The 72,089-nt window shown below is 36.9% G+C and overlaps 1 protein-coding gene across 1 annotated transcript; it reads right to left on the bottom strand.

Annotated features, from left to right (window-relative positions):
• Nucleotides 1-40,578: 40,578 nt before the first annotated feature.
• On the bottom strand, nt 40,579-58,662 carry LOC107780032 (uncharacterized). Its single transcript, XM_016600539.2, has 18 exons — nt 57,938-58,662; nt 55,042-55,111; nt 54,195-54,788; nt 53,903-54,094; nt 53,681-53,794; nt 53,082-53,140; nt 52,787-52,853; nt 52,593-52,644; nt 52,374-52,466; nt 52,110-52,193; nt 51,574-51,998; nt 46,233-46,294; nt 45,361-45,430; nt 43,100-43,180; nt 42,894-42,995; nt 41,955-42,079; nt 41,617-41,734; nt 40,579-41,119 (listed from the first exon to the last, which is right to left on the bottom strand). Exons 1-18 carry the CDS (start codon nt 57,991-57,993, stop codon nt 41,003-41,005), a joined length of 2,481 nt encoding a protein of 826 aa, XP_016456025.1. The 5' UTR covers nt 57,994-58,662; the 3' UTR covers nt 40,579-41,002.
• Nucleotides 58,663-72,089: the final 13,427 nt, after the last annotated feature.

The raw sequence follows: 72,089 nt of genomic DNA, 5'->3' as shown, positions 1-72,089 counted from the left end.
CGCAGGCCGAACAAGGTCAGTGATTTGGCAAAGAAATTGGGTTATGAAGATCCTGGGGCACAAAGTATGGCAATTGAAAGTTGATTAGTTGAATAGGCTGGGCTGATTAATCTGAAATGCATGTCATGATCATTGGTACCAGCTGCTCCACTTAGATAAGTCTTTTTCCCTTTTCTTCCTCAAAACAATCATCCAGTTTTGGATTTTATTCTTTATTCCTAACTCTCGAAGTCATTGCATTTCATTTCTTTTGGGTTTATCTCTTTGAGGTTTTTCCAATGTCAGCCTTGTTTAAGCAAGTAAGAAAGGATTTCAAAGCTTACTACCAACTTCTAAATTGCACAAAGCAGAGTGCGGCCAAAGTATACCAGAAATAGCATGATGCAAAAGTTGAAAGAATAAGGTGTTAATGAAAGTTCAAACGGACTAATGGTTTGTAGAAGATACAGAGGTTCAAATGGGAAGGACAGGAGTGTAAAACGACAGGTTGAGTGTACAACATTCGGGTCGTTTAGGGTCCTGCGGTTGAAATTTAGTCATAAAGGCAAACAATTCTTGGCCAGTTCAAAACAAAGCACGATAGTGAAAGGGCCACCTTCAGCAAGAATGCCGCAAACTCCGTAAGGAAAGCAAGTACCGAACAGGTTCGACCGTAAATTCTCAGGACCCTCCTGAACAATGGAACTCAGTTAAAATTCAAAACATTCATGAGTAACAAGATCTAGCATAAGCTTTACTTTGAGGAAATGTAAGTTGGTTTCGAAGTTTTCATTCTTAGGACGAGACTCAGTTGGAAACTTTCAGGACCCTCCTGGATAATGGGATTTAGTTTTAAGACCTTAATAGATAACAAGATTTAGCGGAAGTCATACCTTTAGGAAATATAATTTAGCTTTAAAACTGTCATTTAACTAGGAGTTTTTAGGACCTTCCTGGATAATGGGATCTATCTTCTAAATTCTTAGAGATATTGGGTAACATGATTCAATTAACACTCACAGATGTGCCCAGCTACCAAAATGGGGCAGAAAATTTTCTTTGTTTTGTCTATTCTAATGTAATCAGGCGCCCACCTGGAGAGCAAGGGATAACAACATGAGTTTCAAGAATAGAAAGCGGTTCAGGTTCAAGCAATCAGGCACCCACCTGGAGAAACAAGGGAATATAGTTTAAAGGAAAAGCAGTCGCAAGAGGAAGTAGTTCAAGTTCAGCAATCAGGAGCCCACCTGGAGAACAAAGGGAAAGTAAATCAAGTTCCGAGGAAAAGCTATTAAAGTTTTGGTAATCAAGAGCCCACCTGGAGAGCAAGGGAATACGGTTAAAGTTTTGTCAAACAGGCGCCCACCTGAAGAGCAAGGGAATACAGTTCAAGTTTTGGCAATCAGACGCCCACCTGGAGAGCAAGGGAGTACAATTCAAGTTTTGGCAATCAGGTGCCCACCTGGAGAACAAAGGGAAAGTAATTCAAGTGTTAGTAATCAGGCACCCACCTGGAGAACAAAGGGAAGGCGATTCAAGTGTTGGTAATTAGGCGCCCACCTGGAGAACAAAGGGAAGTAGTTCAAGGAAAACCAGTGCAAGTGTTGGAAATCAGGCGCGCACCTGGAGAATAAAGGAAAGCAGCAATGTTCAAAGGAAGATGGTTTAAGTTTAGCAATCAGGCGCCCACCTGGAAAACAATCCAAGTTTCACAGGAAAGGAAGATAATTCAAATGTTGGTAATCAGGCGCCCACCTGGAGAACAAAGGGAAATCGGCAATGTTCAAGGGAAGACGATTCAAGTTCGGCAATCAGGTGCCCACCTGAAAAACATAGGGAAAACAAGTCAAGTTTCTTATGAAAGGAAGATAATTTAAATGTTGGTAATCAGGCACCTACCTGGAGAACAAAGGGAAAGCAGCAATGTTCAAAGGAAGATGGTTCAAATTCAGCAATCGGGCGCCCACCTACAGGACAAAGGGAAAATACCTCAGAATACAATTCAAGTCAGCAGCAAAGGAAGCTCACCTAGAGAGTACAAGTCAACAGAGCAGCAAAAATTGCAAGATCAAGTTTGAAGAAGTGTAGACAGGATTCTTGTAATTCATAGATCATAAGTTTAGTCGAGCTTCTTTTATTTTGTCTTGGTGTAATAAGGGGTTTAGCAAGCAGTAGCAGCAACAACAACGGTGAAATCACAGCTTCCTGGTAGTCCCAGCTACCGAAACTTTCCGAACTACACTAACCTAATTCCTTTTTAGCCAAGGATATGTAGGCAACCTCGAATGCAGGGTGCGGTCAAATCTTTCAAAAATGCTTCCCACGGAGTATTCAAACGGGCAAAAATCGCTTGTATACGCTCACTTTATCTTTGCACGAAAACTCTTCGTGTTTCCAAGCAAAGATGAGCACCTGTGAGGGAGTGATTTTTGCCCTATATGGATTACTCCCATAAATTCAAGCAAATAAATTTTTCCCATTATTTGCAATTTTATAGATTTTTCGTAGAAATTTTATTAGTTATTTGCATTTTTGTGCATTTTTAATTTCCATTAAAAGTCATGAAAAGTACAAAAAAAAATACATTCCATTTAGGTTTTATTTTACAAGTTCCAGGGTTAATTAGTTAGTTGTTTGTTTTGTTAAAAAATGAAAATCACAAAATTGGTTTGTTTTTGCAATTATTGTCTTTAATTTTTAGATTATTGATCTTTTCTCTTTTAAGATAGGATCAAATAATTTGATAAATTTTGTAATTTGATAATTAGTTAATTTTACAACTTAGTTTAATTTGGGGTTAATTTGGGATCTTTTATTAATTTAGAAAAAGAAAGAGAAAAAGAAGAAAAGGAAAACAAATTGGAAAAAGGGAAAAAGGAATTGGAGTCAAAAGGGGCTGTTGTGTTAGGGCCAATTCATTAAGGCCCAAGTCATTTCTTCTTATTACCCGCCCCAACCCATATAAAATACCCGGTCCCGTCCCCAGTACTCACCAAACGACGCCGTTTTGAGCAAACCAATCTCATCCGTTGAGTTTCTTCTCATCGAACGGATGGGAACTGGTCACAGGCACGGTATAAGATTATCGGAACAAGCTTTACCCCCCCCCCCCCCCCGTTTCGATCCGCCTCACTTCACATCTCTCAAACTTGGAACAAAAACCCTAATCGCCGCCCCAAAATTCCCAAGTTCCTACTGGCTGGCGGCGGGCTCCAAACCACCCCAAATTCATACCACGCAACCCCCAGGCCCTTCTAAATCCTATCCCTACATCTATTTCCCAAAAATCCCAACGAAATTCCCCCAATTCCAAATCTAGGAAGTTCAAACCCTAACTTATTCTATTTTTCTAATTCCGTGCAAGTTCTGGCTTGCTTTGACCTATAACCTACGTTAGTCGATTGCTCTTAACAAGAGCAATCGATTGGAATTGGTTTTAGTTCATTCCCAGGACGCCGGATTTTGACGAACTCATCGGAGTCCGGCCAAATATCTACTCCTGTCATCGTTCGTCGGTTCGTTTCATTTTGTCAAGACATTCCAGTGTGAGTTGGTACCTTCCCTACTTTTTCTTGCGACTTTGTTCATTGTAGTATTTTCTGTTCTTTTTTTTATTTCATTTTATTCGCTTTATTGTTTTGTCTGGTTTTCTTATGTAGTGGAATCCATCTTAATTTGGTAGTTAAGTTAGGTTTAATCGTAAGAGTCTGAATTGTTTGTTTGTTTTCTATTTTCTGAATTTGATCTTTTTGTTTGATCATTTTTGATTGTTTGGGTTTTTGTATTGACTGTGGTGATCATTGACCCGGCTGAGAGACCCGTTCATTTGGGTCTTGGGTTAATTTGACTCAGGTTTGCATTCTGAATGTAAAAACAAGGATGTCAGGGGGGGTGTTATGGGCATTTGGGGTTTGAGGGAATCATTTTTTGTTAGGAGGAAGTTTCTAGAGGATAAGATGAGAGTTGGTTTTTTAAGGGCAGGGGTTTTTAGATATTTTAAAGGGGTAAAAAGGGTGAAACAACCAAGAATTCAAGGGTTAAAAGGGGAATTGGTTAGCTAGACTACGGCTGCCTTAGGCATGCCTATATAAAGACCTTTTTCCCTTCATTTTCGAGCAGCCTTTCATACTCTAAAAATACAGAAGTTTTCTGCATCATTTTGCCAAAATTTCCAGGAATTACTCTTTAAGTACATTGTTAATAATAGCTTACTTCCAAAGGATTTTCTGGATCATTTTGGGTTCAAAAATGGTCTGAGGAAGCTAAATATGATGTGATGTTTTGCTGAATTGCACATTTCTACTACTGCTGATTTACCTCATCTTTCTTTGTTCTAATTTCTGCCCTCAGGTACTTCTTGGACTCTATGAACGTGTGAAATGCAAGTTTGAAGCCATGTAATCATTGGGAGATCTAAGGATGAATATTAGTTTCCTTTTATTAAATATTAGCTTATGTCTTTTAGAATGTTTTCTGTATTAACTTAGTGTTATTATGGTTTATTGTATTGATTCAGGTCATTGATGCTAGATCTCGTATTAGGGTTGGACTTTGGATTCTAGTTTATTATATAGGATTTGCTTGTCGAAAATTCTTCCTGCTAAGTGATTAATCACTGGGCTATCATGGATTGGTTTTCTTTTATTATAGGAAGAATATCTTCTGTCGGGGTGTTTGTTTAAATATGTTTGGTTCAAGGGTCATTTCAGATTAGGGTAGTGTACATAAATTGAGAAAAGTGGAATGTGTTAGTTTGATTTGGATTTACTAGATTTTGAGAATGCTTCTAGCAATTATGACTAAGTATTTGTAAGGTTTGTTTGTTTCTGTGTTTTGTTTTGTACAGGTGAAGATTCAGTCGAAATTTTGTTTTCTCTCTTCGATTAACATGCCACCATGCCCAATTCAATAAGTAATGTTCCATGGCCTGTATGAATGAGTTCAGTAGGTTGATCTCCAATTAGCATTGTGTGTGTTTGCCTTCAGTTTAGAATTGGGTCAGATGGGTTATCCTATTTAATATGAGGCCCCAAATGAATCGGACTTGATTTCCCATTGGTCTTGGGCCCAATTTCAGGCCCAAGAGTCTTTAGCCTTGGCCCTTTCCTTTTTGTGTCTTGTGCCATAAAAAATTAATTCATAATACATAGTTTGTTGTATTGTTGGGCTTATTCCTGGCCCAACTTCACTGCTAGAAAGTCTGACTCTTAGGTTAAATGGTGGGCTCGATTCTGAGCCCAATTTTGAGTGCTGCTTGCGAATCATTCAATGAGCCTACTGCAGGCTCAGCTTTCTATTTTGAAATAAGCAAAGGTCTGTCGATTGGTCTCAATGCACTTGCGATTGGTACGCTTAAATTGAATCTTGAGTTAGATTAGTTCATTTTATTTGTAACGCAATTCTCCTCTTAAAAATGGAAAGAGGTGTGCCATTTTAGTTAAATCACCAATGGCCCTCACAAAATACTTTTATTAGTTGTTCAAAATGAACTTTGTAGTTAGCTTTGGGCGCGTTAATTATATAATTATCACAGTTATTACTAAAACTTGGGGGTTCATTTCATGTGGCCCAGTTCTAATTTCCAACAAGGTTAAATAGAACATGTCGTGAATTACGGGTGCATTTCATGTGGCGTGGCTTGCGATGTGTTTTAAATAGCCTTGAAATAATTCCTTAAATCAATAAAAACGGCTAAAAGGTTAAAAATGCACAGTAGGTTTAAAACATGTGAAAATCAGATAATTAGGCCAATAATAATAGTTGAGCAACCGTGATAGAACCACGGAACCCGAGAATGCCTAACACCTTCTCCTGGGTTAACAGAATTCCTTACCCGGATTTCTGTGTTCGCGGACTGTAAAACAAAGTCAATCTTTCCTCGATTCGGGATTTGAACCGGTGACTTGGGACACCATAAATCATCCCAAGTGGCGACTTTGAACTTTAAACAAAATAATCCTGTTTCAATTGTCACTTAAATTGGAAAAAACTCTCTTATACCCCTTCTGAGGGTAGGAAAAAGGAGGTATGACAAACATAATGGATTATCTCTCACTGAAAGCCCTGCAGAAAAGGGAATGTATCGTGTATATGTTTAAAAAAAGGGAAGGGGGGTGCATTCTCAGCATTGAAAAGATGGAAAGTCTGTGTTAAAAGGAGAAAAGTAGAGTTCTTATAAAAATTGCACACAGTTACCAATCCAGTAACTAGTGAAGTGGCCTTAGTCACCAAAAGAACAAGAACATCTACTTCGCTGATCTTAAATCCCTACAAACCGATGATATGAGCTGCTTAAAGTCTATTGACTATGATGTAAAACCTTGGCATAAGGGATTGGAACACTCAAGGCTCTCATTTCTGAATGAACTGACTCAGAAGAACCTGGTTTGTGGGCTGTCAAAATTCAAGATCCATCTGTACACTGCTTGTTAGAGCAAAGGAAGAAAATTTTGAAGCATTTGCGTCACTTGTAAGGAAGATCCAAGTGGAGACAGAACTGAAGGAAGCACTTATCAGATCTGACCACGGGAAAGAATATGTCAATGCCAAGATTTGATGAATCATGTAATGGAGATGAGATCACTCACAACTTCTCAGCACCAAGGACTCCACAGGTAAATGGTATTGTTTAAAGGAAGATCAAAACTCTGGAAGACATGGAATGGATAATGCTCATTGACAAAGGAATCGCCAACAAATATTTGGGCAGAAGCAATAAACGAGGCTTGCTACATGGTGAACAGGTGTATAATCAGGTCCCTCCTCAAACAAAACCTCCGTTGAGTTATGGAAGAAAACCAAAGATAACTCACCTGAGAACCTTTGGATGCAAATACCATTCTGTCAACAATGGGAAGGACCAGCTTGAGAATCTTGATGAAAGAAGCAACCTTTCTAAGATACTTCCCTTAAAGCAAAGCCCACAAAGTCTACAACAAACGGGCACATTATGTGGAAGAAGGTGTTCATGTGATAATCAATGAGACATCCTCATTTAACAAAGGAAGGAACAGTGATATCTGATGTTTTAATTGGGAAGATCGATATGATGAGTTAGATAAAGGATATAGGTGAAGACCGTGGAACATCCTCTTCCACTTCGCATGAGGAACCTGGTACTTCATTTACTACCATTGAAGCTAAAGAAACTGTTGGAGATACAGTGCAAGGTATTCCACAAGTAGTAGAACAAGGAGTGAAGGGAAATCTACCTAATCCTACCCAGTTTCTCCACTAATCACACTTCAGTCTCCACCTGGAAACACAAAAACTCCCATCTACTTGATAACACAATCACTCCCCTTTATTTTGGATCTAGACAAGAACCTAAAATCAAATCCGAAGGGATTTTACTTGAAGGCTGTCAAAAGAATTTTGAGATACCTTAAGGAAACACAAGACCTAGTCCTATATTACCCCTCAGGTGACAACATTAAATCCCATTGGGTATGCTGATTCTAACTATGCAGGTCATCTTGTGGACACGAAAAGTACTTCTAGAATGGCCACTTTCTATGATCATGTCTTGGTGCACAAGGCAGCAAACTCAGTGGTCCCTGAAATGGCTGAAGCAGAATATGTAGCTGCAGTATCCTATGGTTCTCAACTCGTATTGATTAAGCAACAACTGGAGGATTTTGGAGTATTCACTAATTGGGTGCCTCTTCTAAATGACAACACTGGTACACTCAACTTGGCCAAGAATCCAGTTCAACACGAAAATCACCTTCAGGTAAAATGAACTAAAGTATTTTCTAGCCAAGCCTAACTCACATCGATACCATTGAAGTTAAACACGCATGACGATCATAGAAGCTAAAGGTGCAATTATAAATTGTGAAAGAAGAGCTGCTAAAATCTTTTTCAAAAAATATTGGTCGAGCATCAGGTTCCTGTACCATAGGTTAGTAGTAATGTATTTTTTTGCATGCTTTCTCAAAAGGGGTTAACAAAATTAATTCAACTGCCACATCATCCAACTTTTCAAAATCTGCATGTCATGTCTTTTCTTTCAAATCCCTTCATCTCCTCTTCACGATAACGTTTTCCCACAAACCTACCGTCGTTTTCAGGATTGTTCATGACCTGTTTCTCTCTCTTCTCATCATTATCCCTTCTTCCCATAAAACTCTTTCTCACTCTCACATCAAGTTATGAACCTTCATCCTCTTGTATCTCCGTGATCCTCTCTCCTTCTCTTTTTCACTTAACTTCCCTATCAAATCCTCCTACAATGGCAATCGAGCAATTGATTCCTTCTTCCCCATCTATACCACTCCCATCTCTCTATCATCCTTAAAGTCATCTCCAGAAATTCACTCTTCCACTCCTTCCAATACTACTGTACCCACACCTGTTTCCTCCTCATTTCCTATTGTTTTTCCTTTTCTGTCAAATTCCATATCCTTTCCATGTGTTGAGAACCCCGTGTATCTACACTCCTCTAATCCCACCAAAGAACACTCAAAAAGGGTCACCTCTCAGGTGTCAGAGGTCTCTGAGGATGATCCTGATCAGTATCTGAACTCCTCCCCTTTGGACTCAATGGCTCCCTTAGAGTCACCAGAAAAGGAAGCAGTGTACAATATCATGGCTATCGTTGCTGAAAGCCTGTTGAATGAAAGAACCTATCTCTTGTCTGAGTATCAGGGGGAAGAAACTCCATTCCTAGGCAATGAAAGGACCATGGTACTCTTCGAGTCTCTAATCCATGAAAATGTCCCAGAAAAACCTGTTGGAGGAACTAATTCTCTTCCGGATAAATCCACTCCTGAACCTCTTGATTATCTTAAATCCTTAGAATCCTCTATCAGGTTGTAGCACAAAGAGGGGTTTGAGTCTACACTGTAGAAAAGTAGGAGGAGTGTCAATACAAGAAAGAAGAGGTTGATGAATCAAGGGAAAGTTGTTACCGACAAGAGCATTCCAATAGGTGAGATTGGCCAAAATTCTCTAAAGGAACCTAGTTCCTTAGTAAAACAATCTATAAAAGTGCAGAAGTCTGTGGATGAAGCTTCCAATGAAGCTATTGAGAAACATAGTGGAGCATCCATGAAGGGCAGCAGTAAGTCTAAAAAGAGTCTAGATGATCAAGCTATGTCTGAAGATGATACTGTGGGGCAAGTAAGTTGGAAAGGGAAGTTTGTTGAAGGATCTAGAAAATGAAAATGGGAAACTGTAAGGGAACCTGGTTCTCTGAAGACCACGCCCAGTGACAGTGGTCTTTGGTAGGAGAGATTGAGAACTCACAAATTCTTGTGGGGTCGTACGTTTGATTCAGCAATTTCAGAGATGGCTGGTATGAGGCAAATTCTGGAGATAGTGAAATTTCAGCAATGAGAGCACTTATTTCAGGGGAGCATGCCTTTGGTGTACGAGGACACGGTACAAAACTTCTACGTATCTCTTCACTGTTGAGGGGGATCACATCTGTGTACTAGTAAATGGAGTATACATTGTTCTTGGCGCTTCAACATTGGGGAAGGTTCTCCAAATTCCATGTGAAGGAATGTCCTCAGTCAAAGGTGTCTGTGGTGTCAACTTTAGGAGAGCTATCATTAAAGAGCAAGTTATTTAGTAGGGGGAACATGTGCATAAGAAGGTATTACTTCCTGAGTATCAGCTTCTCTTTGAACTGGTCAATAAGGTGCTCTTGCCTCGTTCTAAGAGGTGGTCTATCGCTATAAAATCTGATCTGGTCTTAATGGAGGATCTTGACAAGTTTGTTCCAATCAATCTGCCAGCAATCATGATAGATCATATGAAAAGGTGGCAAACTTTAAAGGTGGGAATCATGGGCTACCATATGGCTTTCTCTTCACTCAAGTGTTTAAATTTTACAAGGTTACCTTGGGTAATCCCAGGGTGGGCACACGCAAGCAAACCTTCTCTAAAACCACCATGGAAGAATGTAAGTGCGTAGAAAGGGTTGGAGGAAGCATCTCGGCCATTTCTCAGCTGATCAATGCTCAAAATGCAGCTTCTGAAGAGATCAGAAGGTTGAGGGTGCATAATGCCATATTAGAAACTCATCTCAGTCAAGCGGTTAAAGGACCCAGTTCCATTAATGAAAAAGTTGCCCGCCTGACAAAGGAAAATGATAAGTTTCGCACAAAACTGCTTGAAGAACAGTTGTCTGCCAATGCCCGACTGGACCTGGTTCTCAAAACCCTTGCTGCTTTTCTCTCCCAGTCCTCCTCTTCTAGTGTCTCTTAGATACCCACTAGTGACCAGTGTCTTCTATTGTGATGTTTTGTGGTTGTTGTTTCTACTTTTGTTTGACTTCTCTTTTTGTTGATAGCATGCTGGACTTCACCATTACTTCTCCTGTTTTGCTCAGTCCATTGTTAATATCAATGAAACAGCTCCTCTTTTTGCCTGTACAATGTTGTTTTCCTTTGGCTTCTCTTTTCTGTCATATTGTGTGCACATATGTGGCATGAGTTAGCTGTATTAGACTTCTTTATGCAGTTTGCCTGCTTGTGTATTTTTTTAATAATGCCAAAAAGGGGAAAGATAGATAGTAGTGATATGCAGTAGATGTATATATAGTCAACGGACGGGGGGATCAAAAAGGTCAAGGGGAATTTGTGAAAATTGATGCAAAAATAGGGGATCTAATTAAGGGGGAATCGAAAACAACAAGTCAGGGGGAACTTGTGAAGTTCCTGGTATTCATCTGGTTATTTTTGCTCTAAAAAAATACTATCAATGTCTGAGTTTGTCATCATCAAAAAGGGGGAAATTGATGGGTTCTCAATGTCTTTACCTTATGCTTCTTATATTTTTATGATCTAACAAACTTATTATCAAGAACCAGATAAAGAACCTGACTCACTTGGTACACATCTCAAAGGACCAAAGTCCAGTCTGATCTTCAGCAAATGAACTACTACAAAGAGGAATACAACAGAGATCTGATCCCTTGGTTTTTGCTGACAGAAGTACAAGTCAACAACAGCTGGAACGCAAGTGCAGAAAGTGACTGTCTGCATACTGTACACGCGACAGTGCAGCAGATAGTGTGGCAGTCACTTCTCATTAGGAAAAAGCATGTATCAAGAATTGACATCACCATTATGATGTCTTTTGTAGTATAACAACCTACTGCAAGGCACAAGACAATCACTTGAGCATTCAGTGATATTCTCTCAAGCAGAAAAGTGTTCATCCAGTATTGAAGTCACAAGTGCGTCAAGAACAAGAAGGCAACTCCACTAAAGGATCAGTTTCACAATGGGTCTATGTGTATCCATAGTTGAGTTGTAATCTTATTATTTGTTCTTCATTGTAACTCCTATCTTGATTTCTTAGAAGCTGTGTTTTAAGAAACTCTCTTGTAAAATCGTAAACTCTCTAAGTTTATATTGTGACTAGGTTTAGTCATAAGTTAAAGTCTTTGTGACTAGAGAGTGACAAAGTGGCTTGTGGTAAGAGTATCACAAGTTAGTTAAGTTGAATTCTTTGTAATGGAGTCATTACAAAGTGGCTTATAATAGGTGTTTACAAGTTAGTGAAATTGAAAGCCTACAGGTGTAGGTCATGGTTTTTGTCCCCTTGAGTTGGGATTTTTCCACGTAAAAATCCTGTGTCTTATTTACTTACTGTTTTATTAGCATTGTCAGTACAACCTCATAGAGGACCAGGTACTCTACTGTTTGGTGGACTCATACAAACTAACAATATATTCTCTCTCTTTTTTTCTCTCATTATGTATATATATTCTCTCTCTCTCTCTCTCTCTCTCTATCTTATTATGTATATTCGTTATGCTTTCAATAGTTTTTGCTTTTTAGCTTCTTTATGTTTGTTTCCTTATTAGTTCGTGTTTGATTTAGTAGCTTCTTTTTTATGTGTTAGTAGTTAATAAGCCTTTGGTTTTCTTAAAGCCAGGGTTCTTTCCAAAGGTATTTGTTGTGCGAATCGGGTGACTTGTCCCAATGATGGATGTCGTGACAACCTTCTTAAAGGAATGAATCCGTTTTGTGCTTTGGTAATAATAGTAGTAGTAATGAATAAACAGACCTAATTAAGTCATACTCAAAGAGTCAAACATACTTCATTTGGCACCAACACATTTAACTACATGGTTATGCTTAGAGACAAGGGTTTTAAAAGGAAATAACTCTAGTTAGTGACTTTGTGACTCTTGTGCTGACTTTGGTAATCATCGAGTGGTCTAATTGGATCATAGTGATCTTTAATCTTGAATGTGGTCATTGTGGGCCCTCGACTCTATCCTCTTTAACAATCTAGTCGCATGAGGAGTGAAATGATTCGTTGCTAGTCCAAATATCCGTGCAAAGGGTTTAGAACTTGCCCTAAACGTGTTTTAAGGCAAAATTTTAAGTTTTGCTTGGCTTGAGAAGTGATTGTAGGATTTCCTTGGCCTGTTTGAGTTTTCTATGGCCAACCAATGTTGTTACCCATAGTCAACCCCTTCGAGCCTTTAGCCTTTCTCATTTGAAAACTATGTTACAAGTCTTTACCCGTTTTATCGTGACCCTCTCTTGGCACTCAAGCTTTCCTTAACACTCTTGTGAAACAAATGGCTCAAAACATAAGTTTTTTTTTGGGGGGGGGGAGATGAGAAAGTTGAAAAAAGTATCAAGGCACAAAAAGAAAAAAGAAATGATCTCTATGAGAAGAGAAGGCAAGAAAAGAAAAGAACAAAAAGAAAAAAGCAAAAAGTGAATAAGTGAAAGGGTTGAATGGATTTTAAAAAAAAGATCCTAAGCAGTGAGAAATCAAAAAGGGGAGACAAAGAATGAAATGATTATGAAAGAGTGATGTTAAGTCTCTCTAGACCCCAATGAAAAGAAAATGCCTCTAAGAATTGGCAACTGTGAGCCGAGAAATGAAAGATGAAGTGCTTAAGGAAGGTGTAACCACTTAACCATATTGTATGAAACCCTAGTCCAAAAACCTTTATTACATCCCGAAAGAAGTTCTACTTGATTTCGATGAGTAAGCTTATATTAGTGGTGATCTACATGAGGCGCAACCCTATGGTACTTGAGACCGTACTTGTGACATTCTCTTGAGAGGGATGAGTGAACCTTTCATAAATCTTTGAATTGAGTGCTAATTTCTTAAATGAGCTTGGCAAATAGAAAGTAGAGGAGGAAGAGTTTTGAGTCCACCATGGCCTACATGATATAGTAAGAGTCCTTGATGAGTAAAGTCAATTCTTGAAGCTCAAATGTCGCATTAGAACTAAATGTGCATGCATGATTAACTTGTCGCCTTGTTGATAATGCATGAGTAGTGTGAGTAATTGTTGGTCTCAACTGAGGTGTGAATGGCTCACCTTTGACTCGCTGTAATGTCCCTTAACTTTTGGAGGTAGGAACTAATTTATTTGCTTGAGGACATGAAAAGACTTAAATTTGGGGAAGTTGATAAGTGAGGATTTTGACTGCTTATTAGCACCTTTTACCTCTTGTCTTAGTCCAAAAAACTCGAATTTTGTTCCCAAAACTAATGAGATTGTTTAAATTATAGGAGTGCTGGAAGCTTGGTCTCTCGAGATGAAATTCAACTAAAAAAGAGTGATCCAAAGTACAAGATAATAAAGGGCGCAAAAACAAAAATGTGCGGTCCGCAGAGGAAATTGCGGACTGCAGAATTCCATCTGCGGCCGCAAGCTAAGAAGGAAATTTTAACAGGACTTTTGGAAATGTGCGGTCGCAGATCTGGGTTTTTACTGACAAAGATGCAAAGTTCAGAGGGTATGCTAAAAGACCAAGTCCTAATGCCCTTGTGAAGTGAGGATCGCACAACAATTGTGCGGCCACAGAAGATTACCTTGCAGCCGCAGTTCAGAAATGTGCGGACCGCAGAAGACTGCCTAGTGGCTATAGTTCAGAAATGTGTGGCCGCAGAACTCCACTTCCTTCCAGCTGAAGACATTTGTGGACCGCATATGAAATTGTGCAGCCGCAGAACCTCATGAGGGGTATTTTTATTCGAAACTTTCAGTCCTGTATAAATAGGCGAGTTTCACAAAATTAGATCAAGTTTGAACATCTGAAGTTGTTGTTGCCGTTTTTCTTTACTACTTTAGGAAGATTTACTTTATTTTGGTATTTTAACATTAGATTTCTTTATTTTAACCCTCCATTATGAGTTTAATTAGCTTTTCTTCTCTATTTTCTGTAATTTCTATTATGAGTAGCTAGACGTTTACTAGGGTTGTGACCCAACCCTGGTGTGTAAATCTTATGGGTGATTAATTTAGTGTTTGTTTATGATGAGTGTTGGTTATTTAGCTTAGTTCGTGCTTCAGTTGTAGAATTAATGGTTGCAAACATTGATTCATGCCTATTTGACTTAGCCTCTACTTGAGAAAGAGGGACCTAGTCTAGGATAACTTAGGTAACAAGAAATTGGGTCAATTAAGAGATTGATTAACCCAATTAAAGGGTTCGATATAGAGATAGTAATAACCCGACTTGAGCTCTTATTAATTGTTTTGGTTGATACCCATTTGGTCTTGAGAAAGCCAAATTAGGCAAAAACACTCTCTGACCGAGAGGTATTGAGTTGGTAATGTAGAGTTGTGACTATAATACACTCCAATCAACAACACAAACATTAATATTTTTATCCCACTAGGCAAACACCTAGGTTATGGTTGCAATCCTAGGCCTTTAATCCATTTGGAAAAATCTTAAAAATATTTATCTCTAGTCTATTTTCTTTATCTTGCAATTATTAGATTAACAGTAGAAATAGAAAACAAAACATTATTGTGGAAGTGTAATCTAGATAACCCATTTTGCTTACTTCAAATATATACCCCTAACTCCCATCATAACTCCCAGTGGATTCGACCCCGACTCCTAGTTGGATATTTATTATTGCATACGACCATTTCATATCTCTATTGAGGTGTTCTTTGGACGTGATCAAGTACCTATTGTGATTCTGAAGTAAAATGCTATTTTGTTGGAACTTAGAATTAAGAACAGTTTCTAGCTGCACTAAGAAAGTAAAAAAATTTAGAACTAAAATTTTGGTAGTCAAAAATCTAAATGATTTAATTGATTGGCCCTATCTAAAACTACCTTGCTTCTAAGCTTGATCTATAGTCTACTAGCATTATTAATTCAGTTATTTGAAAAACTTTCTTTTCTCATGTACAAGCACTAATGGTTGATCTATTTCTTAAGATTTAATTGTTAATAATTGAGAATCTTGCCATATTTTTCTTTTAACGAGTGAAAATTGGTATTATGCATTCATAAAAAGGGATGTGATTACCTTATTGAATTCGATTTTGTTTTGAATTGGACTGAATTATGAGAAAGTGTTCTAGTTTTGTGAATCAAGATAAATATTAGTAATACTATTGGAAGTTTTATACTTTGGCGCAAAGTTGTCATAATATTATACTTTTTTGTTTGATCTATTGGTCTATATAAATCGGAAATATTAATAACCCAAACCAAAACTTATATCTATTTGGAGGGTATAAATAGCAACAGTCTACGTTCAAAGTAGTATGACACCCAGAACCTTCAAATCTTGGATCTACCTCTGCCCCTCAATAATCGTGTGATACTTATTGTAGCTCAAAGAAAGTTTTGGGTGTGTTTCAAATACACCAAAACTAGTTTTATTGTCATCCAATGAGTTTGGTCGGGATTACTTGCGTATTGTCTCAGTTTACTTATCACACAAGCTATATTTGATCGTGTACAATTCATGGTGTACATCAAACTTCTCAATACTCGAGCATAATCTAATTGAGACTTGTTTTGACCTTTATTCTTTACAAGAGTAAGGTTTAAACCAATTGGAGTTTTTACAATTTTGAAGTCCAGATATTTGAATTTTTCAAGTATCATTTTGATGTAATGAGATTAAGACAATGTTAGTCCTTGAAGAGTTATAGATCTTGATTCTCAAAAATAAATCGGCAACTCCTAAGTTTTTAATATCAAACTTACTAGTAAGCTTGCACTTAGTAGCGTTTCTATTAGCAATGTCATTAATCATTATCAACATATTGTCAACATATAAGCAAATAATGATCACTTGATTTGGACTATTTTGATTGTATATATATTTGTCACGTTCATTAATCTTGAAATTATTTGATAATTTGTATGGTTAAATTTTGTATGTCATTGTTTGAGTGCTTGTTTTAGTCTATAAAGAGATTTAATAAGTGGGCAAACCTTCTTTTTCTTTTCTGAGAATCATAAGTACTTCGAGTTATTTCATGTAGATTTCTTCCTTAAATTTCCATTGAAGAGGGCTATTTTCACATCCATTGATAGACTTCAAGATCACATATGGTGGCCAATACTATTAACATTTGAATAGATGCAATCCTCGTTACCGGTAAATAAGTTTTAGAATAATTTAGATCTTCTCGTTATCTGAAACTCTCGACAAGTATTGCCTTATGTTTGTCAATTGTACAATCATCTTTTATTCATTTTCAAAATTCATTTGGAACCTAAAAGTTTGGTCTCTGGAGGAAGATCAACCGATTCTCAAATATGGTTATTAAACTATATTCATAAACAAAAAATAAAATAAAAGAGCAAAAAAGTTAGTAAAAAAGAACAGAAAAATAAATTTGAGCCCACAGACTTCACTTTGTATTCTTAAGAAATTTAATCCCCAGACTGTTGCCCAAGGTTATAGATATTTAATATGGTTTCTATCTCACTATTAATTGCCTCTTTCTAAAATTGTGCTTTCGAGTAAGACATAACTTCTTAAAAGTTTGAGGCTCATTTTTCAATAAGAATATAAAAAAAACTAGTCCAAAGGAAGTTGATGTCCTCTGACGTTTATTACATCTTGGATTCTCCTCATTAGGTATATTTTTTTTATTCTTCCCGAGGCCGCTTAGATTTTTTGCTAGACGACTCATGTTCTTTTTTATGCGGATATATATTTCAAAGACTTTAGCATTGTCTGACTTTATTACTTTATTTATATGTGTCGAGATTTTTTAATTTGTGAACTAAAAATTGATATTCTTTACTATTGATTGTATATCTTATGAAAATACAATCAACGATTTTTAGTCCATTTTTACCCTTTTGGGTTAGAGAACTTGTACTTAAACCTAACAATCCCATATTTTATAATATTTCAAGTTGGACTTTCTTTCTTTTCATCTGTTATATGGAATTGATTGTGTTTTGCTATGTAAAATTCGTTGAGTATTCGGTTAACTATAAGAATATTTTTTCCCCACAAGCTTTGGGATAAACCACAATATACCAACAAGGCATTCATTACCTCTTTTAACGTTCTAATATTTTTCTATAATTTTATTAGATTATGGCCAGTAAGAGGCAGTTATTTGATGAATATTTCAAACATATTTCTTCAAAAAGAGATCTATTTTCGCTACCTCCAAACACTTTTTATTTTTTTTTTAACTTTTTGTTTAGTTGCATTTTCACTTTATTTTGTATTGCTTAAATACATCAATTGCTTCATCTGTACTATAAAGTAAGTAAATATAGCAATATCTAGATACTTCTTTCCACCATGAGATGAAATTGACTTCATGTAATAAATATTTGTGTGAATCAAGTTTAAAGAATTTGAATTCCTTTTAACTGACTTATAAGGATATTTAACATAATTTGATTTCATATATTTGACATTTTAATTTATTACTTTTAAACTTAAACAATAGGTCCAAGTTAATTATTTTATGCATGATATTGAAGTTGTCATGACCTAAACATGCATGCCATAAATTATTTGGCTCAAGTAAGAAAGGATAAGCTTAAACTTTATTCATTTCAATATCTATTACATTAAGCTTAAAAAGTCCTCAATTAGGTAACATTTTCTTACATACACATCATTCTTACTTATTATAACCTTATCAGAAACAAACACACACTTAAACCCATTTTTAACGAGAAATATGGTAGCAACTAAGTTCAGACGTACTTTAGGAACATGAAGAATATTGTTTTTGGAGTTACTACTTTTTCTGAAGTCATCTTCAAAGATATCTTGTCAACTTTTTCAATTTTAGTAGTTGTGGAGTTCCCCGTGAAAATAGTTTTGTTGGATCCTATAAGGGCGTTAGAATCAAATAATCCTTTGTTAGCACAAACATTGTGTATGGCTTATGAATTAATCCACCATTCCATAGAATTTCTTATCAAGTTGCCTTCAGAAAGTATAGCTCACAAGTTCTTCATCTCCTCGTTCTTTTCAACCATATTCATTTGAACTTTTTTCTTGTTCTTCTTTGGAGAAGGCAGTCCGCAACTTTATGTTTAACCTTTTCACAATTACGACAATTGCCTTTGAACTTCTTCTTAAACGGGTATATCTTTAGTCCAGAAGGATCCTTCTCTTTTTATTTTTTGGTGGTGCTTCTTCAATAGTATTTGCTTCCATTATTGTTGAGTTTTCACGAGTCTTTTTTTTCAGTAGCCTAGTTGTCCTTTTCGATCCTTACACGAACAATATGACCTTCAACCGTCATATTCTTGCTCTTACGTTTCAAGTAATTCTTAAAATCTCTCCATAAAGGAGAGAACTTTTTAATAAATGTCGTTACTTAAACGTGTCAGTTGATGGTAGGTTAAAACAATAGATTTTTTACTTTACTTTACCTATTATTTGCTGCATTTAATTGTAGTTGAACTAAAATATGAAGAATTTATACTCATTATGTGTTTTCTATTATATAGGTTATGATTTGGGGTTAAGACGAGTGTTTTGGAACTAAAGTGGATAAAAGAGAACTTTGAATTTTGAGTAGAAATTCAAAAGTTAAGCCCGGATTGAGTTTAGGAATCGAGGACCGAATACGCATATGAAAGATAAGAGGGGAAAAAACGCTCAAGGCCATTTAAATGGCTTATCATGGCGTGGTGACCAAAATAGGGGACCAGGTGACAATAATGTGTCACCAGATTGTAGTGTCCAACAAGGAGCTACCTATTTGATTAGTTAGGCAGAAACGAAACCCCTCCGATTTTTGTCAATTGGCACGTTGTGTGGGGGAACGTGCCCGACTGCGTGCCAAGCCAATTTTCAGTATGTGCAATTCTACTTCGATTCAGTAAGGATATTTCGATTCCAAGATTATTCCTATACGGTATAAATATATGATAAACACGATTTTTGAGGGGGACTTTGACCTAGGAGAAGTTCAAGAGCTACCACGGCTTGCAGATGTTTACCCTCAAATTCGGATAACAATTAAATTTATATTGTGGTTTTAAGGATATGTGATTTCGTCCAATACCAATTGATAAGAAAAAAAATAAATGAATAAATTAAAGAGTAAAATAAATCAAACCAGTATGTTAGCCAGGTCTCGACCTCGACTTGAGATTGTCTTGAGGTGGGATAGTAAGAATAGTAAATGATAAAGCAACTCTGATAAACAGTAAGTGAAATAGCAAGAAAGTAATGAGTGTATGTATTCTTATCAGTGAACAATGATGATTACAAAAGAATAGGATCTTTCTTCATATAATAGAGGAGTCCTAAACAAGGTACACTTCTAATTATAGTAGGAAATCATATTAACATCTGATTAACTATCGTGGATTGATCCGTTCCGAGATTCATGCCATGATCCTCGACCAATCGCAAATATATCGCCTTTCCATTATCAGGCTATACCGATGTCACTTAGAGTCTGCCTATTTCTAGCTGCGATTGACGTCGACCTTGGTCCGAAAGAGGCTTCGATTCCGAACCCGACGTCCTAGCTCCTTGACGCAACATTCCCATCTCGAGCAAAGGATGAAATCGGGTAGTCCTGATTTCTACCGTATACAGATACTCCCCTCGTTTCTTAGAGTAAAATGATAAGAAACGAATGAGCCTCAATTTTTTGGAGACCCCGATAATAATGTCATCCACGTGACGTAAGCAATTGAGGCAACCAAAATGTCCTGTCGGTACAGTTCCTCAAACCATTAATGCTTGTCGGTGGACAATAGGCCACTAGCACCACCGAACCGTCGCCGTAAATTTATAAATATAGGCTCTTTGATTGAATCAAAATTTTACTTTCACCTCCACCAAGTTTTCTAAGTTTCTTACTCTCTCCATCTCTTCTCTCCACCAGTTGAGTCAACCTTGATAGTATCAAGAATACCAAGTTTCACCTCTTTCCGCTTCCTTCTACCAGAACTAATGGCGAAAACCTCCAAAACCATCCCACAAAAGGAAAAAGCCTCCTTATCGCGGCTAGCCGGTGATAAAACATCGGTGGAGCCACGCATCGAAGAGTGCATTCCCGGGTCATGCAACCTTTCTTCTGATTTCAAAATTGAAAAGCCCTCTTCGGTCCTTGGCCGCTGTGAGCCTATGTTGAGATACATATGCTCGATAACCGAAGGCGATTTTGAGTAGGTGAAAAAGGACTGCCACTGGGAAAATGCAGAGGTGGTGGTTCCTACCCCCGAGGAGGATATAACTACTTACGTGGAAGGGTTTCTAAGTGTTTACACTTACCCTTTCACGTTGGGTCCCGTTATTATCGACTTCTGCCACTAATACTGAATAACTCTTGGCCAGATACACCCCTCCTTTTGGCACATTGTTATCTTTCTCTGATTCTTCATGAATAAGGTCGAAGGGATGCTATTTACCTTCGTCCACCTCATGAGACTGTATAGCCCCCGTCTCTATCGGGCAGGATAAATAAGGCTCCATCGCCGAGCCACAAAGGTGTTGTTCTCGAGCACAAATGAGGACAAGGATCGGGGATGGATGGGTCGGTTTGTCCGAGTGAAGACCTCCGATGTAATCTCAGCCGAGAAAATGCTATTCCCCCAAGAATGGAACATGAAGCGTAAGTAAACCCATCAACATCTTACGTTGATTGCTTTGTTTCTTTTATCTTCCTTCACCCGCATCTTTTCTCACTCATGTCTTTTTTTGTGAAGTAGCGGTTCCCTGGGTGCCTAGAGCAATCCCAAACCTCGAAAGGTGGGTTTGGAAGCTGGGTTCGACTTCCACATATGTTGAGCGCTCGTGGCAATTTAGCGAGGGGCCGATAGGAGGCCAAGAATCACGGTAAGCTTATCTTGTACGCCTTTGAAACGTTTCTTTTTGTTTATACTTGACTCCCTTTTATGCAAGCCTCGGGGATGTTGCTGAAATGAGGCCGGCCTCGCCTGGGGAAGAGGTGGCTCCCAAACCGGCTAAGGACAAGAAACAAAGAAGGGTCTCGCCTTCCGATACCCCAAAGTCTAAGAAGAGTAAGGCTCGAAAGTCAAAGAATGAATAAGTCGTTTTGTCTGTTGTCGTAGCCCAAAGACTATGAGATGAAGAAGAGGAGGGAGAAGATGTTGGTTGTGAGCTGGTGGCTCGAAAGAGGGGAAGCATTGAAGCTTCAAAATCAGCTGAGCCGGTGATGGTCGAGTAGGCTCATCCTCAGATCGAGGAGATCTCGGAAGGTGGTCTGAGCAAAGTCCCCGAGTCATCGAGGGCCGAAGATATCTCCTGCCGTGACAAACAACTGGCGAGTGTTCCCCAAGGGTCTGGTTTCGAGGCCCTTCAAAAGGGAGAGAGTGCCCCAAGTGACTTGCTTGGGGCAATCAATATTGATGATTCGCTCCCCGACCCAACATTTTCTGAAGAGCAATTTCGGGAGGCTCGATCTATGGAGACCCCCGATGTGGAAACGGCCCACGAAGGGGAAGACATATTTCGTGGCTACCTCGCGGGGGTCGATGATGTTTCCGACCTAGATGCGATGATCATTTTTTATGAGGCCCAACGACTCCTAAAGTAGGTAAATTTCATCCCCCGTTATTACTCTGCTTTTATTTCCTTCTGCCTGATTTCTTTCCTTTCTCCATAGGTTGTGACGCTTCATCGAGAAGCGTTCACCAAATCCCAAGCCGAGCTGAACCAGTGTGAGGCCGATCTCAAAAGGCTCATGAAGGAGAGTGACGCCCTCAAACGCCTCTATGTGTAGAAAGAAGAGGAGACCAGGGACCTCCGAGCTAAATTGGAAACAGCCCATAAGAAGCAGACCGATCTCATCGACCAGGTAATGTAAATTTTCAGGAGCTTGACATATCAATTTGATATTGGTGACTAACACTTAGATCCTGCAGGTTCAGCAGAAGGCCAAGAAAATTGAACAGCTTCGCGAGGAGGCAGAAATAAAAGAGACAAAGACTTTCGGGTGAAGCAGAACATGGACCGTCTTGCCTTGGAGAAAGATACCGCTCGGGCCCAAATATCTTCGGTTGAGCATCAACTCCTAAGCATAAGGGAAGAGAGCTTGACTCGAGCCAAGAAAATTGAAGAGCTCGAGACTCGGCTAGCTGCTGAGCTTGCAAAGGCCGCATCTGTAGCGGAAAAAAAAAATAAAGGTCGCTGCGGAGGCGGTCGTGCTGTCTACCGAGTCGAGGCTGAAGCCGCTAATGCTCGAGCGAAGGAAATTTTAGTCTCAGAGAGATACTCTCGAGGAGGTTCATTTTCGTGGCTTTAACCTCAAGGCCGATATTGAGAACACAAAAGTTCTGGAAGCCGAGGCCGAAGCTTTGCTCTCTGATGATGTTGACTCCCGGAGTGTGAGCAGATCCGAGAGTGGAGAAGATGAAGCTGAAGCTCCCGGGGAAGATTAGGCACTTAGAATTTTTTCCTTCTTTTTTGAATTTTTGTGTAAGGCCCTTGTCGGTCCGTTGTACATATTTTTGTCTATATATATATAAAGAAATTTTTCTTTTGAATGCCTTCTCAAATTTTGTCTTCAATCGTGTTTCGTGCCTTGTAAAATTTTAGCACATTTTTATTCTTTAAATAATATGTTCGAGACTTTGGTTTTAAATGACTTGATCGAAGCCATAATAATACTGCTTTTCTAGTCGGGTTTGAGTGAAACCTGAATTTAGAACAAAAGGACCCTTAGGTTTGTTTTGAATGATAACGAACCTCGATATGTAGTCGAGTAGGTTCTTATTCAAATATTAGATAGTGGGACTCTTAGGTTCGAATCGAGTGAGAACGTGTTCTTGAACTCAAAGTGTATTGGCCCTTAGGCTCTTTGAATTGGGCAGATATTGCCTCTAAAGGATGGCTATTTTTTCCCTCTTTTGGCTCAAAGACTTAGTAAAATTTTCTTATGCTTTAGCATGTATTTTTTGTACCCATTGGTTTTTTTAGGGTTTAGTGTTGATCGAAACCCTTTTTTTTTGTGCCTTAGCACAAGCTTGTATTTGAATAATTTGATATCTCTTAAGGTTTTTTTAGGGCCAATTTTATCAAAGCTCTTTGATTATTTTGCCGAGGGTAGCCTTTTTTAACCGGTTTTTAGAGAATTCGAAGGCTATTTTTATTGCGGGGTTCGGATGTCTATGAGCCGCGTCAGTTTGGCCGCAGCCTTTGGGTGTGACTCTTGGTCTTACTTTCCCAACAATACTTCAAATTTGTTCGAAGTGTTAGTCCTCGAGAATGATAGCCTTGGCCTATAAATCTAGGGGTGCCTTTTTGAGGTCTTTAGATAATTCGAACACGTTGATTTTCGACTGCAGTCCCTGAGTAGGGAGGGTTGACCATTCGAGATGTATTTATACTTGGCCTTTGAGCCATTTACCATTCGAGGTATAGTTGTACTTGGCCCTTGAGCCATTTTTCACAAAAATCCTAAGTATGGAGCTTGTATAGTAGAGAATTTTCTTTGAGGCATGAGATATTTGATAAGGAAAAATGCTTCTTTGAATAATTTATACATGCGTACATATTTTTCCATTGAGGCTCGATTAATCTACATCGACACGGTTCGTTCGACCATTTGGCCCATTACAAAGTTTTCCTATCGAGGCCTTTTTGACACGAAGTATTTTCCCTTGAAAATAAATCATCCGAGGGTGATGCCTCCCAATATTCGAGGTTGAATGTAGAGAAGCCTCGGATACTGTTAAATTGTCCCCAGATAGCACATACAATTGTTTCCTCATTAAAAACCGCACCGGAAAAAACCCATTTGGGATAAAAACCGATCTAAGAGAAAAAGAGTGCAATGCGTGCTTTAAAACCTAAGGTCCTCGCGTTGAAGAGCTTCTCGGCGTCTCCGATCGAACACCTGCAATAAGTTAGTATCAAATACAAATGGAAAGGGAGAAAGTCATATCTTAGAAATAATATCATTTGAGGAGTGATATATTCCAATTGTTTGGCAATTGTTTGCCCTCCATTGTGCCAAGTTTGTAAGACCCCTTTCCGATGACACCAAGGACCTGATATGGTCCCTCCCAATTTGGGGCTAGCTTCCCTTCATTCGAGTCTCGAGTACTGAGGGCGACTTTCCTCAGAACTAAGTCCTGTATTTTGAAGTGTCGAAGATTGGCTCTTTGATTATAATATCTTTCAATTCGCTATTTCTGGGCGGCCATTTTAACGAGGGCAACTTCCCGTTTTTCGTCTAACAATTCGAGGCTTGTGCTCATAGCCTCATGATTTGATTCTTCCATCGTGTATCAAAACATGATGCTTGGTTCCCCGACTTCGAGCGGGATCAGAGCTTTGGCACCATATAATAAGGAGAACGGTGTAGCCCCCATACTGGATTTTGTCATTGTCCGATATGCCCAAAGGACTTTGGGAAAAATTTCTCTCCACTTCCCCTTAGCGTCGTTCAACTTTTTCTTTAGGTTTTGAATGATGGTCTTGTTCGTTGATTCAGCCTATCCGTTCCCACTAGGATGATATGTCGTCGATAATATTCTTTTTATTTTGTGATCCTCGAGGAACTTTGTTACTTTGCTGCCGATAAATTATTTTCCATTGTCGCATACGATTTCGGCAGGTATCCTAAATCAGCATATGATGTGATCCCATATGAAGTCTATAACTTCTTTTTCTCTGACTTAATCTTAGTCCTATGCTTCCACCCATTTAGAGAAGTAGTCAGTCATAAATAAAATGAATTTATCTTTACCTGGAGCCGATGGTAGGGGGCCGAATATCCATCCCTCATTTTATGAACGACCATGGGGATAGGACCGAATGAAGTTGTTCTCTGGGCTGATGGATCATTGGTGCATACCTTTGGAATTTATCACATTTTCGAACAAACTTCTTAGTGTCTTTTTCCATACTATCCCAATAGTATCTTGCTCTGATGATTTTGTGAACTAGTGATTCGACATCGGAGTGGCTCCCGTAAGTACCTTCATGGACTTTCCATGGAACACAATCGATGTCCCCTGGTCACAAACATAATACTAGTGGTTCGTCAAATATCCTTCTGTACATTGTTCCGTCTTCAGCGAATGTGAATCGAGCAGCTTTTGTTCATAATGCCCTCGATTATTTAGGGTCCGATGGGAGCTTTCAGTTTTTCAAGTACTCGATATATTTATTCCTCCAATCCCAGGTTGAGCTTGTGGAGTTTATCTCAGCGTGACCTTCTTCGATTACAAATCTCGAGAGTTGAATGACAGTCCCCGAGTTGATTTCGTCCTCCTCAACTGATGACCCCAGATTTGCAAAAGCATCGGCTTCATTGTTCTGCTCACGAGGTACGTGCTACAAGGTCCATTCTTTAAAACGGTGCAAAGTCACCTGTAGCTTATCCAAATACCTTTACATTCTGTCCTCTCGAACCTCGAAGGTTTTGTTTACTTGGTTTACTACCAGCAAAGAGTCACACTTGGCTTCAATGACTTCTGCTCCCAAGCTTTTAGCTAGTTCGAGACCTACAATCATGGCATCGTACTCGGCCTCATTCTTAGTCAGCTTAGAAGTTTTGATGGATTGTCTAATAGTGTTGCCCGTGGGCGGTTTTAAAACGATGCCTAGCCCGGACTCCTTCACGTTCGAGGTGACATCTATAAAAAGGGTCCACACCCCCAATGATGTACCTGATTTTAACAAGAGTGCCTTCTTGACTTCGGGTATGAGGGTTGGCGTGAAATCGGCCACGACGTTTGCTAAAATTTGAGACTTGATGGCCGTTCGGGATTGATATTCGATATCATACCCACTGAGTTCAATGGCCCATTTGTCCAATCGGTCCGATAGTTTGGGCTTATACAAAATATTACGAAATGGGTAAGTGGTTAACACATATGGGATGACATTGAAAATACAGTTTTAGCTTCCTAGAGGCGCTTATCAATGCAAGTGTCAATTTCTCTAAGTGTGGATATCTAGTTTCTGCTTCTCCTAGAGTTAGACTTACATAATAAACAGGAAATTGTGTACCTTGCTCTTCTCGAACCAGGACACCACTTGCCGCGATCTCCGACACTGCCAAGTACAAGTAGAGTTTTTCATCTGCCTTTGGAGTATAAAGCAATGGTGGGCTCGAGTGGTATCGCTTCAATTCTTCTAACGCTTGTTGGCATTCTGGGGTCCAAGTGAAATTTTTCTTCTTTTTGAGTAGAAAGAAGAATCTATGACTCTGGTCCGACGATCTCAATATGAATCGGCTTAAGGCAGCTATCCGCCCCATCAGCCTTTGCACGGATTTAACGTTGTCCACAATGGTGATGTCTTCAATAGCCTTGATTTTATCGGGGTTGATCTCGATTCCCTGATTTGACACCATGAAGCCAAGGAACTTGCCCGAACTGACCTGAAAACACATTTCTTGGGGTTAAGCTTCATGTTGTATGTTCTCAATATCTTGAATATTTCCTACAAATGTGTCAAATGGTCCTCTGCACACAGGGACTTAACTAGCATGTTATCAATATATACTTCCATTGACTTACCTATCTTTTCTTCAACCATTTTATTTACTAGGCGTTGGTAGGTAGCTCCTGCATTTTTTAGCCCGAAGGGCATTACATTATAATAATATGTTCCATACTTAGTGATAAATAAATTCTTTTCTTGGTCTTCTTGGTTCATTTGAATTTGATTGTACACGGAATAGACATCAAGAAAACTAAGGATCTCGTGGCCAGCCATGGCGTCGATCATGTGATCGATGTTAGGCAGTGGAAAAGAATCTTTGGGACATGCCTTGTTTAAATCCATATAATCTACACGCATCCTAAGTTTGTTCCCTTTTTAGGAACTACGACTATATTAGTTAACCATTCGGGATGCTTCACTTCCCGAATGGTCCCTATTATGAGAAGTTTAGTTACCTCGTCCTTTATGAATGTGTGCTTTACCTCGGACTGGGGCCTTCTCTTTTGTTTCACCGGTCTGAACTTTGAGTCCAGGCTTAGTCGGTGTATAGTTATCTCCGGCGGTATCCCTGTCATGTCTAAGTGAGACCAAGTAAAATAATCTATGTTATCAATAAGAAAATGAATAAGTTTTTTCCTGAGTTCGGGGGTTAACCCTGTTCCTAGGTATACCTTTCGCTCAGATAGGTACTCGATCAATATAACATGTTCTAGCTCTTCGACCGTTGATTTGATGGCATCAGAATCTTTGAGAACGATAAAAGTTCGAGGGGTCAAAAAATCTTCCTCTTCCTCTTCCATTTCCTGCTTCTCCGATTCGGTCAAGGCTGGTGGCGGTGATTGCTATTTGGCTTCCTGTTTACCCTTGATGCCCGATCCTTCTGATGTTGATAGCTCCGAAATCGGTATTACCTCCTCGACCGCAAATATTTCTTTTGCATCATGCAGCTCCTCGTACACCGTTTTTACCCTGTCTGACATCGGGAATTTCATTATTTGGTGGAGAGTCGAAGGGACTGGCCTCATGTTGTGGATCCAAGGTCTCCCGAGCAGGGCGTTGTACCTCATGTTGCCCTCGATTACGTGAAACTTGGTATCTTAGATAGTTTCAGCCATGTTCACTGGTAGGATAATCTCTCCTTTAGTTGTTTTACTATCCATATTGAAACCATTCAAGACCTAAGTTGCGGGCACGATCTAATCTTGCAGGTCGAGCTTCTCCATGACCCTTGATCGGATGATATTTTCCGAGCTACCTGGATCCACTAAAACACGTTTAACTTGAACTTTATTTAATAAGATAAAAATTACCAGGGCATCGTTGTGAGGCTTAGAAATTCCTTCTGCTTCCTCGTCGTTGAATGATACGGTGCCTTCTGGCACATAGTCTTGGGCCCATTTCTCCCTAAAATTGATACCTTAGTGCATTTGAACACGGGTAGGGGTGGGCATATTTTGGTCGGAACCGAATAAACCGACCGAACCGAATTTTGTTTTATTTCGGTTATTCGGTCAGTTTCGGTTTAAAATTTTAAAATTTCGGTTTTTCGGTTCGGTTTTCGGTTATTAAGTTTTTTAGTTTAGTTAACCAAAAACTGAATATTAACATATATGTTCTTTAAGTTATACATAGGCTAAGCCCATAGGTAATAAATTAATACTATTAGGTCCAATCTATCAAAGACTCAACCCAATTAAGTAAGTCCATCACCTTGCCAATCTTAAAGACTTTCAGTCTATTAAAACTTCCATAGCATATGTGATAGATACCGGGAGAACTTCACACAGAGTTGTAATTTACACTATGTTTGAATTTTATGATCCATAAAGTATGCAAAGTTTAGTCTATTTTTTTTTTCCTATAAACACAATATTTCCAACAATTTCGAAGTTTTGGGAAAAATCAACAAATTCGCCGGTCGTATTATTACATAGAAGGAGTCCAATATGATAACGTTCAAACCGAACCGAAATAACCAAACCGAAATTAGAATAACCTAACTGAACCGAACTTATTTCAGTTCGGTTTCGGTTACTACTTTTACAAAATCGAAAACCGAATAACCGAACCGAATTTCTTCAAACCGAACCGAACCGACCGAATGCCCACCCCTAAACACGGGCCCTTACAGAATATCGACCCCTCCAACGATCATATGAAATACATGTTGTGGCTCCTCCTGTTCATTTTTCATATTGGCGTCCCTTTCCCTGAAATGATTCTTGGCTCGATCACTTAGGAATTCTCGAAGGTGGGCCTCATTGAATAAATGGGCTACCTCCTCACTCAATTTCCTGCAATCCTCGATTTTGTGACCATGTGTGCCATGATATTTACACATCAGATTGGGGTTCCATTGGGAAGGATCGGTCTGTATGGGCTTGGGCCATCTAGTGTCTTTGATTCTTCCAATTGCCAATACAATGGCTGATGCAGCGACACTAAAATTATATTCCGAGAATCGAGGTGCCTCTTTGGGATTGGTGTGCTTATCAAAACCACTTTTGCTCATGAGTCCCCAAGAATTCTATCCTCGATCAGTTTTTCGATCGTTCCGGATGGAATTGCATCCTGGACCACTGTTCCTACGATCTGAGGTGTATGGTGATATTGGTCTTTGTTCAATCTTGGCTCCCTATCAATGTCCCTCTGACTTTTGGTTGCTGACCTGTTTGGGTGTACTGAACCGGAAGGAGCTCCTAATTGGTCATCCTCGACCCTGATCTTTGATTAGTACTGATTGTGTACATCTGTCCAAGTTACAGCCGGATACTCGATCAAACTTTGTTTCAGCTGACCTAATGCTATCGAACTTCGTTCATTCAATCCCTGAGTGAAAGCTTGAACGGCCCAATCATCTGTGACCGGCGGCAACTCCATGCGTTCTATTTGAAATCGGGATACAAAATCCCTCAACATCTCATTATCCCTCTGTCATACTTTGAAAGGTCCAGTTTCCTTGTCGCAACCTTTATGGCTCCAGCATGTGCCTTTACGAAAGAGTCCGCCAACATGGCAAACGATTCAATGGAATTTGGTGGTAGATTATGGTACCAAATCATTTCTCCCTTCGATAGGGTTTCCCCGAACTTCTTCAATAAAATAGATTCGATTTCATCATCTTCCAGATTGTTACCCTTGATGGCGCATGTGTAGGAGGTGACATGCTCGTTGGGATCGGTGGTCCCATTGTATTTAGGTATGTATGGCATACGAAACTTCTTCGGAATGGATTTCGGAGCCGCACTCGGAGGGAACGACTTTTGTACGAATTTCTTTGAATCCATCCCTTTCAAGATTGGCGGTGCCCCCGGTATCTGATGAACTCGGGAATTGTATGTTTCCACTTTTTTATCATTAGCTCTGATTTTCTTTTCTCCTGACTCAATTCTTTTGGTGAGCTCCTCGAGCATTTTCAACATTGCAGGATCGATCCCTGATTCATTACCATTCGACCTCTATGATACTGGCTCAGTACAACGAGTGATTTCTGGCTCGACCCCACTCGGAGTTCTATGTTGATTTTGTAGCTGAGCAATAGCGACTTGCTGAGCCTGTAGCATCTCGAATATCCCTTGGAGACGGACTCCTCCGTCTCCTCTGCCATGTGTACCCTGGCCACCATATCGGCCTTCTCTGCGTACACTCCCTTTGAGGTCCGCGCCTAGGTCCTCATTTAAAGCAACGTGCAAACTGACATCGTCTGGATTGCTGACCGGTGCTGCCCCGAGATTAGCCTGTGGCATCTCGGCTCCTGGAGCAATCACATTGTCATTTTACCCGTGAAACCCGAGTCCATTGTCACCGTGTGTGGGTGCATTTTGTGAGTTTGACATGTTTTAACCTGAGAGCAAAGATACTTGACAAGAACAAGTACAAAATAATGTGTGTTATCAGAATTAGCACCGAACAATCACTATTATCCTTAGCCCCACGGTGGGTGCCAATCTGTTTACTCTCAAATTCGGATAACAATTAAATTTATATTGTGGTTTTAAGGATATGTGATTTCGTCCAATACTAATTGATAAACAAGAAAATAAATGAATGAATTAGAGAGTAAAATAAATCAAACTAGTATGCTAGCCGGGTCTCGACCTTGACTTGGGATAGTTTCGAGGTGGGATAGTAAGAATAGTAAATGATAAAATAACTCTGATGAACAGTAAGTGAAATAGGAAGAAAGTAATGAGTGTATGTATTCTTATCAGTGAACAATGATGATTATAAATGAATAGGATCTCTTTTTATATAATAGAGGAGTCCTAAATAAGGTACACTTCTAATTATAGTAGAAAACCATATTAACATCTGATTAACCGGCGTAGATTGATCAGTTCCGAGATTCATTCCATGATCCTCGACCAATCGCGAATATCTCGCCTTTTCCGTTATCAGGCTATACCGATGTCACTCGGAGTCTGCCTCTTTCTGGTAGTGATTAACGCCGACCTTGGTCTGAAAAGAGGCTTCGATTCTGGACCCGACGTCCTAGCTCCTTGACGCAACATTCCCATCTCGAGCAAAGGATGAAATCGAGTAGCCCCGATTTCTACCGTATACAGAAGACACAAGATATAATCAATTGTCTTGCCAACAATATGTGCCATACAGGAGTTTGTATCCTAAAGCTATCTTTGATATTTTCTATGTTCTTAAACTTCTTTATGATGAATTTTGTCCGTATTTATGGATTAGTCTATCTTAGAGTTTGATGGATATGGCATTTTGATTGATATTTGTGGATTTAACTTAATTTAATTGTTTGAATACGTTTATGGAGTTTTGAATTGATTGTGAAATTATTCACCAATTTATTTATTTGAAAGAGGAATATTTTAGTGACTAGTTTTGTATTATTTTGTTTGGTTTAATTGATTCTTTTACGTAATCGAAAGTAGAAGTGCTTATCGGGCGGATCGGGCTACGCTTAATGGTTCCACTTATTGGTTATCGGTTTATAAATGTAGTAATCTGCTAGTCATCCAATAAGATATCGGGCATATTAGTATCGAATTAGCGATTATTGGACGATTATCGGATGATTTATCGGCTAAATCAAATAAACAATTAAAAAGAAGTAGAGAACTAGAGAATTTGTCCGACTTTAGAGTTTTAACCGCAGTGGAATTCAACAAATTCAGCTGGATATTCATTTTTTAAAAATCAATGCTTCCAAGTGCCAATGAAACATTTAACTCCGACATTTCGCCTACCAAAATATGTTAAATGTCGGTAACTCATCCATGGTTGACTACAAAATAGAGGTGACTTTGAGATAGAACCAGGAATACAGTCCACCGCATTAATCACTATGTTGTATTTACACACATTTATATGTTACAAGGACCTTTTCATTGTCTAGATTTATCACGCCGAATGGGTGTAATATAAGTATAGATATTTTGTGTCGATTATGTAATCTATAACATAAGGGTAAAAGTGTAAATATAAAAAAATTTAATAGGTTAACAGTTTATCCGATAAAAAAATTAAGTAATTCACCTCCAAACCGTTAAGCCGTTAATTATAAAATTTCAGTCTATTCACCAACAATTACCCCGATAATCCGGTACCAATAAGCCAATAAGACATTCTTACGGTTTGGTTAACAGTTACGGTTCGATTTTGAACAGGCCTAAGCGAAAGAGCTTGTTGAATTGCTGATTAATCAAGTTAGGAGAATATTCGAGAGATATTTTGTTAAATACTAGTCCATTAACGTGTTCTTGCATATTTTTACGGTAATTCATATATTAGTTTATCCTGTAGAGTTCAGATTTAATCGAGAGAGGAATCTTGACCTTATACTTAAGCTAATTATCAAGTGAATTTGTAAGAATCATTAGAATATTAGAAGTGAATTTGAACAAAATTAGATCCCGAATAACTATCTTGCACCTATCATGTCGCAACCCTTAATTCTCATATTGATAACAACCCGTTTAACTCAACTCTCTAGTTCTTTGTGATCGAATTTGTTAATTACTTTAAATTGAATAGTTAATCGTAGTTAGTAATTATTTCAAATCAAAAGTGTTGATCATCTTGGATAGCATTTAACTTGAAATTATTTGAATATTATTTAATTCAATCCATATGGAGATGATAGATAATTTATACTATATTTGACTAGCAAGCTTCAGTTTTATACGTTGGTTTTGCGCTCGTCATTAGTGATAACCATATGTTTAATAATAAATTAATTAGTAAGATAATTAATATATGTAATAAAAAAATATTAATTTTGATCATATCTTTAGCAAAGAGATCATGAATGATGACTAGCAATTTTGGAGTTGAGACATGGCAAACTTGGTGTCAACAATTTTGAAGACCAAATATTTGGCGGCCACAAATTTCTCCAGTCTTATATTACTTTTCAAGAGCATTACATATTTTTTTTCAAAGTTTCCAAGATACTATAAACGTTATACAAATCATTAAGAATATAATTTTTGCATAGTTAGAATGCATTACTACAAAACGTTCTTTTTCGGGAGTTCCTTCTGCCAACGGCGGCGGAGCCACGGTATTGGTTGCGGGTTCGGCCGAACTCATTAGCTTTTATTCAAACCCTGTATTTGTATTAAGAAATTTATTGAATATATACAAATTATTAATTTAGAATCGAGTAACTTAAAAGGATTATAATCCTGAACCCATAAGATTCAAATCCTAGTTTTGTCTCTGTCTGCCAAAACCGGAGCATCCTCTTTGATAAATTTTTGATAACAAAGGATAGTAAAAATCAGTGCCAGTAAATTTTTTAGGTTTTTTCTATCGGTGTCGGTGTTGTGCGGCTTGGCGATCTAGTAGCCATCACAAAAGAACCATTTTATTGTACCATATCTGCTGCCACTTCTCTGCAAAAGTTTTAAACAAATAAATTTAATAAATTAAAGTATTTAGTCTTTAAATCGGAGTATAAAAATAAGTAAAAAGTCATGAATGCTTTAATACACGAAACTGAGTAAAAATTCACGAAGACTTTAATATCAAGAAGGAAGTAGAAAATTGGGAGATTTCTCTAAAACGGGAGTAGAAATCATTAGGATTTAGTCCCTCACAACAGAATAGAAGATGAACACAGAAATATAAATTAAATTCCTTAAGCTTGTTAGAATCAGTGTTCTAAAATCAGTAAACTAGAATACCAATAAACTGAAAAAATAAAAATAATGTAGAGCATTAGTTAAAACAGAAACAAAAAATTATTCCGAGCCCAGAGACTTCACCGTGTGTTTTTAAGGAATTTAATTCTCTTACTGTTGTCCAAAATATGAATTAATTTCTCCCAGGATAGAATGTAAAAAATTATCCTGTAATAACGATGCCTCAAATTACTGAACTTTGACAAATTCAAATGACAAAACAGATCACACTTGATACTTACTGATATTTTGGAAAAATAATGTTAGAGAAGAGAGGAAAGATTTCAAGATTTTTCGGTGTTTTAAAAATGAGACCAGACTTCTGAATTTATATGCAATAAAAAATAAGATGGAAATGTGCAATCCAAAAAAATACCTTTTTCCATTCACACCTTAAAAACCCAACAAATTATGCATAAAGAGCAAATACTCAATTAATATGTTTGACATTCACAAACTAATTTGAGTGATTTATGGTTTTGCTAGCTTACTACAAGTCTACAACTATGTTATACGTCAGCAGTATTGTCGTTTTATTTTCATTTCTCACCTTTAAATCACCTTTGCCAACTGAAAAGTGGATACTTTTAGTGATAGAGAAATTAATTATTTTATAATATTGATTGTGCTAGACTTGCATGGAGCTATGAACAGTGATGATTCTTCGACTTCTTTGCACAAGGAAAATCTGGCTTCTTCTTCTCAAAAGTCCTCTCCCGTCATCAGCCATGGAAGTGAAGTGGACTGAGCAAGGATTTTTTATTTTTTTTTATTAGGAGAAGAAATTTACTGATTTTGGTCTCGTTAAATTACCTGCAGTTTCAGTACTTTATGCATTTTCTTTGCCCAAATTTGTGCAAATATATCAACAGCTAATGAAAGGAGAAGACAATTTGAAAAGAAAGAAAAATCCACACCCAATATTTACATTAACTTATTAGCTTACCATGGTTAGTGATAAAATTGATGTGAGAACATGTATGAATTACCATGATAATTTTGTAAAGATACATGTCATGTGTTTATTAAGATTAGTGTAAACTAGGGTTGTCTAAGGGGAAGGGAGTACTCGAAACCGGTCTGATCTATATGGATACCGGTATCGCTTCTTCCCGGTCCGATTGGGGGCAAAGGAAATGGGTACTGAGAGGATATCGGAAAAAGTACTGGTATAACCGATCTGGTTGGTACCTTTAAGGTACTGAAACGGTACCGGTCTGATTGGTACCCTTAAAGTACTGAACCAGTTAATATCTTTAAGGTACCGGACCGATACCCTTAAACGTTCTTTTTAATGCAGTCGTCGTTTAACTGTTAGATAACAATTATGTTCTAAAAATAATCGTTAGCAACTATCAAAAAAGACTATTTTTTCCTCCCACGATCTTTCTAACACCCTCCCCCTCCCCCTCCCCCTCCCTAATTTATTTTTTTAGCCTCTAAGCTTATTAAAATTTACTTGTGCCCTATCTTAAAACTATAAATACCCCATTTTATTCATTCAGTTTTCACCAAAACTCTCCTATCTCTCTTTTTCTAATTGCAATTGACGTTCTAGCAATCTATTATTTTGGTATAAATTTTTCAAGCATTAGCATCAAGTATACGACGACGTATTTTTTCTTGGCACTATACTACTAGTTGGACTCCATCATCATCAATTATACGTCAGCGTATAAATTGGCGTTTGGTATATTCATTCCAACTTGTATTTATTTTTATATTTATTTTTATTATACTTGTGTTGCTCTTTATTTTTATTTTTATTATTAAAAATGGATCCCAAAATAGTAAGAAACGTATTTTGAAAATTGACCAGGGGTAATGCTAGTTCAAGTAATCCTAATCCTCTTGATGACTTCACTCACATAGATGAAACACCTGTCTAACATGATGTTAATATTAATTATCAACCATTATATCACGAAACACTACCAGCACAGTATGGTAATTATGAAAATTTGAGTGAGGACAAAGAAAACATAGATGAAAACCCACTAGTGTTGTTCCTACAGCTCCAACTCGGAGTCAATCTCAATTAGGAGCTAATGTTTTGTTACCTCACACTAGACAACCACTTAAACATTAAAAAAAAGATCAAATTTTTGGCAATGATTTACGCATGATAAGGTTAATGAAGAAGTTATTTGTAAACTTTGTCAACAACGATTATCTTTTCAAAATAAATCTTGTCATGAAACTTCATCACAAAGTTGTTTGGCTTGCTAAGAAGGGGATCTCCGTTCTGAAATAAATCTTATTCGATCCGGGCATTGTTCTCATAATGTACAACCACAAGTATAAAAATACAAATAAATACTTGTCACTTGTGTTAGAAATCTAATGTTTATATTGCATTAAATAAAGTAAAACGCACTTCATATCCTTGAATTTTTTCATCCCTTAAAGTTTGTATGTATTTAAATATAATATTTTTTAAATTTTATCTTAAAAATATCCCTAAGTACCCTTATTGTCCCCTTAAGTAACCTCCCCTCCCTCCAAGACCAGTAGTGGTACTGGTATGGTAACGCTAAAAATCCTCTTACCCCGTACCCTTAATTTCTCTTAACCACAGTCCCCTTAAGAAACCCTTCTTACTGGTACTGTCCCAATATCCAGTCCCCTTACGTACCCAGAACCCTTCCCTTAGACAACCCTAATGTAAATACTAGGTGTGAGTAGGGGTGGCAATTTGAGCCCAAACTCATCCAACCCCCCAACCCGCCCAAAGATTATTGGGTTGGGCTACAAACGTTTTAGCTTATATGTCTATTTGGGTTGAGCCCAAGTTAACCCATTATTTTTTGAGCAAATTATGTTATATACCTATTCTACCCAAAAATATTACCCGGCTTTACCCATTCTAAAAATAATTACAGTACATACCTATGCAATCAAAAATAATAACCCAGCCATCTATCTTCCTATTTTTGTTTTCTTTGTAGCTAACTTTTCTCCTCCCTTTTTCTTTCATCCCCTATCCTTTTTTCCTCTCTTTCTCTTTCTTCTCTTTCTGATGTTGCCAGTATCCCTATATTTTCTAAGTAGATGTATGATTTATCCACCTTTCCTTTCACGTCTTTATCATCCATCCCGGGGAGGAAAGGCTAACAAAAAAATCTATCAAAAAATAATAAAAATTTCTAAGGTTTTAGTCTGCGACAAAATTGTAAGGTTGTATAGGTAATCATCATTTGTAATGACCCAACTGATTGTTTTATGTATTTGCGCCTTCTTTCCCACTTTGATGCTTTACACACGTGTAATTTTGGCTTTATAACTTGCGAGGTTTATTTTCATTCCGAAAAGGCTTCGGGTTATTTTGGTCCCTTTGGTTCTTGGTTTAGAAGCCTAAGTTGGAAATGTTGACCGAAGTTTGATTTTTGTGAAAACAACCCTGGAACAGTATTTGCCTGGAGTCGAACGGAGGTCCGGAGGTTAATTTGTATTGCTTTACCGAAAGTTGGAAATTTATGTTTAGAGGATTTTCCAAGTTGACTGATATTAGATTATGATGTAGAAAATTGAGTTAATTAGATTAGGTGACAACTGATATTATTTCAGTTTAATAATAGAATTAAATCTTTTTTAAACTCTTCGCGTACAACTGTATATCATGTTGGTATATTTATATACTATACTGGTATCATATGTTAATTGGAGCCTTTTTTGGTTGTATTAGTTATATTTAATTGGTACACTGTTTGACTTTTCTTTAGTAATAGTAGAATAGTACAGTATCTTGAATTTTTTAAATTTTCCTTTATGCATGTTTATTATGTAATCATTTTAATTTTTTCTTTATGCATTTGTTTTATGTAATAGTATTACAGTACAATATCTTGAAAGACATTATTATATTAATATGTGGTGCACTATTTTTTTATTTTTCTCTTTATGCATGTTTATTATGTAATAGTAGTATAGTCATATATAGTTGCCTGGAATTAATTAGTAGAACCGTATACCCTATTGGTATAATTATATGTCATATTGGTATCATATGCTAGTTGAATCATTTTTTGGTTGTATTAGCTGTATTTAATTGGTATACTATTTGATTTTCTTTTAATAATAGTAATATAGTACAATATCTTGAAATACTTTATTATATTAATATGTGGTACACTATTTTTTTATCTTTCTCTTTATTCATGTGTGTTATGTAATAGTAGTATAGTCATATAGTTGCTGGGAATTAACAAGTAAAATTGTATACCATGTTGGTATAGTTATATATCATATTGATATCATATGGTAGTTTGAACATTTTTTGTTGTTGTTTTAGCTGCATTCTTACGTGAATTCTATTCTAAAATTATTTATATGAACATGATTTGCAGTACTGGAATTTTTTTGTGCCGATAGACATAGATTATGTGTATTATGTAATAGTTTCTATAGTTATAGCCAATTGTTGGAATGATCTCATACAACTATATACCCTATTAGTATACAGAATGAGCAAGTTGCTTTGCGAATATTTAGCTTGCAATGCGAGCATGTAATTTTCTCATACTTATATTGCATCATTTAATCTTTTGGTACAATAGTATAGTCGCAGATAATTGTTGCAATATTCTAGAGCAATCATATACTTTGTTGGTATACATGTATACCATATTAGTATCATATGGTACTACAAGTCTTTTTTGCTACTTATACTTTTATTGTATTTTCCAATATTTTATTATCATTTTTATTCCAGCTAGTATATATAGAGATTTGGTGGTTGTAGATTATGCTTTCTTGCTCCATAACTAGTTGTGTTACTGCTAATGGTAGAGTATGTACTGATATTTGTAGGGAAGGAGATCAAGGTTTGTATGACAATCACGTGTTGATTCTTAGTATCTGATTATGTAATTTATGGTGTTTAGCAGCAGTCAGTGTGATATTCAGTGAATTAGATGAAGTGACAACTCATATTATTTCAGTTCAATAATTGAATTAAGAAAATGAAAAAAAGACAAATGTATATTACACTAGTTATATTAAAAAAAGGTGAATATATATTTACTATATCAACTATTTTTCTTATTGTATAAAAATAAGAATAATAAAAAATAGTGAAAACAGTAAATGAGATTAGATTATGAAAAGAAAAAGAATAAAAAAAAGTTAAATGAAATTAGAAAAGGAAAAAAGAAAAAAATAAGAAGAAAACGAGAAAAAAGAAAAGGAGAAAATAAAAAAAAACAAAAATAAAAGAAGCATAGAAATAAAAAAGAATTGGAGAATAAAGAAAAAATTCACCACAAAAACTATTATGGGTAGAAAATGTAATTAGTTTATGGGTAGAAAAATAAATGGATAGACAAGGGTAAATAGTTTTGTTTTCATGGGTAACTGTGTCAAAACCCGTTATTTTTTATAGCCTATTCTAACCCATGAAGTAGCTCAAATACAACCCATGAAGCTCACCCAAAACAAAAGGATCTCAACCCATCTTATCTAGAAATTTACTTAGTTGCCCCAATCAATTTTTTAATTTTTTTTTTTGTATTTTTAGTTTTCTATTTTTTCGTTTTTTCTGCACCACCCACCCACCCTACACCCTCCCCCCTGCAAACCCCCTCAACTTATACTTTTTAAACTTACACATTTTAAATACTAATTTGTTATTTAAGAAAATATATTTTGATTCTCAAAATATTAATAGTATTTATTTACCTTTTATACATATGTGTATAAAAGGTAAAATGCTTTGTTTATGCAAGATGACCATGGTTCTAAAACATAGGTCAAGTTGGGCGGGTTGGGTTATGACTTATGACCCATTGTTTAGCTCATCTTGACGTAGCCCATCTTAGCCAAGTACACTTTGGGTTGGATTAGGCAATGACCCATTTATTGACCTAACCCATCTTCACCCGCCCAAATTCAGTTCAACCCGGCCATTTGCCAACCCAAGGTGTGAGCAAGTCTTTTTCTATTCAAAAGAATTGAAGAAACAATTGCGGTAGCTTATTATACGGCCATATAGCAGAAAACCAAATTAATATAGAGATATCTAAAAATGGTTTAATTTTTCTACATGGGCATTTTGACATAAGAATTATAAAATTCCAAAAAAAAGTGAATTTTTTTCCAAGTAAAAATGATATTTGAAAATTAGAGTTATGTTTGGACATGAATATAATTTTTGGTTGCTTTTGAATTTTTGTGAGAGATCTAAGTGAAAATTTTGAAAAACAATTTTTTGAAATTTTTCAAATTTTCGAAAAATTCCAAAATTTATCTTGAAAATTTTATGGCCAAACACTAATTTCGAAAAAAAGTGGAAATTTTCCAAAAAAAAAAAAGTGAATATTCTTATGTCCAAACGGGTTCGTAACGTTCAAAGTGAGTTCACTGATGAAGCGAGCAAAGATGAATAATTACCAACTTCTGAACCACAGCAATAAATGCAACTCGTGGCAAATTAACTTGAAGCTTGATAAGCTATAATAGTAATAATGACAATGTTAAGGTACCAATAGGGATTATATATGTGAAGGGGTCTTTATAACCACACCCTCCTTGCAGCAAAGCCCTTTAGAAATCACCAAAAAAAAAAAAGATGTACTCCTATACCTTCATAACATTGTCAATAACTGCTTAAGTCAAACTTCAATTTTGATTTCCAATATCTGCTTACCATTCTAAAATAAGAGTCCAAAAAGCATAATAACTAAACCTCCAACATTACAATAAAACCTGCAGTACTTCAAAAACATGATAACATAACACTATAATAAACTCAATTATAATAACAATAAATATGCAAAATCAAGATTCAAATTCTCTATGATCTCATAGGAAGGATCTTTTCTAAGCAAAATTAAGTCAAACTAAAGTTACTGGCTTCATATTAGCGGAAGAAGAGTCTGGTATACATGGATACATAAGTCCTTACTTCACCCATACATAAAGAGCAGTGTGTATCCAAATTCAACCCACTACATTCTTTTCTTCCATTCTTATAAGGAATTTCCCATCAACATTATACATTGGAAACCGCCACTTTACTAACAAGATAGTAAAAGAACATTTCCTTTTCTACACTATCATCTTGTAACTCACTATTATTGTCACTTGATGAACAAATAAACTGACTATATATGCTCTTAAGGGGATTTAATGAAGAAAAAAAATACAAAAAGTGTCGCTTCAATTCTTTTGTGACCAATATAAAAAAGGGCATCTCATATCTAGCCTTTTGAATTCCAGGCGACAGATGAAATTTGTTCCAGCAGCAGCCCTTCTTAGACCTCTTGCAGTTTCTGCTCCATCTGATGGCCGTTCATTTCCTTCTGCTGAGTGTTTGGACTGGGTTCCTCATTCACTGGCTTGCTGTCAATAACCTCCTCGGCTGGCTTCCCCTGTATCATTCAATTATTTTAATACTGGCAAGTATAACCGCGTTCGGTTGGCAGTTCAAAGACGAAGTATGCTACATTAAAACTGGAATAAAGAGATAGTTGTAGGGCAGCAGGGGGGGAGGGGGGTATATCTCTCCTATAGAAGCCACACTATGAGAGCTTCAACCAGCGTTAAGAGACTGTAGTTACTTGACTCGACAAAATCCAACTGCATTTTCTATAGAATGTCCTTATTGCCCCTAAACTAGACAACTTGGTCTAATAAAGCAAGAAGATGGAGTACATAAAGCTTTATTCAGAAGTTAATATGGGTACAGGTCTGAAAGAGGCCGGTGGATGATGAAATACCAGTGGAGGTAATATTAATATCTACAGGTTAAATTGTATGCTCTTACAAATGCAGTAAACTAGGCTTGTCTTTTGACAGGAGATTCTAACACAATTTTAATTTAGTCGACAACATCTCAAAAATTGGATTTAAAAAATTATGGACTCACCTTGTTCTTGTCACGCCATCCAAGTCCAAATGGCACCGACAGCAAGCTGATCTTTCTAGCAGGTATCTCCGATGATGAATCTTGGTTGCCCCGTACCGGAGATGAAAGCTGTGTGGATCTATAGAAGAGCGTATTCATCCATTTTAGAGAAATAAAGATATGCTTGAAGAAATTACTGTATGTGGTTTGCATTACTAGTGACAAAGACATGGTAATAATCGGAGGACTTCATAACACAGGACATGATATCAGGAAAAACACTATGATAACCCGATGGGAGGTACAAATGGTGTGTCGATCAGTACCTCACGAGGATATCATATGTAAGGAACTATTACCTTGGAGAAGGTAATACTTTATTTTGTCCGGACTGGTATTGCAAGGTAGCCTCCAGCATTGATTCAGCCATAACAAGCCTCTTTTCCATCTCAGCGAGGGATCCCGTGGCTTCTTCATACTTCTCCTGCATAGCAATTGTAAACATGAGATATCCAATGTATTAGCCATTTATTTTATTATTTTCCAATTACACATTGTTGTTCCGAATGGACAAGAAGGGCGTCAATCCAATGATTTTAATGTGACTGCCTTTTTTTTTTTTGGGGGGGGGGGGGGGGGCTTGAAGGTTATGAGGAGCAATGAAATCCGTTAAATGGTATGTACAAAAGATGGCATCAGAATTATCTGCAGCCGTTCATGCAATTCTAGCATTTTTAGAGCAAAATACTGCGGCTTGCCAAAAATTGGGAAGATATGGATACTTTGGTTCAAAAGGTGAATAATAAATAAAGCATCTAGAAAGGACTACCTAAACACAACCCTCAAAAAGATGGTGCTTAAGGTCAAGTGAATAGAAGACTATATTAAGCACACCTCTTGTGTTTAAGCAGCTACGGTGCTCAAATTCACTTTAAAAGATCCACCAATGAAGATCTTCACCAAATCTAATGGAATCATAATATATTTATTAGGATTGAAAATATCAATAAAACAACTATGGATGTATGTTTTAGATGAATGAGGGACATGATTAAGCATCATCATGGACACCAATATGTTATAATTTGAATGAGCTTCTGCAAAAGAAAACATAAAGAGATGATATATCCACTATGCAGATCACGAAGAGTATTAGGAGAAATTCACTGCATTTAAAAATGTTCATCCAAATAAGCAGAAAAAGATTGACCTAGTTTACTAATTACTATAAATAAAATTGAAGTAACATGAAATATAAGTCAAAATGTTTCACCAAGAAATTCAATCAGTAGAAAAACCTGTAGCATTTGAGAGGCAAATCTTTGAGCTACTGCCTCTTGTTCAGCGAATCTACGAGCATCTTCCGTTACCCTCTGTTCTTGCTCAACCCTCATGAGAACCTAGAAAGCAATTTCATTCATATAAAACACCATAGCAAGCTAGAATGAAGATATTAGATAATATTCAGATATGTTATCATCAAATATTTAATGAGAATTGTCACCTGAAGCATGGCACTCTCTTGCTCTTGCTTATCAGCAAGTGCCTGTCGGAGCTCAACAACCTCTTGTTCTAATTGCTCAACCTAAATCACAGGGATATGCCAGTGTGCAAATGTCATCATGAAATTTAATCTTCACTTAAGGAAAGAAAAAGAAGAAACAACCCAAAAATAATAATCTACGTGGGATAAGAAAAAAGCAAAATATGAAAGAAGGGAAGAAACCAACCAATCAACTAAGCCCCATCAGTCTATGGGTGGGCGTTCGGGCAGTTTGGATTAGATATGAAAATTTCGGTTTGGATTTTCGATTTCCAGACAAAAGAAATGACAATCCAAATAATCCCGGATTGGATCGGATTTTTTAAGTTCGGCTTCGAATTAATCGATTTGGATATTTCGGATTTTCGATTTTGAGCCTATATATTGAGTTGTTTCTTATTCTTACAAAAATGAACATCCAAATGAAATATTCATGTTAAATTGCCGTAAAAGTTCCTCATTTTCACCGTAACCCTTCAAATAAAGTATTCTAGTAATGAAATTATTATCACGAGACATTAATAAGGCCAATAAGAATTAACAATAGTAAAACTATACCCAAATAGAAAGTATTCTGACAGTAACTTAATCATTAGTATTAAATATATGAGATAATATTTAATGGGTAGGATATTGGGCTGATTACCGTTGGCATGACCAATGGACTAATATCTAATGGATAGCACTAAGTATAAAATTTTTGGATTTTTGGATATCCAAAAATCCGAAGTACCAAATCCAACATCCAATCCGAAATCCAAAAATTTTAAGAATTAAATCCAAAATCCAAAAATTCAAAAAATCTGGATTTCGGGTTTGCCCAAACTATGCCCCTACCCATCACTAAATTAGTTGAGGTAGCTGTATGCACGCTCTTTTATTATTTCCACTTTATTCAGGCCCAAAGTACTTTCATTCTAGTACTCAGTAGTTTGTTTTTTGGGCAATTAGAGGTTCTCTAGATCTCCCGTTTATCCCTACTCAGATTACTGGTAATCACAACAAATTGGTATTGCCAATGTAGATTCTTTGTTTCCTTTGTGTTCTGCGCTTAGCTAAGTCCACTATAATTCAAAGAGATTTCAAGATTCTTTCCACTTCCCCATTTGGTGATTCAAACTCCAAACTTCTTGGTTGGAAGTTGGCAAGCTCTTACATGAGCCACTTCTCTTTAAGGCGTCTCATTTTAACCTCTATGTATGCTATTTGCAACTTCTGTTGGATGTGATCATTTAATCCTGTCCAATCTTGTACATCCCTCTTAGTGTCTGCATTTTTAGAACATTCTCATAATTGATCCATCACTGAATTAAGTGCTAGTCGTCAACCTACAGCAATCCTCCTCCATTATCCTAACTTGAGACTGATTATGCTTAACAAACATATGTGGAATTTATCAATGAAGTTTTGGAAAGAGAGTTTATTGTGCCAACCATCTAAAAAGTGTAGGAAGCTCTTTTCTTCCATGCTCAAAAAGATGTACAGCGGCAGACATTACAGTCAAACTTGTGAATCATAGGGAAGATGTGCTTTTGAACCAGAGAATTACAGTCAACCAAAACCACTTATCAAAAATAAAAAGGAAAGGAAAAAGAAAACAATCAAGCAAAACCCCAGAGAAGAAGAGATTAAAAAAAAAAAAATTAAACGATCCCTGGGGATTTTGAGGCACCTCCTTATGGTTGAGACTTAGTTTACTGGTGTCCCATCATCTCGAAAAAACCTAGGGATTTTTCACCCTCTACGTATCCACCCTACAATCCAAGAAACCAAACTGGGTCCAGGATGATAAGACAATTGTAACCCCTTATTAGACAATTGACTATTCTACGTGAACACCGAGAGTATTCAAGGTTGCACATGTTTATTTCATTGACGAATGCATGGTCCTAAATTGCTCGGACGCGGGTAAGGCTGTCCGAAACAGGTGTGGATCTAGAGGTCGGATCCTTCGAAATGTGAATTCTAAGATTGGAGGATATGGATCCTAGTACGGATACGGGTGCGGGGATGCACAAGCAATCAGATAATTAGATGCTTCACTTGACCAAATCCATCACAGGCTTATAAGAAGCACATCAAAGCATGCTGAGTAAAATGCCAGAAAGCTGGGGGTCTTCACTGTCTTTTGATATAGAGGGATGAGAATTATGAATGCAGGGATATAATTTTCTACTCAGGCGGAAGTATATAATGCATGCATAAACAAAACTCTTAAGTACCCTTGCGCTCAACTGCCGCCTATTATCCTGCTTGACCATCTCCATCAATGCTGTTTCCAACTCCTCTGCTCTGCATACATGGAAAAAACACAAAAGGACATCATTAGTCCACTTAATATCTCTTTTTTCTTTGTTTTCTTCACCCACACACACGAATAGGTATAAAATCTTGACCAAAAGTGCTACAGACAAATAGCAAAAATAAAGAAATGTTCAATGCCATTATTTATAAGGTAAGGATAAATATTAAACTCCATTGAGTTCCAAGTTTGATAGACTACTCTCTAAAGGGAGAGTTAAACTACCAAATTCTAAGCATCACGGTTCTCTCTTTTTATAAAAAATGACAGTCAATACAGACTACTTTAATTTTGAATAGATATTTTGCAATTCTTTTGGTGACCTTAGGCTGTCAGAGATTGGCTTACTTTCTCAGATACTTCCCTCATGCTTTGAGACAATTGATCAGAGCAGAAATTTGAGGCATCAAAACACCCCCTTTTGCTACTTAGTTACTCTTTCCCCACCCTGAATCATGAGGCACACAGAGGAAAGGACAAAAATTGGGAGAAAAGGTAGCAGAACCAAAAATAGGTGGGTTTCAACTGGATGGGAGGATCCATGGTTTCAAATTTGTTATTTACTTTGCCTCCTAAAATTAACAAAAAAACAAGGGTGATTCTTACTGCAAGTACAGAATGATTTCAGAAAAAGGCCACACCTTTGTTGTAGCATAAAGGTTTCACGAAAATATCAATCAACTGTTAAAAAACGTTCATAAGGTAAAGAAGTTACAGTTCGAAGTGACCAACTATGACAAAAGCCAAAATGCAAAGTAATACAACATTAACATTAACATCTAATATGTGCACCTTAGTTCAGCAGATCGTTTCTCCTCCAACAACTTGCACATCTCAACCTTCAGCCAAACCACCTGCATTGAAATCATACGTTAAAATATGCAAAGTGAAGGTACACCAGAATAATATATGACCATTCACAGACTATTCGAAGCTATCTGAAATATTACTTTGATAATATCCAAACTAACAATCAAATTCCACAAATTTCTAAGAAGAAATAATCAAATCAAACAAGAAAAGATAAAGACTAAATTGGAGTTGAAGGTAGGGAAATTACGGAAAACAGAGATAAATGAAAAGATGGGAGGTGAAAAGATAAATAAAATGAAAAAGAAAAGAGGAATCATGTGAGTAAGTGAGTAATACTTTAGAAAACATATTCTATTACCTTACATCAGGCATGAATAGCAGGCAATACTGTATGATTAAATATGAAATAAAAGCCAGACAAGAGAAATAGCATTGAAAATCATAGATGCAGCTGTGTAGCATCATATTTCAAAAGACTTCTACAGCCAGTGAGTATTAAATTCAACATAGTACTTGATGTAAACTAGACATGAGAGCTACATGACACTTCAGTGCACATAACATATTCATTTGCAGTAAAGTCACACGGGATTGGTAATATACGCGTGTGCGCGCATGTGTATAAGTTTTTTCTGCTATGCAGGTCTCTATAATGATCCTTCCGCAGGTGCTAATAGGCGACTTGAGGCCAGGTAAATCAACTGACTTGTCTGTTAGTTTGATAGTTTGATAGTTAAATAGTAGTAAATAACCCTAATCCCATATGTATTAGGAGTAGGACATGTATTTTATATATATAGGGCTCATTGTATCATTGTCAATATTAATCAATAATATTTTCTCCCGTGCATTCTCACATGATATCAGAGCGTAGGCTTGCTTTGAGCACTCTAATTTCTTCAAAGTAACAGCGCCGGAGGCACGACCCAGCCAATTAAGGCCAGGAGCACATCGCCGGCACAAGGGACGAAACGACCGGTGCAAACCTAAGGCGGACCAGCCGGCCCATCCCAAAGTCTAACTATGACCTTTTACTATAGTCCATTCAGATGTTTGGGGTCCTAGTCGGGTCAGTTCTACCTTGGGATTCCGCTACTTTGTCAGTTTCATTGATGATTATTTCAAGTGCACTTGGATATTTTTGATGAAAAATCGATCTGAGTTGTTTTCTATTTTCCAGACCTTCCACACTGAAATTCAAAATCAATTTGGGGTTTCTATCCGCACATTTCGTAGTGATAATGCCCTAGAGTATTTGTCTTCCCCATTTCAGCAGTTTATGAACTCCTATGAGATTATTCATCAAACATCTTGTCTGTACACATCTTAGCTGAAAGAAAGAATAGACATCTTATTGAAACTGTTCGTACCCTACCGCTGCGTTTTTGGGGAGATGCAGTTCTTACATCTTGTTATCTTATTAATCGTATGCCATCTTCAGCTATCCAAAATCAAGTTCCATTCTCTATCTTGTTTCCCCACTTACCTTTATTCTCTCTTCCACCCCGTGTCTTTGGGAGTACGTGATTTGTTCCCTACTGCTGCATTTTTGGGGAGATGCAGTTCTTACATCTTGTTATCTTATTAATCGTATGCCATCTTCAGCTATCCAAAATCAAGTTCCATTCTCTGTCTTGTTTCCCCACTTACCTTTATTCTCTCTTCCACCCCGTGTTTTTGGGAGTACGTGATTTGTTCATGACCTTACTCCAGGAAAAGATAAGTTAGCTCCTCGTGCTCTTAAGTGCATATTTCTAAGTTACTCGAGAATGCAAAAGGGATAGCGATGTTATTCTCCTGACCCTCAGCGATTTCTTATGTCTGTTGTTACCTTCTTTGAAACCCAATCATACTTCACAGGTCCAGTTAATCACTTAGATATTTCTGAGGTGCTACCAGTTCCTTCTTTTGGAGATTCAGTCCCTATCTCCCATTCATCTTCCTCCATAGCTCCACCACCTACAGTTCCAGTTGCAACTCCACCACCTATAGCTCCAGTGCCACCACCGAGTCCAGTTCCACCAACTATAGCTCTAGTGCCACCACCTAGTCCAGTTCAACCTTCTACAGCTCCACCACTCCTGACTTATTATCGTCATCCGCGCCCAGCATCAGGCCCAGCTGATTCACGTCCTACACCTAACCCTGCTAATACTGCGGACTTGTCTCCTCTTAATCAACCGATTGCACTACGAAAAGGTATACGGTCCACACTTAATCCTAATCCTCATTATGTCGGTTTAAGTTACCATTGTCTATCATCATCCCATTGTGCATTTGTGTCATCTTTGTCCTCTGTTTCCATCCCTAAGTCACAAGTGAAGCACTGTCTCATCCCGGATGGTGACAGGCTATTGACGAGATGTCTGCTTTACATAGAAGTGGTACTTGGGAGCTTGTTCCTCTTCCTTCGGGTAAATCGACTGTTGGTTGTCGTTGGGTGTATGCAGTCAAAGCTAGTCCAGATGGCCAGGTTGATCGACTTAAGGCTCGTCTTGTTGCCAAAGGGTATACTCAGATATTTGGACCTTGAGGATGACGTTTATATGGAGCAACCACCTGGTTTTGTTGCTCAGGGGGAGTCTAGTAGCCTTGTATGTCGGTTGCGCCGGTCCCTCTATAGTCTAAAGAAGTCTCCTCGAGCCTGGTTTAGTAAGTTTAGCACAGTTATTCAGGAGTTTGGCATGACTCGTAGTGAAGCTGATCACTCTGTATTTTATCGACATTCTGCTTCAAATCTCTGTATTTATCTGGTCGTTTATGTTGACGATATTGTTATTACCGGCAATAATCAGGATGATATTAGTAAGTTGAAGCAACATCTCTTTCAGCACTTTCAGACTAAGGATCTGGGCAGATTAAAGTATTTTCTGGGTATTGAGGTCGCGCAGTCTAGCTCAGGTATTTTGACCTCACAACGGAAGTATGCCTTAGATATTCTTGAGGAGACAGGAATGACAGGTTGTAGACCTGTTGACACTCCGATGGATCCGAATTCTAAACTTCTGCCAGGACAGGGAGAGTCTCTTATCAATCCTGCAAGATATAGGCGGTTGGTTGGTAAATTAAATTACCTCACAGTGACTAGACCTGACATTTCCTTTCCTGTGAGTGTTGTGAGTCAGTTTATGGATGCAGTTGTCTGCATTCTTCGGTATATAAAATCAGCTCCAGGCAAAGGCTTATTGTTTGAGGATCGAGGCCATGAGCAAATCGTTGGATACTTAGATGTTGATTGGGCAGGATCACCTTCTGATAGACGTTCTACGTCTGGATATTGTGTCTTAGTAGGAGGAAATTTGGTGTCTTGGAAGAGCAAGAAACAGAATGTGGTTGCTCGGTCTAGTGCAGAAGCAGAATATCGAGCAATGGCTATGGCCACATGTGAGCTAATTTAGATCAAACAGTTGCTCAAGGAGTTGAAATTTGGTGAGATTAGTCAGATGAGATTAGTGTGTGATAATCAAGCTGCTCTTCATATTGCGTCAAATCCAGTATTCCATGAGAGAACTAAACACATCGAGATTGACTATCACTTTGTTAGAGAAAAGATACTCTCGGGAGATATTGCTACAAAATTTGTGAAGTCGAATGATCAGCTTGCTGATATTTTCACCAAGTCTCACTGGTCCTCGTATTAGTTATATATGTAACAAGCTCGGTACATATGATTTATATGCACCAGCTTGAGGGGGAGTGTTAGTTTGATAGTTAAATAGTAGTAAATAACCCTAATTCCATATGTATTAGGAGTAGGACATGTATTATATATATAGGGCTCATTGTATCATTGTCAATATTAATCAATAATATTTTCTCCTGTGCATTCTCACATTGTCAATCCAGTGATGAGAGCCTGAGACTCCTAAATACTATGGCAAATAGAGATAACTCACACCCACTCTAGGTGATTAATTTTGACAAAACCATGATACATCCTTTATTTTTATTTTTTTGAAAGGTAAGATTTTAAAAAAAAAAGGATTCCTCCTTTATTATTGGTATCTTGGAGGATATGTCATTATGGAGGCACAAATATTATAACTGGACAGTACCATAGAATGTTGCTATATTCCCAGAAAACCTACATGCATTTTCTAGCTTTATTGGATGAAAAGATATTCGAAAATCTGACGGGAGATGTACTTGAACCAAAGGTCAGAGTTTTCTGATAAACAGGCTTTCGACACAGCAGTTAAAATAAATCAGAACGCCCGAGAGATGATTTTATTTTTTGATAAGACAGCGCCTAGAGAGATGATGTTGACTCTGTGTGTATATATAGAATATATCAGTACTCAAAAGACTTCATGTTGTTAGTACACTGGTAGGCTGTATCTTTCCTTTAAAAGCCAAACCATCTGACAAACAAGTCAAATATCTCATTAGGCTCTCCCTAATTTCACATTTCTGAAAAAAGTTCCTTGCCATTCTTTAACAATTATCTTTGACAAAACCCCATATATGGCCTTTTTTCTTCACAATCTATGCTCAGAAACACAAACTATGAAATCATTTGCTTTAATCAACAAACATCCAAAGCCTACCCCTACTGCATAACAAATCCAAGGACTGTCTTTTCTTCCTTCATTTGCTCTTTTTTCTTCCCTAATTCGCCAGAAGGTTCAGCTACTAAACCTGCAATTGCACACCTTCAGTTCAGCACCTGGTCCAAAGAGACTAACAAGAACATCGTCATTCGTACTATATCAGGCTGTGACTAAGGAACTGCCCATCAAAGAATGGCAAACTGAATCACTTTAAATAACAAGAGTCCGACAAACAACCACTCACTAAGCTTACAAGTCCAGTAACTACAGCGATTTTCCAATCTGTTTCTGCATCCAGTCCTTTATATGTTAGTTATGACCAAGCTAAAATCAGTGTTTGGCATCATAAGCTGAAGTTCCTGCCTCAAGTACATTCACTGAACTTTCTAATGAAGGTTCTTAACCAAGGAGGATTCTGCTAAACAAATGACCATTCAAGCTCACTCTGTGGTACATCTCTAATTATTCTGGAATCTTCCAGGTCACTTACTTTGAAACAGGAAAAATTAATTAAAGAGGGTTGTATCCTTGGACCAAAATTCTTAACTTGATCAATAACCATCTCAAGCTTTCACTTCCAAAATATCTCTATACAAAATACGACAAATTCAGTAAGCTGCATGAATAATTCTAAAGTGCTAGTTTAGAAAGTTAAATGAGACGATAAAGCAGAGTAGAATATGGTTATTAATAGTTGATCAGGAAAGGTTTGCAAGTTCAAAGGAGAATGAAATATATTATAATTTAGGAGAGATATGACCAAAAGCTACCTGTTCTTGAAGATCTGGAACAGAATCTATTTCCACATTCCCATTCAGGCTCATATAAAGTTCATCCATATTAGCAGATGCAATATCCGTCTGAGATGCATCACTATTTGTCTCTGCATCAGCCTTTTGATCTGTTTTAGTGACTCCTAAAATCGCAGATCCAGAATCATGCTTAAAACTGTACAGTTTAGATGCTAGACCCTGAGAATCCCTCAAAACTCGGAGCCCTTTAGTCCTCTCTTCCAATGCAGCCTTCACGGCTGGACGATGCTTATTTCTTAGTACTTCTAATCTAGCTTCACTGACGTTTTGATAGCCCATGCATGCAGTCAGAACAAGTTGACTGCTATCAAATGTTGAGCCAGCAAGCGACTGCAGCAGGGTGACTGCATCCCCAGCATCTTTTGTGGTAACTAATGCAGGTCCTGGGCAAGACCAAACTACATGAATTTTGTGCAACCCAAATTTGTATATAGAATAAAGCTGCAAGGAAGAAGAACTTGCAATTTGTCAACCCTTGTGAACTCAAAGATTACCATATAATTCCATCAAAGCAAGCGCTGTACGAAATAACATCACTCGATTTCCTTCAAACAGAAGCACATCCCATACCCTAAGGACTAAAACAAAGGAAAATTAATGAGAAAGGGCGTCAACAAACGTAAGATGATAAAGATGCAAATAAGAAGATTCTGAGAGCAGTGCCCTAAAATTAAGCACAATGACAACTTAAAACTTGGTTATATCTACATTATCGGCCACTATACAGCTTAAATTTTTCATGAGAGAGAAAAACCGACCACTTTCCCATGGAAGCATGTTCATAAATATGGAGAGGAACCATGGTCCTGTTACCCATGCTACTTGCACTCCCAGGTAATCCAGATGATTAACTGCAATAAAGCAATGGTGGAATAAGACACCAAAGAGTCAACAAATAATAATGATTACCGCCAACAGACTGATAGATAACCTGAAGAAAGGTGCTTCACAAAAGGAAATTAAAGTAAAAGCCATACCCAACTTTGGAAATCTCTCTCGCACCAACTCCTCAAGAACAAGTTGGTCAACCTGATAAGAGACTGTAGTAAATAAAATCTTGTGGATATGTTCATATTTCTCATATGCAACTGAAACATACCAAAGTAATGTAGTGGGGACGAAGATGTAGCACCAAGTTATGGCAAGCAAAAACCAAAACTTTTTTTTTTACCTGAGACTCTACCATCTCTTCTGAGTAGTATCCATCAAAGTAATCATCTAAAATCCCCATCAAAGTCCTGTAAGTGTTTTTCAACATTTTGATTTTGATGAGACAAAGCGACCAAAATTATACGGAAGCTCATTTTACAATTTACAACCCCATAACAAATAACTCTATAAGTGTGATGTGCTAAAGAACGCCAATGCTCTCTGAACTGTGAACTGTGAGTAGAAGCTCTCCTCTACATATAAATGAAGATGTTCCTCTGGAAAATTAGATGCAAACAAAGTTAAGAACAACATACCAAAATGCATTTTCCTCCGGCATTAAAAGCAATAACAGACCAGCAAAGAAATTCATGGCCTGCATTATTAGACAAAAAGTGTGGTTTGATCGACACCAAAGGATTATTAAATAGGTGAAGCATAAGATGAAAGAAACAGATTTTTCACAAACTAGAAATATAGCACTCGTATGCGCAGATAATATTTAAAAGAAAATAGAGTTTAGAAATAAACCCTAGAATGAAATGCTGATATACACAGAAGAAGAGAAATAACACCATGTCTACAGCACCTCTTAGAACTGTCTGGGAACAATGTCCGACACACTTAAATAGATGATAAGATTCGGCATCTCTCACTTACTTCAAGAATGCAAATATTTAAATAATAATCTTCTCCACATCGTAGTAATTCATCAACTATTATTTTAAGGGCAAAATCGAATCAACAACCGACTTGTAATGTTGGTAACCCAATTTTCTTCTGGCGACATGGTCAAACAGAATTTCAAAGAACTTGACAAACATGAATAGCTTCCCCCACAATTTCCAAATTCCCGGAGGGGAAAAAGAGGAGAAAAGGACGAGTACATAAAAAAGAGATATGCTGACAGAAATACCTGACAATAGCCAACCGAGGGATTGTGTCGAGCATAGGCTGTAAGTAAACGCCTTAAGGCATTTCTCCCATCCTCATCTAGAGCAGGATGTCCAGGAAATGTTCGTGGTAGATCCTGCAATAAACTGCAAGATAAGCTTGGACCCGAAATGGAAAAACCAGCAGTAACATAGAACGCAAAAGGAACTCAAAAGCATAGCTGAGATATAGCACATTCAATAACCTTCTCAATCTGCCCTCTCCATTTTTCAGGTATAGATACACTGTCTATGCTCGCGTCCACTGAACTTCCACAGTCCTCTGATTCCACACTTTTAAGCTCCGTATTATTACCAGATCTAGTGCCTAATGCAAGCAAATCTTGATAATAGGTCCCCACTTTGCGTGCCCTCACACCCACAAAGGCTTGCCAAAGCTGTGATTCCAATATTAAGCTTACATGAATAAAGCTAGTGCATGAACTCAGATTACTTTAAAGAACACAATCATAAGGAAATTTCAAAAATTCTATGTACCTCTCCCCTAAGAGCCATGGGTACTCCACCCTGAACAAGACACTCCAATTCTTCTTTCCAAGGAGGCAAAGACTCTTGACTAGTATTAGCCAAATGGCCAGTAGTATCATTTAACGGAATGTCTTGCATCGAATCTAACTCCGATTTGTCCAAAGATTCTGACCTTTCTATATCATAAAACTCATCTTCTGAGTCCTCTTCAGATACTCCTTTTGTGGGTCTAGACTCTTCAATTGCAGGAAGGTGCTTCCTCGGACCAGAATCTTGCTCCTGTTTGGCTAAGTTTACTTTCTTTTTGACACGAGTGTTCATCATATCCTCAACTGCCTGTAGAGAGGGTCTAATTTCCGTCCACATCTGAGCCTGACAAATTTTCCTCTCCACAGAGGTCAGTATGACATCCTTCTCAGTTGCATTTTCAAGTTGACCTTCTTCCCCGTTCTGTGCATCACAACTTACCTCCTGACTAAATGGTTTGGCACCAGGATTAGTAGAACTTTTGTCTGCAGATATCCCATTTATGGGTAACTGAGCAGACTCTGCTTGACGCTCCAAAAAATCGTTCCACCTATCAGACCTCTCTTCCTCTTCTTCCTAAAAAAGAAACGAACACAAAGTGAGATAATGAGGAAATATTCACTGCTTGATTGCTGAGAAGTGTGGTAGACTTAAAATAAACAGAAGACAAGATGTTTGCAGCTTCGCTTCAGCTGACTACAGAGAAATTGTTTATTTTTGGTCTTCCCTTCTTCTGCCCACCCCCTGGTCTCTTGTCTAATCTTCAAAAAAAAAAAAAAAAAAAAAAAGTACATTAACTGGTAAAACAGCAATAAGAACAAAAGAGTACCTTGTAGATATTAGCATATTCACGGTATCTTTGTACATGCTGAGGTCGTACAGCAAATCCATAAGCATCCCTGTTAACAATGACACTAATTAGTGGGAACAAGAAAATTAAGGAACGGTTTATGGAAACAAAAATCTTTACATGGTTAAGTTCCCAGGAAAAATATTAATGTACTGCCGTGATGATATGGTTATCACTTCATATTACTTATCTTTTCTATTAGTTAGAGAAAATACTAGAATTTTTTTTTGATAAGATAAATAAAATCAAAATAAATCTTATTAGACATAAAATTTTACTTTGTATTAATTACTTCTTGTTAGGATAGAGTTCTAGTAGTTTCAAAAACTCTTATTTCTTCAAAATTCCCCGACATATATACATATAGGGTCTCCATATTCTTGTTTAAATGGATAATATTGGTTGAATTGATTTAGTGTAACAATTTTTCTCTCTAACCTTTCTCCCTACGTCACCTATCTCTATTCCTACACCCCCTCTCCTTTTTATCTCTATTTCTTCTCTTACTATATCTTCTCTCTTCTTCCTAGTTCTCATCTCTTCTGCTTGCTTTTCTCCCTTAACACTTATCAGTACAATGTCAATATGGTACTGAAGCACAGGTTCCTATGCATCACACTAATACACTCTTTACACTTGAAATAATTATCTGGCCACTCATGGCCTAAGCTGTTCGTCCACTTCAGTATGGTGGTTTTCACGAGTATTTTATTCAATCAAAGGATCAATAACCACATTATATTAACTCAAATCTTTTGAGAGTCAGACTAAACAATCTCACTTGTTGTATCGAATTTTCTCCAATTGGAAGAGAATAATGAGATCATGAGGATATCATGATCACTTGAAATAATTAATCTTTTGTTCTGATAAGGTATTTTATTGATGCAAACAACACCAAGCAGGTGCTAAGTCTCTGATAGTAAGCACCCTCCACTTCCAACCAAGAGGTTGTGAGTTCGAGCCACCCCAAGAGCAAGGTGGGGAGTTCTTGGAGGGAAGGATGCCGAGGGTCTATTGGAAACAGCCTCTCTACCCTAGGGTAGGGGTAAGGCCTGCGTACACACTACCCTCCCCAGACCCAACTTGTGGGATTATACTGGGTTGTTGTTGTTGTTGTTAAGGACATGAAGCCTAAAAGAGAGCCACACTCATCTACATTTTGCATTATACACCACAAGTATAAAACAGTAAGTACCTGTACTTTAAATATTGCATAACCTCTTTTGTCAAAAACATACACTGTATAGCCTCATTTTTCCCCTTAAAACATCTCTTATTCCTTTCACAACAAATAGCTCACAGAATGTAAGATGGGACAGTATTCCATATTGCTTTCATTCCCTTTCTCATCTTTTGCCCTTGCCTACACTCCGGAGCTTGTTTCATACTATTTGTAATTACCCCTTATACACCAAATAGGTTTAGAATCAAACCCAAAATTTGCAAAGTAGCAACAATGGAGAAGTAATATTTTGCTAATTTCCGCATCTCCATTGCTTAAATTGCAGCTGCTGCATAAGTTGAGTTCCCTTCTCCGCACCTCTTTAACTCTCATCACTTCACCCTTTTTTTTTGTGATAAGTCAAAAGAAAATGTAAAAAAGTTGTACATCAACACTTTATCTATTAGTTAGAAATGAAATAAATAAAATCTTAATTTAAAGATCATGTTATCTTTTTAGTAATAAATAGAGTTACAGTAGTTTCAAAAGTTCTAATTAGTTTAGAATTCCCTATGCTATAAATAGAATCTTCACATGATTTGCTTGAAATTCTCTGTATTATATATGATTAATTGATTTACTAATATAATTTCTCTTTCTATCCCTTCTCCCTTCAGTCCCTCCTCTATTTTCTTATCGTTTTCTATTTACTATTATAATTTCCCTTCTCATTTTTGTTCTTCTCAGTTTCACCCATTCCTCATTTCTTTCCTGTACTCTCTCTCTCTCTCTTGTCCCTATTTGGTACTATATTAGTACATATTAAATAGGATAAATTAACTTCATTTTTATAGAATGCCCAAAGCTTGTTAAACATTGATTGCTCAAAGAGAACAAGCCCATTAAGACCAAAAGTGAATGAAGATTATGTTTAGCTCCTACTTGGTTTTATTATTTAAGTTAAATTTATTACTTGCAAAAGCGGTTGTCAGATAATTGATTTAAATTTTCACTTTGTTTTAAGCACATTCGGCTAATAGGTGAAAAATTGATTTTCTCACAATAGACCAAATTGATTTAATGTAAGCAACCGAAGTCCTTTTTCCCTTTTAAGTGGAGGTGCTGCAGTCTAGTGGTTGTCATGTTAGTTTCTTCATTAAGAACAAGATTACGTACTTCTTCACTGATTACCTACTAGAGATTGCTAACACGAATTAGAACATCCAACATTTTCATGAACAAAGCTCAATTTTTTTTTTATCCCCATCACTTTACTACGCACCTAAGGTGCAGCCTAGCTGTCAATGAAGTAGGCGAAAACCTTGGAGACGGGGGTTTAAATCTTTGTGGAGACAAAACATGCTAAGTCATTTTTTCTATCTGCCTATCTGCCTAAACCTTGATTGGCAATATTACCGGTACAGTGGGAGATAACAGGTACTTGGTGGAATAGTCGACTAAAAAAAGTCTGATTTACTACACACCGCAGTACACTTCACTCAGTCACCAAAACACACTTTGAATTTACAATCAAAGAGAAACTTGATGTTCATATAAACATTAAAATCAGAGGAAGTTCATCTGGGCAGTAAATATTTTCTTTTTTTTTGCAATTCCTGGTGAGATATAAATAATAATGAAGAATCCAAACAGCATGAGTCATGGATCGAGCTGACAAAGTGGAAGGGGAAGAGAGATTTAAAGGAGTACCTCTTGTTGTCAAAAGAGATGAGAGGTGGATTCAAAACCGCTGTTTCTGCCTTCATTGACGGTAGAAACGATCAACCAAGAATTGTTCAAACTCGGAAAAATTCCTAGATCTTTCCTCCCCAAAAAAATCTAAATGGATTTTAATTTCTTTTTCTCCGCAACAAAAAGACGAATGAAGAAAAAGGGTCTTTAACTTCTGACTTGAAGATTAGAATATCAAGGCTTGGTCTTCCATTACACAGTGCAGTTTCAATTAAAGAGTGGTGGGTTCAGTTCGTACTCAATGCTTAAGCCCTGAGTGTGGGGGTAGAGGGGGGTGGGGTCAAGAAAGGGGGGTGGGGATGGGCACGTCACATGGGAAATGCGAGATTACCGTCAAGTTATGATGACATGTGAAAAGGTGATTGCTTAACACTCTCAGTTCTAAAGCCTATTTTTAGTGAAAGTGAATTTAGAATTTAAAGGGAAATATGTAGACAGATTTGAGCGATCTTTAATTCTTAGGGGTCAAGTGTTTGTGTGTGGGCACAAGATGTTGGTTCAGTTCTGAAGAAAGGTGAAATTAATTTTTCGTCTATCCCCACAACACTTCACCTACCCCCTTCCTATATTCTTCATGTTGGTTTTATTGCTCTTTCCCTTCAATTTGTACGTTTCTTTCTCACATAGTTAATAATGGTAGTGATGGCGGATCTATGTAAAGAGTTATAGATGCTCAAGCACTCATTGTCTTTACCCGAATTTAAGTATATTACATAGGTAAAAAAATATTAGATAAATAGTGAGTGTGCACTTATAGCTAAGTTCTTTTTCCGTGTTCTTTAAGAAGTCTTTCCGACGAGCGTGCATGACTTTAAAATTCTGGATCCACCGTTGAATGATAGTATTAGTACCTATAGTTTAAGAAGGGTGGCAAGTTGGCAACGAGTCAAATCAGAGGCATATTCAGGATTTAAATGATATGGGTTCAACTTTCAAGGTTTTTAGCATTGAATCCATTATATTTTTAAATTTATGGTTTCATATCTACTATTTTTATAATTTTAATGAATTTTTACATATAAATTTTTACTTGTAAAAATTGCACGGGGCACCCTATTTGGTCACCCCCATTTAATTTATACTCATTTTTTTAAAAACTTTTAACTTGTACCCACTTTTTAAACAACTTTAGCCTCATTTCTCCTCCTCCTTCTCCTCCTTCGTTTTCTTCCTTCTTCTTCTACAACGATGACTTCAACATTGCGCTCTTTGATTAATGAAGCTAAAGCAAATATACTGAGGACTTCCACTTGGATTATTATAACATTAAAAATCCCAAACCATGAGATAATAAAAGTTCTTTGAAATTTCAGTTCTGTATTTGTGAATTTCGGTGAAACAAACTAAAGTGGCATATGTCAATGATTATTAAATACATTATGTCGTCTCTTTTTACAATGATTCAGAACTGTACAGAGGAGATGGAGGTGATGTTAATGGACATTGGGTTTATAATAAGGTACAATATTTTCAAAATTAATGGAAACTAACTTTTCTCATTACATACAAGACATATTGTTTATTAGTCCAATGCGTTGACAAACTTAAATGTGAGTGAAAACTACGGATACCTTGTATACTGTGTACACATTGGACAAAAGAAAGAAGAGTTTGGATCAGATAGCATAAAACATGAGAGCATAAAACATGTTGAAGTTAATCAAATATAGAACAAAAACTTCAGCTCTGGAGCTGAAGTTCCCCAGTTACAAAGACAAAAATTTCAGCTCTAGAGCTGAAGTTCGCCAGTTACAAAACAAAAACTTCAGCCAGTTACAAAAACAAAAACTTCAGCCAGTTACAAAAACAAAAACTTCAGCTCTACAGCTGAAGTTCGCGAGTTACAAAACAAAAACTTCAGCTCTAGAGTTGAAGTTCGCCAGTTGCAAAACAAAAACACAAAAACAAAAACTTAAGAAATTCACGAGTTACAAAACAAAAACTTCAGCTCTAGAGCTGAACTTCAGGCTCGGCTACTAGAATGCTGAAGTTTTGCGTGATTGTCTTTGCTACTTCAGCCCTGTATGCTGAAGTTATACGAAAAAGCGGGTACGCTTGCAATTTCTTTTGCAAAGCGGGCACGAGTTAAAACGTGACACAAAAAGCGAGCATAGATGCAAATGCCCCCTTTTACTTCCGCGTCGAAAATTATGGGCTCAATTGAACTCGTCGGTTCAACACCATACGCCCTTGAGTCAAATTACTTGTTCTTTTAGTTGGTTTAAAGAATACGATAATGCATTACAATTTTTTTTTCATGGATTATATCAATTTGTATATGACGAAATATTGTTTCTTAACATGATTTTAATCAAATAGACCAATTTATGGTAAATTTGAGATAATTTTGTGCAATTGATTGACGTTTACATTACCGAGTCAAATTTCTTAATGTATGTTCTTATTCATTGTAAAATACATTAGATGTGTGTGACATATTTAATCTTTTAGTAGAGTGCCTTCCATACGAAATTAAACGTAAAGGTGATATATAGTAGTAGCAGCCAAAGTGATAAGTAATTATTTTCGATCATAACAATTGATTGTAATCAAATATTAAAACGCATAAATAATTAACATAATTGTGTGTGCAAAATAGGGTTGTTTAAGGAACTAGCGAGACCGAGCCAGTTCAGAAAAATAGTAGCCATATTGGCTCCGATTTCGGACCGGTATCAGGCGGGGGTTACTGGTCTCTTAAGGGGCCGAGGTTTAGGGGGTCTTATCAAACCCGTGCATGTTCGGGTCAATCTGAGTCGGACTAATTTTTTTAAAAATTTAATAGAAAAATATACTATAAAAATAGTATAATATAATTTTTATTTTAATATTTATAAACTTGTAATTTATAGATTAGTAGTTAATGACCAAAATTTACTTTAATACTTGAACTTGCATATTTAATGTTTATAACAACTAAATCGAAACATTAATTTATAATAGTGCAATTCATTCAAAGATTAAAAATACAATTTTCTAATTTAATAAACATAATAAAAGATAATAAGAAATTCAATTCCTAGATAATTTCTCCTCTTTCTTTATTTTTCCGTTCCATCCAATTCAATCTCTAACCTTCTAGCAACCTTCTACTTTATCTCTCACATGTGGGTGCTTATTAAACAAGTTTCTGATCAAAGTACCTATCTTCCATTTATTACTCCCCCCAGGATTATACTTATAATATGTATGGGTACAAAGTTAATATTGAATTGTATCTATATCTATTCAATCAAAATAATTCATTGATTTTTTATAGCAATTTAAAAAAGAGTGCGAGAGAGAATTAAAGTTGAGACTTGAGATACAGAGAATTGTGTATGAAAAATGATGTGGGGGAGGCTATTTATAATAATTCAAAAGGGTAAGGATGTAATTTTTTAATTTTTAAGGGTGGGGGTGTTATTTTTTTTTTTAATTCTAGAGGTTAAAAATGACCAATTTTGTAAAAAAAATAGTCATTAGACAATGGTCAAACCAAATTTTGACTACCGCCAATGGTAAAAAATTTAAAAGAAAAAAATAGTGACCGTTATACCGGGCCGGGCCAGGCCGAAGGCTCGATAAAAATTGGTAATTTTTTACCAGGTTTACCAATTCCAGGGATACTGTAAGCTAATCTGAACCGACATGACCCTTGGTTTTCATAAAGGTCGGCCCATCCCCACACCTTTTTCGGGCCAATCCGATTGGATCTCATCGATTAATACTAGGTGACTCTACTTCTGAAACACCTTTAGTGTAAAAATTGAAATCTATACCTAAGTTGCCCCATTACATCTTAACATATTAAAAAGAGATACTTTACACGATAAAGGATCTTTATTGTATTGGCCAATATCTGACCATCACGATCGAGTTGACCGATGCCCTGTCTAATTAATCGGACAGTAAAAATTAATAAAGCCCACTCCATTTCTCCTCTCTGACATCCGACAAATCGGTAAGAGTGGCGCCTAAAATCATGGCCAAGACACATTGGTGGCAAGAGGACGTCAAGTCAAGCAAGGGGCAAAGGTGTCTTGATTATATATAGCCAAGGAAAGCTTTCAATAGGGGGGCTGCTCCTCCTACCTCCCTCGAAAGAATGAAAAGCTCTCTTCGAGTATTCTGGAGACAGAAGAAATGGCCTGTAGAAAAATATGTAAATCTACTTCCTCATCGATTGATGCGGGATACAACCTTGAATCTGAATAAGATCATTTATATTTCTTTCATCCCATGTGCGATCCATACTCTTAGTTTCTCGATCTGGAATTAATTATGTCTGACTGAGATTTACCCCTTTATCTTTGGTTGATTTGCTCAAAAAAGTTTTAATATCTTTTGAGTCAAACACTTATATTACAATGATATTTTATTTGGTTTATTGAATTCTTAGACAATAACAAACGTGTATATCCAACTTTTAGAAATCAATAATCATATTTTATTTTTCATTCTTCTATAAGAAAATAACCATGGTTGTACAAAATTTATCAATACAGTGGGGCTCTAATAAATTTTCTCTCCTTTAAATTAATAGGTTTTCCTGTCAAGTTGAGTATAATTTAAGAAACTTTTGACCTTTTGCGAGTTATCTTCCATACCATAATAATAAGATAAAAGGACATCACATTTGTTGTTATTTCATGAAGCTTTTGTTCTACAAAATGGTTCTAACTAATATGTCAAATGCTGTAAATATAAGTAAAGGTTTTGACAATTCATGTGTATTAGGATTGCAATCTAATAGGAGTACTATATTATAAACGCTCCATATGGTGCATTTATGAGAAACTTTAACTTTCAACCTCAAGCAAAAGTACTCCTAGTATTGCAGAAGTAACATCCAAACTAATGGTGTAAGATTCAAGTGGAATACACTATAAACATTCTTGATCTATGTACATTGAAAGATTTAACTGATTTATTAAAGTTTCATAATTGTCGATGTCGTCCTTATGCTGGTGGGGGAAAAAGAATTGTTTTGTCTACTAGGTTGTTACCAAAAATTATAGAACCACTTAAAATTTATTCAAGTTAACGATGCTATTTACGGTAAATTTAAGTACAAACATAACATAAAAACTATTAGTAAATTTTTTTTTTCCTAACACATATTACGATTGAAATTTCTCTGAAGAGAAGTTTGGCGATGAAGAAGTTTCAATGAAATCTATATCTATATTAAAAGGAGAGTAGTGAAGCATGAGGTTGAGCTAAGTGACATATTGAAAAAACACAACTTGACACTTTTACAATATAATCTAAATAGATTTAGATAAATCTAATAAGGATTAAGACAAATTAAATTTGATAAAATTTAGTTTATGGAGGAAATCAATTAAATTGACTCATAATTTCATACTAAATAGATTTTGAAAGCTTTCTAAAAATTAAGAATTCTTATTTAATATTTATTTACTATCAACATGATCAATTTTCTTTCATTTCATAATTTTTATATTGTTTGGAAACATTACGTAGAGAAATAAAATGATAATGGAAATGCTACTATAACAATTAGATATAATGTGTTTAAACATTTAAAAATATATATATTTATGATTATTATATGAATTGAGTGCAGTAGTTTAAGTTCAAAAGCATAACATAGTTTTTTTAAAAATGTGGTCCAATTTAGAAAGTAGAAGGATAAGATATATTTAAATTTGAGATTTTTTTTGAAATATGATAAGAAAATCATATTTTGGAATATGAACAATAGAGTCAAAGTTACTATTGAAATAATTTTTAATTTCTATCTGTATTATATTAGAATGAGTGTAGTAGAAATGAATATTAGATTCAAACAAGAAAATAAAAAGCCACATGCAAATGTAGTAATATTAAATATTGAATAATATAATAGCAAAAATAAGGAACAAATAGAAAAAAATAAAAAATTAACAAAAAAAAAGATAAAACTTATTTAAATTTTAATGATTTTTTATCTATTATGATAAGAAAGGTCATAATGCGGATAAGGTCACATAACTCAAGTCTAATAGATAAAACGGAAAAGGGTCAGCTTTGCCCCTCAACTATTACATTTGGTCTAATAATGCCCCTCATCCACCTATTGGGCCAAATATACCCTTCTGTTCAGGTTTTTTGGCTCACACATGCCTATTAAGTTAACAGCCCACTTCAGCTTTTAAATCAAAATTATTTTTAATGACGTGGCATAATATTATTGGTTGTTTTAAAACCCACCCCAATATATCCAACCCACCCACCTGTTTGAGATCGACCCGACCTAGCATATAGATTACCCACTAAACCCTATAACCCGTACAACTGAAATAGCCCATGACCATATCACAAGTCTTTTCCATCGCTTCGATTTCTGCTCGAAGTTTGAAACTTTCTCTTCCAAGGATACGTTTTTCAAATCTGCAGCTTTACTCCCAACCATATCATCCACCGTCTTCCTCATCTTTTTCATTTCGAGACGAAGGGCATTCAACGAATTTCTTTGCTTATGGATAAACATTGACACATGAGGTGGAAGTTCTTCGTCGCGCCAATCCCAATATCGACAATCATTAGTCTCATAACGACAATATTTGTAGAATCTACGACCACCATTCAAAAGTGTCGTAGCAGTAAATTGGTTGGCAATCAATCCACAATAACGTGTACGGTTCTCACTTTGGTCACGGGAAGAAGCAGAAGAAGAGGGAAGAACAAAAAGAACCCTAATTTTCAGAGATGAGAGTATCAGTCGTATGAATTTCGAAAGAAGTAGAAGAAGATTCAGACAATTTGAAGCTAAAACAAGATGAAGAAGATGTAAGAACTCTGATTTTCAGAATTGGGAGAGGGTAGAAGAAGAACAACAAGAACCCCTCTGGGGAGCTTCAGTCGTATTTAGTCGTGTAATTTGGTCTGGGGAGCTTCAGTCGTATGGGTTATAGGGTTTAGTGGGTAATCTATATGCTGGGTCGGGTCGATCTTAAACGGGTGGGTGGGTTGGACATCTTTGGGGTGGGTTTTAAAACAACCAATAATATTATGCCATGTCATTAAAAATAATTTTGATTTAAAAGCTGAAGTGGGCTGTTAACTTAAAGGGCATGTGTGAGCCAAAAAACCTGAACAGAAGGATATATCTGGCCCAATAGGTGGATGGGGGCATTATTAGACCAAATGTAATAGTTGAGGGGCAAAGCTGACCCTTTTCCGTAGATAAAATAAAAAATAAAAAATAAAAAAAGTTATAATGTGAGAATATTTATAAATAATAAGTTTAATATCACGACTCAAAATTCACTACTCGTGATGGCACCTAATGCAGCCCGCTAAGTAAGCCAAATAACAATAAACCATAATATAATGATAATGATAATGATAATAGTCAAAATAAAATAACTGAATTTTATACAACTCCCCAAGGGCTAGTAGTACAAATCATGAGCTTCTAAGATTTAGAGTTTACAAAACTAATATGACATAAATACATCATCTGTCCGAAATATACATGAACAGATTTATAAATCTAAAGCTACCAAGAACAAGAGGCAGTTATAGCTGAAATGCAGGTACATCTTCAATGCCAACTCTCGCCATACATAGCAATACTAACTCCAAAATCTACACGCAAGGTGCAGAAGTGTAATATTAGTACAAATGGCCTCATGTACTCAATTAGTAACAAAACTAACCTTAGTTGAAAGTAGTGACGAGCTGGGACAAATACTCAGAGTCCAATACCAATAGCCAAGAATAACTCGTAACAATATAATAAAAAGTAGTACAAGTAATAACTCAAAGATAGAATGCTCAGCTAGTTCACAGTTACAGAAAATAGACATGCTTTTCAGGTATAAGAGTAAAACCCAACTCTTTCACCGAAATTACCAAAATATGAGTATATTAGAAAAACTGTGATTTTTCCCAAAAACTTTCAACAATAGATAAGATATTTCATTATCAGATAACATGAGATGTGCACAAGAAGTCATGAATGTCACAATACCGTATCTGCGACGTGCAGCCCGATTATATAAATATCACTTACAACTCGGCCCTCAGGTCCCAACTCAATCATCAATCTATCTAGTCTCTCGGGCTCATAAATCTCATGTTAGTCAGCCCAAACAATGATAACATGATGTAACAATGAATGATTAATAAAGACTGAGATATGATATGCAATGAAGAATCATGACTGGGTATATGATTACAATTAGAGAAGGTAACTCAAAACAACATAAATAGCTTCATTAGGTCTCAATCGATTAAGCACAAATCCTAAACATGATTTCGAACACGGTCCATGGCTCAGACAATCAAACAGGTAGGAAGAATATGGATATAATAAGATATAATAGCAAAACAAGTCCGGTCATAGTCCAATAATTGACTAGAATCATGATTTCCTCGGTGCACATCCACACGCGCATCACCTAGCGTGTGTGTCACCTTAATACATCTTTTATAACACAGTTTCCAAGGTTAAATAACCTCAATTCTAAGTTTAGATATGTTACTTACCTCGAACAAGCCAAATCCAATACCGAGCAAGCCAACCCATACTCTAGAAATGCCATACCGCACGTACCGACCTCCTAATAGCTCAAAACTAGCCCAAAAGCAACTCAAGAACATCATATAATACCAAAGGAAATAAACCCAATCGACAAAGATGGAATCTTTAATCAAAAGCCCAAAGTCAACCAAAAAGTAAAACACGGGCTCGCACCTTGGAACCCGAAAAAACTCATAAAATCTGACAATTCATTCAATTACGAGTCCAAACACACTAGTTTCACTCAAATCCGACTCCAAATTGATGTTCAAAACTCAAAAAATCACTTTAGGAAAATTTAGACAAAATCCCCAATTTTCCTTTCAAAATCATCAGTCAAATGCCAAAATCGAAGATGGATTCATAAAATATAATTAAAACCGAATAGAAAACACTTACCCCAATCCATGTCATAAGAAATCGCCTCAATTCTAGCTCCATAGCTCAAAATATGCTAAAATGACTGAAACTTTCGAAATAGAGTACTTATAAGCACTGTCAGACGAACACTTCGCTAACGCGGAAAAACCATCGCGTTCGCGATGAACAAAATTAACTGCTACAAGAAATGCCTTACACGTTCGCAATGCTTCCCATGCAAACCCGATGCCCAGAGATGCCACACAGTGCGAACGCGACCCACGTCTCGTGGACGCGAATAATAGTGCTCCAGTTCACGATTGCGAACACGACTACCCAAATGCGAACACGAAGCTCAAGTCCCACATACACCACGAACGCGACTCAACACTTTCGAACGCAAAGATATAAAACAACCTGGTCCAAATCCTTATACGCGATCGCGATGACCTCGCATTCGGGTTCGCGATTCATTGTAGACATCAGTGAAAACGTGTAATTCAAAATGAGAGAAAATGGTCCGAAAGCGATCTGAAACTCACCAAATCCCTTAGGACCTCGTTCGAACATACCAACAAGTCCCATAATATAACACGAACTTACTTGAGGTCTCAAATCACTCATAACAACATCAAAATAACAAATCACACCTCAAATCGAACTTAATGAATTTTTGAATTTTCAACTTCCAAAACTCGTGCCGAACCAAATCAAACCAATCTGGAATGACCTCGAATTTTGCACACAAGTCTCAAATAACATAACTAATCTATTCCAATTCTCAAAAGCAGAATACGAACCTGATATCATCAAGGTCAACTCCCTGTCAAACTTATGAACATGCCAAACCTTCAAAATGCCAACTTTTGCCAAATAGAGTTGAAACCTTCTAGAAACGTAAAAATGCAAATCGAGCATACACCCAAGTCCAAAATTATTATTCAGACCTAACAGAAACATCAAAACTCTGATCTGGGGTCAAAAACACAAAAGTCAAATTTGGTCAACTCTTCTAACTTAAAGCTTCCTAATTGAGAATCATTCTTCCAAATCAATTCCGAATCACCTGAAAACCAAAATCGATGATTCACACAAGCCATTATACATCATACGAAGCTACTCAAGACTTCAAATAGCTGAACGGAATGCAAATGCTCAAAACGACTGGTCGGGTCGTTACACTCTCCCCCACTTAAATATATGTCCATCCTCGAACGTGCCAAGAGTCGTTCCAAGGCCATCAAATCAATGTGTAACCTTACCATGCACATACTCGGGGGTGATCCCACGTCACCTTATTCCATATATATCTGACATCACAACATAACTGAAGATCCTTACTTTATCCTTAGCCCATAAACCTTGGTATCCAATTTCCAACATCCGAAATTCCTTATAAGACCTGAATCTCGTATCTACACCCTGTATAAGTCTGAACAAGTTGTATCAAGCCATAACCATAACCCAAGATGAAATCACATGATATATTATATAACTCACATACTCGTAGCAAATTTTTCTAATCACAGTAGCTGCTCAAAATAAACCCAATACCGGTAATAAACCTCATATCGAATGAAACCTCGTTCAAAACCTCTTTACACTGCCGATGATGAAAGAAACACATAGAAACTTATAAACCACTCATCAGATTGACAAGTCATGGAGCTCTCTCTCTCTCTCTCTCTCTCTCTCGTCCGATAAGAACCAAAGCCAAATCCTAAGCCGATTTCCAATATTGTAAACATACCGTAATCAAATCCAATAGTATCCGTTCTGGGTCCAATGACCTTATATCATTAAACACAACTATTCAATTAACATACCACACTAATACAACCTAAATCCACAATCGTGCAATCTATGCATCAATAAGCAACAATTCAAATGTACTCAGACATGGAAATAACTCAAATGAGAGAACCGTCCCACAAGCTCCACAAGTACCGCTACAAACGCAATACTACGAACCCATCACATATAGTAGAACCTAAAAACACGAATCTAACTCAAAAGATCATATCTCAACATAACTCCACTGCAACGCATGACCCCATCCAAACACCGATCCTATAAAATATCTCAAGCCACATTGCTCAAAATCAACAACCACACGCAATTCGACATCAAATACAAGAAGTGCATGACCATAACCATGGAGAAGCAAATAACACAATATACCACAGCTCAAAAAAACCATAACCAAGGCAAAATCAACCATTCAACACCCAACAATCTCGATCGAATTCCGCTATAAAGCCCAAACAGAACCGCATCGGGTGTGCATATAACTTACAAATCATAACCCCTCATAGCATGAAAGAGTAACACATAGAACATATCGGAACATGAACAAGCTCAACTCCAACTAAATGATACACCCCTCAACAATAATAGTGCTGAGTCAACAAATTCGACTCGGTGTAGATATACATCCTCATTGGGCCTACCAATAGGCCCCCAAATCAACTCCGATCATCCCCAAATGGACAAATAGCCCTCCACAAGTCCACAATGACCTACCCATAACACGTACCACTACCTAGCTATCTTTGGCTACATCTTCACAGTCCACAACCACGAAACAATCTACTTCTAAGAACTCCCAATCTCCAAATCCATATAACATATGAATCACTATAGCCGATCCCAACTCCAACACTCGAATGACTAACACATCTATCATACACAATCATCCCACGTGAAAAATACTTCTATAATTCCCCCACGCAACATGGAAAAATCTGAACATTAACAGCCGATCAACTAGGTGAGTACCGCAATGCTAATGAAACGTCAATAAGCCAAAACATAGTGCGCCTTCTGAAACGTGCACTGATAGTAGGCTATAATCTCGTATTTTAGTCGCTTATTTCACTCTAATTCACTGTACTTTACCTGTTTTGAGCTTTAATTGGTAGTATTTTGCACTGATTGCTTATTTTATGCCTTATAGGAGTGATCCGAGTTATGTAGATATTGTGTAGCTAAATCAAATAATTGGAGATTTGAAGTATGAGTAAAAGCCCAATGGATTAAGCTGGGATCATGTTTGGTGGCCGAGGATCACTTCTGGACATCAAAAATCAAGGAAGAAGCAATGCTCTAAGGAAATGCACTATTGTGACACACCATGTGTAGCACAGTGCGACACATCAGTGCAAATGTGCGTCAGAAATTTGAGAAGTTCAGATACTTGTAATTTTTGGGTCTGATAGAAAAATATACTGATGCTAGGCATAGTGTATGGTATAGTGTGTAGCATCAGTACAAAATTTTATCAGACAAGATAAGTTCAAAGAGTTTACAACCGATAAAATTGTAATAATGCTATGCACCCTACGTATCATAGTGCGGCACATGAAAAGTAATTAGTTTGTAAGTTTTCCTATTTCAGCTAGAAAAGGGAGGTTTCGTCTGGGCCCGACCCAACTTGGTATAAATACATGGAAAAATGCTATTTTCTGGACTTTTGACATACTTTTGACCTAAGGAAGCTAAGGAGGAGTTGGAAGAACACAAGCTCAAGGATTTCACCATTCCTTCCTCACTCAAGACCCGAGTTTGGATTGAATTTATGTTTTCCTATGCTTTAATTATATTTGTGATGAATTAATCCATGTCTATGGAGTAGTTATCTTTAGGGTTTGATGGATTTGATGTATTGATGATTGTTTGTGGATTATAACTCTAGTTTTATATATTAAAGCATTCTTGGATGATTTAATTGTTGCATCTATATTCACTTGTTCATGTAATCGAGAGAGGCATAACTTGTGATATCTTTGCATTATATTGTTGGTTGAGTTCGTTAATTCTTCTTAGTCATCGGAAGAGGCTAGTTGAATCATTGATTAAACCTAGTTAGGAGGATAATCGAGAGAGCTTCTCCTAAAGAACAATCCACAACGCATTCTTACATATCTTCACAGTGCTTAAATTGGTTCATCTCGTGAGGTTGAGACTTAATCGAGATAGGAGTTTCTGCTGAACGTGTGAACTAATAATTGAGTGAATTCGAGAGACTCACTTAAACATTAGAAGTGAATTATCTAGAGTTAGATCCCAAACAATTATCTTGCACCTATCCTAGTAAACCCTATTTTCTCCCACTGATAGATTTCTTTGCTTATTCCTTGTTTTGATTGTCATTAGTCAATAGCTTTAGACTCTTAGTTAATTTTAGTTAGAAATCATATAAATCTCAATTGTTGATCCTCTTGGATAGCAATCAAGCTAAAAACTATGAGAATACTGTTTAAATTCAATCCTTGTGCATACAATATTATACTATACTATATTTGATTATCAAGCATAATTTAAGTGTGTGTTTTGCGCTCGTCATGCACCCTCCTTAGGCAATACCAAGTAGTAATAACATTCATCTAATCATCTGAAACCGTCCATGCCATCTAAGAATTCATGACTTTCCTTTTGAAATTGAATCGTATACTTGCACATACAAATCCCAATCTCACACCACGCACCGCTCTATCAGGCCATCATATGAAAATACGAGAATCACATTGTCAACTCTGAGTCACAAGCAGAATACATACCTGATTCAATCAGAAACCTTCCACATGATCCCATCCAGGAGAAAATTACAACATACCCCTTATGCATGTAGATAATACCCATCTCAAATTTTGGTAGAAATCATCGAGAACACTTCGAAACCCATTTGCACATAACCAAGCCATTGGAACTTAATCCCTCTAACTCAACCAAGTCACTCAGGTCTCCAAACCTAAGAGTATTGCCATAAAACACTCGTTTAGACTCACCACATCATAAGAACCAAAAGAACCGATCGTTCCATTACCATGCTAATCCGATCTACCACCAAGTTTTCCTATTTCTCCGAGTTCCTTCCAAATTGCCAGCAAGTTGACAGTTCTCCTTTCCAGAACACCATGATCCTTACCCGTATCTCACCACAATAGATCCTAGCATAAAACCACACCTCCCTAAGGCCCATAAGCCGTTGTATTCCCTCTTACCACCCCAAAAGTACCACAAATCGAGACACCCACTCTAAAGAGACCTTATATGAATCTAAAACTATTTCCTTCACCTTCCTGATACTGAAATGTAGAATCCATAATGATATAGAAATACCGCGAGTCTCGACACTATCCAATGCAAATATAGGATTCTAGCCATATACAAATCCAGAAATCCTCAAATGCCACATATGAATCTTAAACTCTTTAGAACCTCCTCATGAGTCAT

This window comes from Nicotiana tabacum, chromosome 11 (genome assembly GCF_000715075.1).
Source record: "Nicotiana tabacum cultivar K326 chromosome 11, ASM71507v2, whole genome shotgun sequence".
Taxonomy (NCBI): domain Eukaryota; kingdom Viridiplantae; phylum Streptophyta; class Magnoliopsida; order Solanales; family Solanaceae; genus Nicotiana; species Nicotiana tabacum.
The sequence above is the reverse complement of the archived record's forward strand: the minus strand, read 5'-3'. Positions and strand labels throughout refer to the sequence as shown.

Coding starts and splice junctions, on each gene's coding strand:
- LOC107780032 (XM_016600539.2), bottom strand. CDS start 57,993: ATGAAGGCAGAAACAGCGGTTTTGAATCCACCTCTCATCTCTTTTGAC. Junction 54,095..54,194: donor CCATGGCTCTTAGGGGAGAG/GTACATAGAATT, acceptor TTGGAATCACAG/CTTTGGCAAGCCTTTGTGGG. Junction 52,194..52,373: donor CATGCTTCCATGGGAAAGTG/GTCGGTTTTTCT, acceptor CCTTTGTTTTAG/TCCTTAGGGTATGGGATGTG.